Source organism: Danio rerio, chromosome 6 (assembly GCF_049306965.1).
Source record: "Danio rerio strain Tuebingen ecotype United States chromosome 6, GRCz12tu, whole genome shotgun sequence".
NCBI lineage: Eukaryota > Metazoa > Chordata > Actinopteri > Cypriniformes > Danionidae > Danio > Danio rerio.
Window position 1 is genome coordinate 12,631,523 of NC_133181.1, and position 53,478 is coordinate 12,685,000.

Here is a 53,478-nt window from a genome sequence, read left to right on the forward strand (position 1 = left end):
AGTCAAAAAGTGTTCAGAGTGGACTTTGTGCTTTCAAATTAACTCCAAGCCACATCAAAGCAAGGTCATCTGCTGTGTTATTGACTTTAATGAGGATAGACATGAAGGTGAATTTTTAATGCTACAAATTTAGCTTATTTCAGATAAATCTCTGCAGTGATTGCCAAAAAGTGATGAAACTCCTTTCTGATGATCCTATAGGAATACAATTGTTACAGTGAATTTTGGGCATTGTTTGAGGTATTTTGATTGTCATCTCTTCATGAAATAGAAATATTTTGAGGCGTGATGTTTCCTGCTGCAATTCTGTCCCGTTCTGTTCTGACACAGGAAGGAGTTTTGTCTCTTTTAAAGAAAGATGATTCACTGCATGATTGACAGAGTTCACTTCAGTCTCACTCCCTGAACACAATACGGAAAGAGAAAAAAACATCTATAAACAGGATCTGTTTCTCCTTCCTCTTCAGGGGTCTTTTCAGTTCAGATTTTCTCATTTGAGAAGTGAAATTCAAATGGGAGAGCGCTTCATTTTCCCAGAATCCACTCATGAAAATCTTCTCATGAAAGTGCTATTTTAATGATTTCTCATTACTACTTCAAAGAGAGTCACATGTTTTACTGCTTGTTAAAGTGCAATTCGAATTGTTCCAATTACTATAATGTGTGACAGTCTTTCTGAAGAATGGGTTGACAGACTCCTGAGGTTTTCAAATTGACCTGATACAAAAGCCTTTGGAAACAAAAGCTGTGAGTGGATTGACTTGAAAAGAGTTAAAATCAGCTTCAATAAATTAAATGAGCTCATTTTTAAAATTCATCTTGTGGTCTTACAGTTATTAAGGCGTTAAGGCTTGGATTTATTCAAACACACAGTGCAATTGATTAAAGATTACACTGTTTTTTTGTTATAAAAACGTTTCATTATTTATTTTATTTATTTAGCAGAAACTTTTGTCCAAAGTGACTTGCAATTGAGGATAAAAGAAGCACTTAAAAGTCTAAGTTAGTGTTTTTTTTCAGAGCATATGGAAAAGAGAGTGTCCTACAGGTGGTTTGTCAAACCCACTTACAAGTATGGAGCACATTCAGAATTGCACAATGTTTTCCAAGAAGCTTGGGGTGCTTATGTGTGGTGGATATGGAGAGGAATATAGTGTGTTTCCCACCACTTTAGACATACCACATGCCTGAATTAATCTATCGCAATAAAAAACATAAACTAATATGAAAGATTTTCCATTGTGTAAAGGTTCCATAGAATGAGAAGTTCTTTATCTAACCATGAATGCTTATGCACAGGGGCGCCCCAAGGGCTGGCCAGTGGTGACACCCTCGTGTAAACTCTGGCCACCCCAATATGATTTTGCTGGTGATATTATTAATTTAAATGTAATTGCGTAATTTCACAGTATTTTAATACAAAAATAGATAAAGGGCAGCCACTAAATTATTGTGGATTTATTGATGCCACTGACGTAGCTGATTCACTGTCCCTCCTCCTCCCCGTTCACCATTGACAGCACATACACACACACACACACACACACACACACACACACATTCAATAGACAGCAATGGCTGCTTATTTCATGCTTTACTTCTTAGTTAAACTCATGTACAATCTACGTATCAAATTTGTATGATGCTGTTATTGTTACCCTGACATTATTAAAAAAATAAACAGCAATGGCAATTTAATACCTGAAAGTAAATCAATAGAAGAAGTTGTATTAATATTGTGGCTCACAAAGGAATATGGATAAATTATATTATTAGAGTCTGTATAGTGTGTGTACTGTGTTTGTGTGTGTTTGTTTGTGTGTGTCTGTGTATAATAATGCCTTTTGTTCCTTTGTTTGTTTTCTAAATTAATTCATTAATCTTTATAATTTCAGACATATACCGTGTGCTATGCAATAAAAGTGTGTGAAAATAACTGCGAAGTTATAAGACGTTATTATTTTAGGTTTTATTTCGGTCCTAACGTCAGCTGACCAAAATTCAATGTCTAGCCAGCGTTTAAGGTTAATGTAATTGTGATGTCCAATAACGATATTAAATATCGTTGATATTTAGTTGATTTTAGGTTGTGTTGCAAATTAAACCAATGTCATATTGATGTAAAATAATGAAATTTATTGATCAGTTATGCCAACCAAAATCCAAAGATATAATAGTGGGAACGTCCACAAAAAGTTAAGCTGTAACATCATTAGATGTTGATATTTGGTTGATTTTGTGTTGGATGTTGGACATTGATGCCGACCTGACGTCAACCCGATTTTCATTTCCAAATAAAATACCCCGATGTTGGGGTACAACGTCAATCTGACGTTATGTTGACCTCCTGTGCCTGTTGGCGGTAACAGTTTAGAACATTCTGAGTCACTCAAGTATCTGGATACATTCAAAAATTTGGCATAAAATACAACACAGACAGTTAATAAGATAATTATAAAAAAAAATACCCTCATGAAAGTAATAAATTCTAGGGCATATTATAATGTGAATAAAAGGCTGCTCGACAATATGCAGCATTCATTTCATAGACCGAACATACAGGACACTTTCATAAATGCATAAACAGAAAAATCATTTATCTCTCTAACACGTGGAGCAAATATTGGGCCAAGTAACGCATTAGGCAGCTCAATATGAAAAATGCGCAGCCAGATGTTGGCATCTGCCCAAAGATGTAACCACACATTCACGATTTAGGGGGCTAAATGCAATAATTTAGGAATCTGCCACTTTTCAGCACTAATCTGAAAATTAGATGGACATATGGCAGTTCCAGCCCTGCGTCTGCCTAATTTTGGTTGTGTCTGTACCAAATGACAAATAATTTTCTACCAAATTACTCTTTGAAGACAGTAACAAAAAGGGAAACATGCTTTCACACCTTTAAAATCGGATATTTGTTGAGTTCTTCTACACTGTAAAAGAATATCTGTTAATTAACAGTTTCCCTATTTTGGCATACACACGTTTTTTCCATTTATTTATGGTTGTGAATTGCATTATGGGATGTTAATCTCTGCTCTGTTGACTTTTGATGTTGAAAATTCAACTCCACAACAAAGTGACTTTTATTCACATTTTAGTATTTTGAAATAACCATGCATGAGAAATAATACAGAAATGAGCCTGTAAAATAGCAGAAAATGCAGTTTATTGCAAGGTTTTTGTATCATAAATTACAACACAAACCCATATAATACAACTTAAAACTTTAAACTGCTAAAAATGTATTTTAAAGTCACTTTTTTTGGGGGGGTCACTGGTTCGAGTCTTCGCTCAGTTGGCGTTTCTGTGTGGAGTTTGCATGTTCTCTCTGCGTTCGCATGGGTTTCCTCAGGGTTCTCCTGTTTCCCCCACATTCCAAAGACGTGCGGTACAGGTGAATTGGGTAGGCTAAATTGTCCTTAGTGTTTGTGAGTATGAATGTGTGTGTGGATGTTTCCCAGAGATGGGTTGTGGCTGGAAGGGCACCTGCTGCGTAAAAACTTGCTGGATAAGTTGGCGGTTCATTCTGCTGTGGCGACCCCGGATTAATAAAGGGACTAAGCGGACAAGAAAATGAATGAATGAATGAATGAAGTTGTTAAAAGAAAGAGCCCCATAATGCAATTCAATAGCATAAATAAATGGGGGAAAAACATGACTCACAAAGTATGGAAAACTGCTAATTTAAGGATATTTTAGTTGGTTAACAGTCTGAAGTAATCTATCTACTGACTTGATTTCAGTTTAGAGTGCAAGCTGATGTGTTTATCCAGCAGTGTGTTTGCCAGTCTGTCTTTGTCTAATAATGTTGTGTTTATGCATGACTGGATATGATGATTTTGCTTATCGTGTACCGCGTCTGATTACAGATCAGCTTTAAAGTCGGGATGTGGAACATGTGGAACACTTGTTCTTGTATCTGACGGAGCAGCACGCGGTGTTCCTCATATTATCAGGTATGAGTCTGAGAATGTAGTGAAGAACAGCTAGTTGTTACATTTCTTACCCCGTGAATGTGAAGTCAGAATAGGGTTTTTTCAGCATCAGTTTCAAGCCTTACAGTCTTGGCTACAAAAAAAAAAAAGCAATTGAAAACATCCACATTATTGGTGGGACACGTTGACATTTTATGATGGAAAAGTGAATGTGATGTAAGCTGAAACTTGCAATAAAATGGATGTAAGAAGATCAAATAAATTTTATATAAAACGGAATAGAGACCACATATTTATATGTATAAATAGTATATATATATATATATATATATATATATATATATATATATATATATATATATATATATATATATATATATATATATATATACACACACACACACACATACATTTTCATGCGAGAATGAAGTTTTTTAGATTTCAACTATGCAGTTCCTTTATAAGAACAGTGCCTATTTTAAATATTCATAATTTCAGAGATACAGCGCATTGGCATCCATCAGCCTGTCATACTGAGCATAGCAAAGATGGTTGACGTTCCGCCACAAGATGGCGACAGAGACCGCATAATAAGCCCTTATAAGACTACAGTTTATCAAATCATTCTAAAACAGGTAAGTCACTTTTTAAGTTTTTTGTATGGTTGTAGTGCTGTATTTATACCATAGCCTGGTAGTGTTTCTGGTACTTTGCTTTGCGTTAATTATTGTGATATCGCGATTGCAACAGAGAAGTACTGGGAAATGTCTCTAGACTTATGGCTTTTTATGGTGTTTCAGCCTTATAATCTTGAAATGTGAGCAAAATCACCTGTTTTGTCAACACTTTAGACATTAGGCTAGAGAATCATTAAAATATTAGCTCTAAAGTATATAACTCAACTCACCTATACCGCATGTCTTTGGACTGTGGGGGAAGCCTAAGCACCCAGAAGAAACCCACGCGAACAAGAAGAGAACATGCAAAATCCATACAGACATGCTAACCAACCCAGCAACCTTCTTGCTGTGAAGCGAATGTGCTACCCACTGCATCAGTGTGCAGCCTAGCCCATTTTGAGGGATGTAATCAAAAACAATCGTTGCAACATATTTCTTGTTTAAATTTTTAATTTCAGCTTCCGATAATCCAAAAAGAACCACATGTTGATAAATAATGTTATGCTGCTTTAACATTAAATTATGGTTGAATTGTGTCTTGCTACAGTTAGAAAATATTTTAATAACAAGCAGGAAATGTTTATCCCTCACAAGGCAGGCGTTGCTGATTTGCAACAGTTAAAAGCATAGACTTTGCCTGTTTCTAAAAATTTCATTTGAGCCTGAAAGAGTTAAGGGTCTATACATATTTTTTTTAAATGTGACAAGTACAACTTGTTGGACAGTATGCTATAAATGTTTTCTTTTTGTTGCTGTTGTTGTTCATTTTATTTAATTTGTACTTATACAGCACTGTTCATCCTATCATTTTAAAGCATGTAAGTCTTGTTTGTAATTTGCTACATGCAACATAAAGATATTAAATATTAGAACAATTTCCAAAGGTGCGCAGAAACTTAAATAAAAGTGATTTGACACTTTAAGTAATATATCAGTATTAATACAAATAATTGATTATCTGAAATCAAAACGCAAAACCATTGTTGAAGAAAATGTGCACTTACAAAATAAATATGATGGATACATTTTATTTATTAACAGCCTTTAATAAGGCTTGCCCAGTATCCTTTAAATGCCAAACAACAACCACACTGTGAACCTATGACTGATTGTTTAGCTCCCTCTAGTGTTTTGATGTTTTCTAACATTTGTTAACGTTGCAGTTTTACTTTCAAATTACATATATATTAGTTTAAAGATAAATATAGATAGAAATATACTATGGTGTATATACTATACCAAAATAATAATAAAAAAAGCTTCTAATGAAATGTTTGACATATGGAACAACAGTGCTTGCTTGAATTTGTCAGCAGAAGGTTGATTTGCATATCCTGTTCTATTGGGAAAACAAAAAGCAGGAGTGGGAGTGCCCAGCTGTCAGTCAGGATGATTGACAGTAGCTCAATGAGCATTCTATAATGCGCAGATTGAATAATTTCTCATCTCCCCAGAGAGGAAGAGAAAGGATCAAGAGTAACAACTGATTCTGCAGCCCCCAGTGAACCAACCTGCTCAAATAAAGCACCCGAAATAGACATAGTCGTTTATTTTTTGTTCACTGTAAATGACTAATTGTATTAGAAAAACAACAAAAGTATTCCTGTCAAAGTTGTTCAGAAAGTCGCTGTACATGTTTGCATACACTGTAAAAAACAATAAGTCATTACTTGTTTCTAGTGTTTTCCATTTATTTATGGTTGTGAATTGCAGTATGGGATGTTGATCTCCGCTCTGTTGACTTTTAGGGCCCTATCATACACCCTGCGCAATAAGGCACAAGAGGTGTTTCCTGAAGGTTCCATAATGGTACCTCACATGTACATTTCAGGTACATTTTGGTGCTAATATGCACCTTTGAGGCTCCATTGTGGGCTATTTGGGTACAAATATGTATCTTTTGAAAAGGTACTGCCCCAGTGACAGCTCCTGTACCTTTATTTCTGAGAGTGTACCAAATTGACATTGCCCGTCCTTTTACGAATGCCAAATTGCAATGTTGATGCTTAAAATATATATTGTGTAACCCCACTTTAATCTATTTATGCTCATAAAAGTCACTTTTTTTACTTTTCAAGGTTAAAAATTGTTGGAAGAAAGATCAAGGTGTCATAATGCAATTCCAAAGCAGAAATATACATTTATAAATAATAAAAAAGATGAGATGAAATATGTAAAACTGCTAATTTACAGATGTTTTAGTGTATATACTGTAGTGTGTTTAGAAATATCCCTAATTTTTTTTTAAAGCCTAGTTCTCAGTAATTTAAGGCTTCTTGTTTTGTGTGATGATTCATTTAATGGAGGTTCATCATACGTATTAATGTTAACAGCTTTAAATGTGTAGTCACACGTCTCCTTTTAAAGCCAGGTTTTAATATTTAATGAACGTTATCCCTGAAATGAATGAGAAGTGCTTTACATTGTCATACTTGTCATTTCCACACAGTCCCCACAAATGAATTATAATCTCTCAATGTTCCAAATGCCCTCATTAAAACCCTGGCTTCCATTTTTTCTCATCAAGACATAAAGAGCAGATCGTAAGGTTAACAATAAAGCGAAAGTACACAAGGACAGAGAAAGTCTAGCCTTGTTGAGATTAACAACTGGATCAGATTAAAAGCTTGGGACAACCAAATTTAATTTGTTAATGAAGCAGTTCTTCTGTTTCATTTTATGCTTTATATACAGTCATGAATTCATGTCAGGTGATTGGTTGGGCCATTCTACAGCTTGATTTTCTTTTTCTGAAAGCATTTGAGAGTTTCGGGGGGTGGGGGTGAGGGGGGTGGCATCTTTACTGTATTGAACAGTAGAGTGGAGGTAGGAATGTGTGGGGAGCAGAGAGGGAAAGGATTGACAAAGGATTTGAGCTGGAATTTTAAATCATGTCACAGGGAAAACAATACATGTCGATCCATTTACCCACTAGTGACTATTGTCGTTGACATTCATTTTCATTTGTATTCCCCCAGTTGCCTACTAAAAATGCATGGTTAAACATTTGTTTACGTGGCAAAAACATGGTTGATTTGTTTTGATTTTTGATTTGTTATTGTGGCAAAATGTTAATCTTGGCAAGGTTTTACAGAGCTAGAAGTCTCAAAAGCAGTAAATATAATATTTTGATAATTATTTTGGATATACATAGATATAAAATCATCTTGTCTTAGTCTGAAATGACAGTCTGAAATGGAGTGGATAACTGTATAGGGTGTATTGTGTGTATATGAATAGGGTGTGTGTATTTGAATATAGTGAGTCATGTGTGCATATGTATAGTGTGTATGTGTATTTATCTGTAAGAAGTGTATAATGGGTGAATATGTACGGAGTGTCTCATGGGTGCATATGTATGGAGTGTGTATATGTATAGGGTGTATTGTGTCAATATGTTACAGGGTGTATCATGTGTGCATATGCAAATAGTGAGTCATGTGTGCATATGTACAGAGTGTATCCTGTGCATATGTATTGAGTGTGTGTGTGTGTGTGTGTGTGTGTATGTGTGTGTGTGCGTGTGTGTGTGTGTATAGAGAGAGAGAAAGAGAGAGGGAGTGTACATCGTTTTACAATGGTTTTACAATCGTTTTTACAATGGTTTTAAAGGATGCTTGCAAGCTTCTTGTACAGGGGTGCCCAAACTCGGTCCTGGAGGGCCGGTGTCCTGCAAAGTTTAGTTTCAACCCCATAGAGACACACCTGGGCTAGCTAATCAAGTTCTTATTTGGCTTTCTAGAAACATCGTTGCAGGTGTGTTGAGGCAAGTTGGAGCTAAAATCTGCAGGACACCAGCCCTCCATAACCGAATTTGGACATCCCTTTTCTAGTAGCTTGTGACATGATTCCAAGAAGCTCACTAAGAAGTGATATTGCCAAGACTACAAATTAATTAATAATAATAACCGTCAAACCCAAGCCTGAAACATTTTTTAAAACTCAAGTGTTTCAGGTTTGATATTTGTTACTTTGACTTAACTGTTAGTTTTATATGACTATATTTTGTTCTGACAACCGTAGTATTCTATTAGTACTGTTTTTTGTATAAAGATGAACTATATTATTTCATACTACAATTTTCACATTTAAAAGGCAAAAAAGCAGGGGTGCGTAACTGTTGACTAGTGTTAATTTGAGTTTTTTTTTTTTTATTTATTATAGGTGTTTAACTAATCAGAAAGATTCAGTGACCTCGATTTGAGAATAGCTCTTGGTCACTTTAAGTTGTTGTTTTTAAATCGATTCTTATATAAATTATAAAATAAGCTTGGGCTTGCCTTAAAGGTTATAGTACATAAACAGTACATCAGCAAGCCCTTTAACATTACTAGGTACTAAAATGTTCAATATAGATCCTTTAGGTACAAACGTGTCGATTTTGAAAGTGTACCACCCCAGTAGGTTTTTGAGAATGTATAGAGCAGCCAGTACAAACCTGTAAGCTTTATTGTGCTACAACATTACTTGTAACCCAGGTTACCCATACTAGATCCATAGAGCCAATCACTGATATCAGTGTCCCTACTAAAACACGAGGGGGCGCTATAATAATTGTGTATTTCGACAAATCCATGCGTATGTTGCATAATTGGTTCAATGGTTAGCTCAGGTGTAGCTATACTTGCAATGTCGTTGTTTTTAGTCATTTAAACTGGATTTTATGAATAGTAGGATATGTCCTATAGGCAGTATTTTGTTTACTAATAGGTAAACAAAAACTGTGAAATAGCTGACACAATCTTGAGTTAAATTTTTGTTAATGTATCACTTTATTGGATTATTGTATTTAATATTAGACGCGTTTTACGTTGTCTGTAGGCTAACTTTAGCATACGCAGTCTAGTCCTCGTCGTTATACCGGTAAACTGGCCAGAACTCACCCCTGTTCGGTGTAACTGAGACTCGGATGAGCAGTGATGTCACAGGAAACCCGCTCCACACAATCCTCTGCTGCTTCAGGGACCGCAGTTCATCAGCGAGCACATCTCCTGCACTGCTCTACACACCGCGGAGAACACAGCAGCTAACGTGGTAAGACACACTTTATTCTCACACCAAGAATAAGCCTACTTTTATGACGCTTTTTTATTGACAGTGGATTTTATATTATGAGCAATTGGGCAAACTTTACTTCATCTTGATGTGGCATATTGTTCAGAACTAGAATATAAAGCTTCAACATTAGGCTACGTTATTATTAATTTGCGTATTTAAATTGTTGTTATAGCCTCTTGGATCACTCTAAACGAGTTAGTTTAGTCATTTTGCTTGTTATTAAAGAACTTTTAAAGTTTAAAAGTTTCAGATTGCTTGTCAGCTTTGAATTAATCACCTTTATTTTGTCGAGAATGACAGTTTGGTTAAATTAAACAAGTTTGTTAAAGACCTAATGCTTTCATTAGTGTCAATATTGTCATTTGTAACAACACATTTACACTAAGAAACAACAAAAACAATTAAACACTAGCCTATAATGCAAAACTGTAACAGTCATTATCCAATACATTATTCGATACCTCCAATACAGTGAAAGACTGATTGGATAACTGGGCAATTTAATAAAATATTTAATATAATTTCAATACAAAATGTCCTGAAAACCTTCAAAGGAAACTGTAATAAAACAAAAGTTTATAAAATATTATTAGCAAGTAAATATTGTGAAAATATGAATTGATCTTATTTATTTATTGTTTGCTTGTAATGTTTATTTTTTACATTTATATGCTTTTATAATATACCAATTAGTTGTTGAGACAGTTTGGTTTTATTAATTTAGTTCGTTTAAAACCACTGCTATAGTGCTTTTATTAGTGTTAAAGATATAATTTGTAGCAACAATCAATTATTATTACAGTAATTTTACCTCCAATACAGTCAAAGACTGATTGGATAAATGGGCGATTAATACATTTATTAATATAATGTTAATCCAAAATGTACTGAAAACCTTTAAAGGAAATTGTAATAAAACAAAAGTTTATAAACTATTATTAGCAAGCAAATATTGTGTATATATTCATTGTTTGCTTGTAATGTTTATTTTTTACAGTTATATGCTTTTATAATATACCAATTAATTGTCGAGACAGTTTGGTTTTATCAAACTAGTTTGTTTAAACCTTATATAGTGTTTTTATTAGTGTTAAGGATGTAATTTGTTACAATAATCAAATATTATCATAGTCATTTTACCTACAATACAGTAAAAGACTGACTGGGCGGTTAATAAAATAATGAATATAATGTTAATTCAAAATACTAAAAACCTTTAAAGGAAATTTTAATTAAATAAAAGCTTATAAAAAATTATCAGCAAGCAAATATTGTGAAAATATTTATTTATTGTTTGTATTATTTATTTTTACAATTAAATACTCTTAAATGCTTTTATAATATATCAATTAATGTATATAAAATATAATTCAAATAAAAATGTATATATAATTACCTATATGTATGAATAAGTGCTTAAATAAGTGCACAAGTTTTAAAGACCTAGTCTTAGAAAAGTAATCAAAGTTAATAAATGTTTCACATACAGTTAGATAGATTGGATGGTTTTAACTTATTATATTTTATGATATAACACCATTGAACCGTTTAACCATTACATAAAAATGAAAATTTACTGCTTACATAATTTACATTGTATTAACCCTTTGATGCACTACATGGGTCTAAAGTGACCCGTCTAAGCTTATTTTATCTATATATATTTTATAGCTTGTACATTAAATGGTTAAAGTACTCTACTGTTTGTTAATAAAGTGTTAATTTGGAATTCACACACCAACATAAAATATATACAATTTTTGGCAGCAAACCTTTTTAAAAGGCATCATCATTTATTATGTTTCTTATTTTATTACATTTGTTTTGGTGCCACGGTGGCTCAGTGGTTAGCACTGTTGCCTCACAACAAGAAGGTCGCTGGGCCAGTTGGCATTTCTGTGTGGAGTTTGCATGTTCTCACCGCTCCAGTTTCCCGCACATTCCAAACACATGCGCTATAGGTGAATTTAATAAACTAAATTGTCCGTAGTGTATGAGTGTGTGTTTGAATGAGAGTGTATGGGTGTTTCCCAAATACTGGGTTGAGGCTGAAAAGGCATCTGCTACGTAAAACATATGCTGGAATAGTTGGTGGTTCATTCTGCTGTGGCGACCTTTGAAATAGAGACTAAACCGAAGGAAAATGTATGAATGAATATATATTTTGACTGTTTGATATCTGTGCGTTATCTCTATGAGTTTGATCATTTCCGCCGGATAGAGCTTTGTGCTGTGTTACTTTAAAATTAATCCTTCGTAGTAAGGAGTGGAAAAATTGGTGCTATATACTTGGGTGTATCCTAAACGGACATGAGTTAAACTATCTGTCAGTGGGCTTTCTGATTTAGGGCCTGGAGGGTGGCTTTTCGCAACCAGGCCCAGTTTAAAGAGAGTGACAGAGAGAGAATGGCGGAGAGGGAGTAGGTGGGAGACTCTGGGTATTAAACAAGGGTCTCTGGGAATGTCACATCTGTAAACCACTCCTTCAGCTTCACAGGAAGGGCAAAATGTTATCAAGCTTTAGGCCCTCTGTTTTTCCACCAAGTTCTGGGGTCATCCGATTATCCAAAATGTCTGGGAAAACACTTCATTTTTTACATTCCTATTAGAATGACTTTTATTAAGTGATTTATGTCTGCCGCCTAAACCTGAATGGCACCAGATTTATAGCTGTTTTTCTTCTCTTAAAAGTTTCAATGAGTGGTTTATGGGTTTTTTTTTGTAAAGTATTTCCTTAATCATCTCCCTCTGTTATTGTGAAAACGATAAAGATAATATTATATTATACAATTAAGAAGTGCTGATCTGCAAGAGGCACTTAAAGGTCCCATAAAATTAGAATAAAACCTTTTAGATGTTAGTTTTACTCAGTTTTATGGATATCTGAAAGCTGGTGTGCATTTAAAAAATCTAAAACTGATATAAACATCCAAAGCTCGCAGTTTGTCGCTTCCAATTGAATCTATTTTTTTCATGGCACCTCATACTTCAGTTTCTCATTAAATCTTGACCAATCAATATCTGACAGGCTCCGCCCCTTCTCGTTTCTTGCTTCTCGAGGCGCTTCTCATTTGCTTCTCATTTGCTCTGCTTGATCTCAACCACTCTCACTGGAAGAGCTGTGATTAAAATTAAATGCTATTGACTTTAAAATAAAAAAAAAATAAAAGGGAGAAGCTACACTTTGTACCAGCCTCTCTTCATTTTTCATTTAAGATTATATCAAACATGGAATAAAAAGTGCACAATTCAAAGCACTTCACGGGAAGAGATCATTGCTGATATTTCATAGTTCCAAAGAATCATCATCTTTTTCAAAGAACTTAACTTTTGACTTCTGCGTTTCTTATTGAGCTTTGCTTCTCATAATATTCAGCATACAAAAAAGACAATGATAAAAATAATGTCTTGAGTGGGTCCTGTCTTCATCTACATTGATACTGATAGGTTTGTGTCATTTGAAATGGATCTCTATCCACACAAGTACTTCATCCACATTGTAACATTGGAAAATATGAAAATTGTCTGACTGTGTATGCATCTGATGTGATAAAGGCTGAGGTGATCATGAGACCGAACATAAATTAATTTCTTAAGCATTGTCATTTTATTCATAAAATATCAAACTAGTTAGTCCAGCTCAAACTCAAGTGTCATTTAATGTACGTTTAAAACAGAGGTACTGTATTCAACTAAAGTTTCAAGAGGTCTGGTCTCTGTATTTCATTATCAGCAGAGGTCTGGACCGTACTTTCTTTTGTTGGAATGGTTATACATTTCCATCTGGGCAGCAGCAGGGTTTTGTAAAATGTAAAAAAAAAACAAAAAAACTTAATATTCCAAATGGTTGAGAAGAGTCTGCAGACCGAGTCCACATTTATGCTCAGACATGCATTTAATGAGCTTTTAAATGTACACCTAAACCCCACCCCTCACAGTTATGTCACTAGCTCTACTGAGTAGGCGTGTAACGAATCATGGGTGATCAGTGATTCATACGGATCACGACCCACTTGTAGGTTATTCCAACGTTTGTAACAGATGCAGAGAGATCGCCTCTCACGTCATTCAAGTCACATGTTTAAAAGCATTTTGGCTTCCCTGTAAAATACAATGATGACAAAAAAAAGTTATGGTGGGCCTAAATGCTTTCAAGAGCAGTGAGTGATTTTGTCCTTTTATTGTTTAATTAATCATTAAAAGTTGGCAGCAGGTATATTGTGCGCTGTCACTTTAAGAGCAGTACGGTTCTGATTTATGGTTTCACATTCACATCTCTTTTGATTCTCAACTCGTTTGTTTATTACATAAATGAGGGTTAATATGAATAATCACTTAACACCGCGTTTTGATACAAATGTACATGTATTTGCATGTAACACTTAAAATTACAGAGAGAATAACTTTCAAACATAGTTACTGTATATAACAGCCAAAGATATTTGATTGAAATAAAAGTTATGTCTAGGCCTGTCATCATAAAGCCTTTTTGTTGTGCGATATATTATTACAGAAATTGCTGCGATAAGCAATATTATTGTCATTTTGAGATCATTCTGATTATACAAAACTATTATAATGCAAATACTCTTAAATGCTTTTAAGAGACGAAAAACTTTTCATCCTTAAGGTTATTTAGAATCAGTAATTTGATGTTAAAACAGTAAATGTCCCATTATTAAATGTCCTATTAAGTAAATGTCAAACAACAAACATTGACACCAGTGAGGTAGAATGTAAATGTCCTTGTAAAATGGCTGTACTGTTATTTGCAAATATGTGAATATATATTGAAATTATTGAAGTCATATGTAAGTAATGAAGTTTGTTTTGGGGTGATTTTAATTTAGGGAATACTTGTATAAATCCAGTTCAGCATTTCTAGATTTTCCTAGTTAGCCGTGTCACACTCATCCTCCTAGAAAATGCAGAAGTCCTCATAGTTTGTCATCCTTCTGACAGACAGCAATTCTATGTGCAATCCCACACTGTAAAATAAACAGTAAGTTTATTATTATGAAATTATGCAATTGTAAATTTCAAATGTTTAAGGTTCATTAAAACAAATTAAGGAAATACATTAAGGAAATAAACAATTTCTTTGTATCTCTGTGAACAGTAGTTCTTCAAAATGTTTGAGTAGACGTTGATGACTGACACTATAACACACGCACACAAGTATTTTGACGTATAACGGACAGTGTTTTCAAAATGTAGTGCAATCAACAATGTAGTGTTTGAGCTATATTTCTGTTTTTTTTTTTATAAAAATGCAGTTTTCTGAAAGCTACAAAAATCTGAAACTGTTTAGGACACTTACAATGTACTGCTGGACGAGCTCTTCCTCTTCTTCCAAAAAGACAGCAACAGACGACGACATCTCTCGTCTAGTCTATGATTAGTGTGGATCGGATGCAACAAAAATGTAAAATTAGTAATATTGCCTAATAATAATATCAATGATAATAATAATAATACACAAATAACATTATAAAAAATACCTGCACTCATTCTCTTTATAAAAATCTGCTTGAGTAAAGCACCCCTCTTTTTCAAAATACTGTGAACATTTTCTTAATTAATCTGAAAAATGAAGCAAACAAATATTAGTATTTATAAACAGTATTATATACAAACACAGTTAATTAATGTAGGTTAGTTATTAATTGCATTGCATCATCAATGCTGTAAAAAGAACCCTATGAAAAACACAAGCTGTGCATAAACCTTATTAAATAGCTATATGCAAACACAGCTTAGGCTTACCACTTAAGATCATTGTTGTTCGTCCACCACACTCAAATGTTGCCTTAAGATTGCTGTTAAATATTACAATGCAGATAATTTGTTCAATTTCAGTATATAATTCAGAATGAACAGAAGCAAATCAATTTCAAATAGGCTAAAAATACCCGTGTATCCCCATATAGATCATATGGCAAATACTAAGCTCCCAAACAAGCCTGAACAGCATGTGTCTTTCCTGAAAGAGCTGACTTAAGACAAATAAAATTGTTAACTATTAATGCTTGCCTCTTAACATGCTCACTGTTGATCTGCTCCTTCAAAATGTCATCTGATCACTGCTGTTGTTCATATTCGAATGCAAACATCTCAATCAAATCTGCATAATTGAGTGAATTTTCTTAAAATAAACCTGAAGCCGTCTTTCCACAAATTTATTAGCTTTATTGTTTTCTCAAATTAAGCCTAATAATCGCACTGGTTTGCTTAAAAAAATAAGGGAAATTTATCTTTTGATTTTATTAGCCAAATCTTCTTAATATTTTAAAATATATCCAGAATATAATTTTTTAAAAACTTTTTCTTATATTTTCATATAAGAAAATATGCACATTATTTTTAATGACCATATCATTTTTTTAGGAAAATTACAAGCCTCAAGATTAATTTTTTACAGTGTATACTCTGCTTTGAGAACATACTTTTGAATAATTTTAAAGGTTTTGCATCACCAGGGGTCTCATGTATCAACGCTGCGTACGCACAAAAACTTACGTACGCCAGGTTTCACGCTCAGAATCGCTCGCGTTTGGATTTACTAACGATGAACTGAACGTGGGAATGTGCGCAGCTCCACGCCAGCTTTATGGCTGGCGTACGCAAATTTTTTGTGCGTGTCTGTTTTGTTTCCATTGGCGACTCCTAGAGGCAATTGTGTTAAATTCCTCTCTACAAAGTGTCTGAGCCTTGTAATGGCAGCTGTATGAGACGGGTTCATCTAGCAGGTATATAAGGTTTCCATACCATACAGTTGACCAGCTAAACATTAAAGCACAATTTGCAGCAGTCGCCTGTTTTCCCAATGTAATCGGAGCTATCTACTGCACGCACATTGCTATAAAGACACTATCTGAAGATGAATTCGCATGCGTGAATCAGAAACATTTCCATTCAATAATAATAATTGTAATTCCATGTACAAATAAAATATGACGCACAAACTTATTAATGATTCCTACTTGTCTTTCTCGTGATAAATAGTTGGCAAAATCTGATATGTAGTGGGGGCAAAAAGAGGAAAGAGTTCATCAGACGCTGGATTCGAACCGAGTTCATGCTCAAACGTGTCAAAACATGTTAACATGCGCTTTACGAGCTGCGCCACTAAGACTGTTAAGGGTACCGCAACATTTTACACATATAAATCACACTATTTCTCTTTTAATTCACTCAGTGCGATGTTCAGACCCAACTGTGTTAACCGCATCAGCTAAACTCTCCCACTCTATTTTTTTCTTTTGTTGTTAATTCCGGAGAACAAACTTGCAAAATAACACCGCTTTTCTCCGGTCTACCTCCGAAAGCAGCACCTCCAATTCACATTCTGTTCAAAGTTTCTCTTTTTGCTTGCTTTTGCCATTGCTTTTTCATTGGGTTTTGTCAAAGTAGAGTCATTAGCATATTCATAAGGGGGAGGAGGCAGGGAGGGGTTTTGTGCTCGTGCATGTTGCGCTCAGTTTAACGTTTATTCAGATGTACAAAAGAATATGCGTGAGTTTCTGAATTTTTTTCTACGTACGCACATTTACAGCTTTGTGCGTACGCAATGTTTTAGTATGATTTCCACGCAAGTCTTCGTACATGAGGCCCCCGGTCTGTTATTGCTGAAATTAACCGCTTAATTGGCAAAACAAAAATACAGAATGTACACGTTAGTCTTGTGTCATTATATTGTTAAACATAACACACAGTGCATCTCCCAAACAAGCATCAGTAAAGGAAGTTTAGAAAGGGCAGACTCATTCCTCATCACTCAGACATTTTGTATCATTACAGTAGAGCAACATATCAAGACATTTCTTCAAAGTCATGATGACTGACATTTTGCATGGTGAAATATTTCCTATCCAAATGGAAGTTATAAGAAAACCACACATGCACTAATTCGCTTTGTCTGGACTTCTGGGAAGCGTGTTCGTTTTCGAGACCAAAGACAAATCCAAATGGATAATTTTCCACATATGAGCCTAGTCATGTGGTTTCGGGTCCCCGTCCAAGCAGGAAATGTTTGGAGGCCGAACAAAAGAATCACATGACGCTTCAGCCCCTCGGCCATGGCCATACCGACAGGTATTAATTTAAAAAGGAAATAACAACAGAATCAAGGCAGATGTTAAAGATGTTTTGGAATGCTCTGATAGTTCCACATGGAACGCCATAAAAAGAATAAACCGGGGTTGTATATAATCGGACTGTGGTCCAGGATGTCATAAAACATTAGCATGTAAAAATAGTGAATACTTTGGTAAGCAACTTTTATTGTGGCTATAACAGATCTTCCTCACTTTGAAAATGATTTATGATGCTATCTCTATAGACGAGCCAAAACGGCAACTGTGAACCGTGTAATGCATGTTTAATGATGCTTTTTCTCCCTTTGTAATGATGATAGGCCTCCTGATAGACTGAACTTTCATGTACATGCTTTTTAATCTGTCCTCTTCTCTAACTTAACAACAGCACTGTTACCGCACTCCTGGGAGCAACAATAGGTCGACAGTTCACCTGGCTGAAATGCCTTGTTTTTATGGAATCCCGAATTTTCTGTCAGCTTGACAGAAATAACTAACTGTAATTCGTTAGGGGAATACTCATTTGTATGTTTTCATTTTAGTTACACTGTACAAAATGCTGGGTTCCACATGATTCCTTTATGTTTTTACAAATTTATGTTGATTGAACATAAATCCACGGTTTCCGCTACATTCATTCTTCCATGGTGGGGCGTCACGCCAAAATTGATCCCACCATGGCTACATTACAGCTTTTCATTCAAAACATTCAGTCGTGTTTTTTTTAATAGCGGGTGATAATCGCACCAAAACGTATTAAAAGATAAGTGAATTATAACAGAGCAAACTTTTCTGTAACTGTAGTAGTGCTGTGCCTTATTTGTTTAACCCTTTAAGGTTACGTGCTGACTGACTGACAGGTGCGTGATGCGTGAGGCCAGCAAACACGAGGTATAGCCGTTTCACTTTTTTTCAGGACACATTAATACCGCTCTGTAGGTCTATTGGAGCCATTCATAAATATTCCTAGCAAATCGAATAAATGTTGGAGACATACTTGTTACAAAAACGCACTAAATCGCACTTAAGCAGCGTATATTTGAGAGCGCACAAGAAGATCTGTGCTTGAGCAGCGTATATTTAATGGGGCGTGCAAGAAGTTTTGTGCACGATTGTTCAAGCCGTTATAAATAAATAGTTTGGACAAGTAGCCAAAGTCATTATTTTGAGTGTAGAAAAGTGTTCACTTCATTCTTTGGATGTACTGTATAATATTCTCTGTTTGCTTTCAGGTGAAACGTTCAGATCATTTGGATGCACAAGAGCCAAACAACGGAACCATGGATAGATGCTGCATTACCTCGTTTATCTTACTGTTGGCAACCTCTGAGGTATTTGTTTGTCAGAAAACACACTAAAAAAATGATATGTTAGATTTACAATTTTTTTATGGTTTATGGTATAACTTTAAGTGGTTGCAAACAATTGATATGGGCTGAATTTAAACAATCAAATTAATTTTAGTGTTAGATTTTTGCGTGATGCAAAACATATTAGCATATTAAAAGTTACATTGTTTAAAAAAGAGCACAGTGCATTATGTCTTACTCATAGGACATTATTTTAGTAGACATCAATATGGGTCATATTTCCAGATAGTGACAAATGACCTATACAGTTGTATATGTTGGAAGACATGTTGAATTTCTCACTGTGAAATGTGTAATAATTTAATTTAACTTCATGATATGGAAAATTTAACACTGTTTTACTAACATGTTATTTTCCTAATATGTAAAAAGGGAAGTTGCTTTTTATCAATTAACAGGTTTCTACGGTAGCATTCTATATTCAAAAATACATACAGTTAAAATCAGAATTATTAGCCCACCTTTTAGTTTTTTTTTTCTTTTTTAAATATTTTTTAAATCATGTTTAACAGAGCAAGGAAATTTTCACAGTGTCTGATAATATTTTTTTCTGGTAAAATCTTATTTGTTTTATTTCGGCTAGAATAAAAGCAGTTTTTAAATAAAAATATAAAAAATTAGTGACAAAATTATTAGCCCCTTTAAGCTATATTTTTATTAGTCTACAGAACAAACCATCGTTATACAATAACTTGCCTAATTACCCTAACCTGCCTAGTTAACATAATTAACCTAGTTAAGCCTTTAAATGTCACTTTAAGCTGTATAGAAGTGTATTGAAAAATATCTAGTAAATATTCTGTACTGTCATCATGGCAAAGATAAAATAAACCTGTTATTTGAAATGAGTTATTAAAACTATTATAATTAGAAATGTGTTGAAAAAAATCTTCTCGGTTAAACAGAAATTGGGAGGAAAACAAACAGGGGCGCTAATAATTCAGGGGGGCTAATAATTCTGACTTTAACTGTATATATTTTTACAGTGTACCTGTAGCTAATCATTTATCGTGCTATAAGTGTGCATATCTATTAGGAATTTCGAAGATTCTTGACAGAAACATAATAATTTGAATGCCGAGATTTATAAATCTGTCATTTTCCATTCTTTTGCAGCTAATATCAGTGTTAATCTCTCTTCTTTGTATTTTCCAACAGTTGTTTGTGGTGGTTCTCTCAGAGAACAGCACTGGAGGTACAAAAAAGAATGCCCATGAACTGAACTTCACTCGCCACAAAATCTTGACCGCCCAGTTTGAATGTTACCAAAAGATTATGAAAGATACTAATCACAACAAAACAGGTGAGAGGTTCTCATTTCACACAGATCCTTTATATATATATATATATAATTTTCACAATGCACAACTTTAAAATACAGCAAAATGCAGCATAATTGCCCTATAGTGGAGTACAGTTCATATTACAGTTAAATACTGTGTAATTTACAAAAATCATTAACAGTGTACCTGTCAGTTGGCAGGGTCTTAAAAAGTCTAACATTTCTACATCAATATTTTGGGCCTTAAAGATTCCTTTCTTTAAGTTCACCCAAAACTGCAATTTCTGTCATCATTTACTCACCTTTTACTTGACACAAACCTGTCTGAGTATCTTTTTTTTCTATTGAACACAAAAGACAATATTTTGTCTTCTAATGACTTCTATAAGGGTTTGTGGTTCTCACTATAGATGTCAGTGGTTACCAGTTTCCAACTTTTCTTCAAAATATCTATATTTGTGTTTTACTAAAGTAAGAAACTCAAAGGTTTGGCACCACTTATAAGGTCCTTTCTAGACATTGAATGTCAGGAAAAATGTTTCATACATTTTTTGTCTTGGAATTGTAGAAATTTGTGTTTGTCGCTTTAAATTTTAGTTTTAGTTTGTAAGTGAATATATTGTTGTACCTTTTTTTCTTGTTGTTTCAAGCCTATTGTTATGGTTAGACTATTTTTAGCTCCATTTTATTCCTTTCACGGTCATCAGCTGGCCGTCACAGAAGTCAAGTGCAGTCACCAGGCTTTAACTGTTAACCAACACAAACATTTCAGCATAATATACATTTTAAAAAATTCAAAATGACACATTCAAAAACTTGGTGTTAAAAATTAGATGGCAGAAAAACTAAATATAATGTTTGTAAAACTACTATTGAACAATCAAACATTCGGAGAGGGAGCACTACCAGCCAAACATAAACAGCCAGATAAATTATCCATTGTTGTTCTCTAATAAAATCAGGCAAAATATATTCAAGCTATATATCCAACCGATTTAATTACTGTTTTTATTTTAACATATTTTTAAAATACTATATTATCTAAGCACAGCATCTTATGGCCATGGAACTTGATATTTAGCTTAAAGTTTGAACCTTGACTTGAAGATTTTTTTTTTTAAGAGTTTATTTATTTTGCTTGTCCAAGTGTAATTTGCTATATTGTGATTACAAATGAGACAAAAGTTGTGATATAGGTCTTACATTCCATTCATAATGGTTAAAAAATATCTTAAAGTCTTGGTTAAATCCGCAGAAACCCTAAGTTAGGTCTAAATTCATGCAGGATATTGTCAAGCTCTCCTTCTGATTTAAATAACAACAAATGTCTGCTAGTCATGATTTTTAAAGAATTCTACTGTAAAAGAGAGGATGTTGTCCTGGCCTCTGTCTATTTCTGACTTGTATGCCTTATACTGTAAGTACATTAGGGAAGACATGACTAAAAATGCCCGATGCTTTGTCATGTCCTTCTGGAAATTATGGGGAAAGCGTTCATGTGAAATGACGATGGAATGGAAACAGTCAGTGTGGTGTGACTTACAGCATGCATGTGTTCATCGACACAGCATGACAACAGACAACAGCACAGCGTTAACCACTGAATTAAGATTCATTGCTGTGTATGAGACACAAGTAATAGCTAAAGAATGGCAAATGAATCGTGACACAAGAGCAGGCAGATTTTTCATGACAGCTGTTATAAGCTGTTTTGGCAAAAACCATCAATTTGATGTTAAAAGCATAAAAATCACAGTTTTACATTCTGATGTGTAGAATGATCCATTAATAAATAGTTTGAAATGAAAAAATTCATTGTGCAAAGCCTGACTAGACATTAACAAATAGTTTTATATATATATTTATATATATATATATATATATATATATATATATATATATATATATATATATATATATATATATATATATATATATATATATATATATATATATATATATATATATTAGGGGTGTAACAATTAGTCGACTAGTCAGTGCATATATATATATATATATATATATATATATATATATATATATATATATATATATATATATATATATTCTTTGATGCTTTGGCATGGCGCTTTTTGATTGACTTCGAGTCGTTGACTAGTGGCGCTGACTAGTGGCAGATCACATGTTTTTTGACCTGAACTACATTGCAGCTTTACACACTAAGGTGGTTCACTGGATGAAACTGCCCTCAGATTATTTAGTCATTTCATTTTTTAAATGTTATTTTTCTTATGTCAGCATCAAAGATTCATGTGAAATTTGAGAGAACTTTAAATCGTCAAACAGATGCTAGTTAGATCCCTATGCTATCCATATGCTAGCCAATCACATTTACACAATCCTAAAAGTAATGTTATTAGCTGTTGTCCCTTGCGAAACGTAGACGCAGACATATTTTGTGAATAAAACATAAAGCGTGCAGAAACCATGAAGCAGTTTACAGTACAAAACATTTCAGGATACACAGTACAATACGTTTACATTACAGTGAAAAAAGTTGACAATTGTTTATTATTCTACTTGCATAATAATAATTTATTTATTTAATATACATATGGAATTATTAGTACTAAGAGATATTTAGGTTGATATTATTACGATTTTGAGAAGTGAAATATTATTCATCGGGGATGCATTAATTTGAGTAGAAGTGACATTAAAGACATTTATGGTGTTACTTTTAAAAATATATTTTATATCTGTTCATCAAGAAACCCTGGGGAAAAAGTATAAAAATATTATGTTAAATTATTATTTTTAATTATAATATGATGCTGAAAACTGGAGTGATGGCTCCTTAAAAAGTATATATATACACACATATATATATACATATACATATACATATATATATATATATATATATAAATTTGGTAACACTTTATAATAACTACACACTATAAATCATTTACTAAGCATTAGCAAATAGTGAATTCATTATCTGTTAAGCATTACCTCTACATTAATAAACATCAAGAAGGTTATAACTGCAGCTACAAATGCTGTATTCTTGACTAAAAAACATTTATAATGTGCTTGATAATTGTACTTTCATTCTTTGTTAATTATTTATTTTTCATTACTTAAGGAAATATTGCATTATTTACAAACCATGTATATTTAAGAGTAGTTGAGGGTTTTTAGGATAATTCAGAATGAGTTAGTAAAAGATTAATACGCTATTGAAATCAACGTTTATATGTCTTATTATTCAGGCATTTATTAATGGTTACTATATATGTTAACAAATGCTTTATTAACTCAACTTCATGCAGTTTTGTGACCTAATCTAAAGTGAGGACTATTTATGCTTTATAAATCCTTTGTAACTGATAAATAAAGGCTCATGGTTCTATGCAGATGGTTCTATGTGTAAACGGACATGGGATGGGTGGCTGTGCTGGGAGTATATGGAACCAGGAGTCACCTCAGCCCAGCACTGTCCAAACTACTTTGATGACTTTGACACCTCAGGTCAGTTCCACCAAGACTTTTATTTGTGCCATTGAATGAAAATGTCTTTGATAAAAGCCTGACTAACTGATTACCAAATTGTGCCCTGTCAGAAGTGGCAACGAAAATTTGCACTAATTCGGGCCATTGGTTCGTTCATCCAGAGAGCAACAGAACCTGGAGTAATTACACCGACTGTAGGCTTAAGTCTAACGATCACAAAAAGGTGAGCTCTAATTTATGATTTAGGTCATCTGTTAAATTGCCAAATATCTTAAGTCACGTACTAGCACAATTGATATAGGCTTGATCTTGAGCCCACAATGATGTAGGCTATAAAAACACAGGATCCCTGTCCTTAAACAGTAATGTATAAACAAAAAATCTATTAATAAAAAACAAATATTTATATAATTTTAACTAATATCACAAAGTAGGCTAAATGAACAAAACATCACAACAGTTTTGGTTTACTTTCTCGCTAAAAAAATGCTTGTTTTCCCATTAATAACTTTCTTTGACTCTTGAAAATATCTTTGAGGGATTTATTTTTACATGCATAAACAACAGTTGCCTAAACAACAGAACATTGTTGTTTTATTTTGCCTGTAGTGCTTCTATGAGAGGAATACATTAATTTATATAAAATCAAACAAAGTTCAAGATGATGGCACTAAGGACAATATAGGCTTTTTAGTTTTACATAGGGCTAGAGAATGTCTGGGATATCAATTATAGTACGGTAAAACATAATCGTGAATTTGCAAATGAAAGAAACATCATTAAAAGGGGTTCTATTTTGTCAAGTTTATCTGCACCACAAATGCACCACAATATATATGTACACAATATATTGCCTATATTCACTGAGAAATGGATACAAATATTCATCTTCAAAATGGGGTGTATTGTAATTTTTGCTTTTTGATATTGGTAAATATTCTAGGTATAACTTGTTGTTTTTGTTGTTGTTTTTAGACAGCGCTTAATCTCTACTACTTGACTTTGATTGGTCATGGATTATCTCTGATATCTTTGTTTACATCTCTGGGGATATTTTTCTACTTTAAGTAAGTCATGTGTAAAAATCGTGTCGCAGTATTCTAAAAAAGAAATATATTGGCACCTTTCACCCAGTCTGACACCTTTTTTTTGTTTTTTCCCACCAATAGGAGCTTGAGTTGTCAACGGATAACTCTACACAAGAATCTCTTCTTCTCCTTTGTGTTAAACTCTGTTATAACCATCATCTTTTTCACTTGTGTTGCAAACAACCAAGAAGTAACAGAAGCAAACCCAGTAAGTGCACAAACAGAACACATGTCCATATCAACTGGAATGCATGTTAAAGGGACAGTTCATAGAAAAATGAAGGTTCTGTCATCATTTACTCATCCTACTGTTATTTCAAACCCATATAAATGCCTTTAAATGATATTTGAAGGAATGTCAGTAACCAAACAGATCTCACCACCTATTTTCAGCCATCATTGGAAAAATATCGTTGACAACTGACATCCTTTTTAAAGCAAGGATGTCAAACTCCTGGACAGTTTAGTTCCAACCCTGCTTCAGCACACTTACCTGTAGGTTTCAAACAAGCCTGAAGGACTCAATTAATTTGATCAGTGTGTTTAATTAAAGTTGGAAATAAACTGTGCAGAGCTGCAGCCCTTCAGGAACTGAGTTTGACACCTGTGTTTTAAAGTGATAGTTCACCCCCAAATTAAACCTCTGTCATTATTTATTGCCTTATACTTTCAGTTTAGTTTAACAACTTTATTAATCCTACCAGGGGCAATTGGATTAGAGTAGTAGCATTTCATGATACAACAAACACTTAAAGAGACAGATCAATTACAAACGATATTAAAAAACACAATCCAGCATGTTTCATAACAGCTTCATAAATAGTTAAAAAAAACATAGGAAAGACCCATGTATTAAAAATGTACATTTAAAGTACATTTACATTTACAAAGTACAATGTACATTTAAAAATAAACACTTGCTAAAATGTAGTGTTGTAAATCCTTATTGCCTCTGGAACAAAGGTAAATTTATATCTGATGGAAGAGCATTTGATGCCTCTTAACCTTTTTCTAGAGGGCAACAGAACAAAAAAAATGGAGGATGGGAGTCATCTCTTATCACACTTTGAGTTTTCCTTAATACTTACTGTTCATGTAACTCTGTTAGACTCCTCAGAGGTAAACCAATAATCTTGGAGCAAGTCTTGACTAAGTTTTGAAGGCGATTTTGCTCTCTAACGGAAAGTGAGGAGAACCAGCATAAAAAGGAAAAGCTTAAAACACTCTCGATATAGGTGGAAAAGTTCTCAGTACACGTTTTTCTACACAGAAAGAGTTCAGTTTTCTAAGAACATACATTCTCTGATGCACTTTCTTAGCAACAGCTTCTGAGTTCTGCTGGACCTTAGTGTGGTGTCAAATATTGTACAAAGATATTCTTGTACCCTTTCAACTTGTTTTCCGTTACAATACACTGGTTTCACTTCTAAGGCATTTTTTCTAGGTGTTTCCAAAGCTGTTATTCTTTCTTCATTTGAATACCAATTAAGATATTTTAAAGGGCACCTATGGTAAAAAATCTACTTTTCAAGCTGTTTGGACAGATCTGTGTGTTGGTATAGTGTATAGACCGTCACACTGGGGTGATATGAACACACCCAGTCCTTTTTTTTCAATTTAACTACAAAAAAAAAAGGGTCGGCCAATTGGAGCTGTTTTCAAATCGATCGCACCATTACGTAGGTGTGCGATCCCCCTGCCCACCGAATTGATTGACAGCTGCGCGCATTAACATGTTCCGGTAGTCGCGTGTATATGTCAACAAGACCAGACAGACATACACAAAGCAACCGGGAATAAAAGGTCTGTTCTGTTCTGTTCGCTAGGATCAGCAATCATCATCAAATGTGATTAAGAGTAAGTTTCACATGTTTAAAGTGTTTTAATGTTTGTGTGTAATTAATTACAGCGTTTTACTTCAGCTTTACTTCATCAGCACAGCCGCGTGTGAGAACAATTATAAAAGAAGACGCTTCAATCCCGGTTTGTGGAAGTTAAATCAGGTTTATTTTGTACATTAGCATAACAGATATCCACACAGTCCTTGAGGTTAGCCTTAACTAGGCTAAGCGCGCTCTGTCTGTCTGCCTGCCTGCCTGCGTGCGTGCGTGTGTGTGCGCGCACGTGCGTTAACTTCGTAACGATATTGTGTGTGACTCATCAATGCAATTTCACAATACTGATTAGTAAAGGTTAGTTCTTACTGTAGTATCTCACAAACGCTACGTGAGACCTTCTTCCTTTAAGTCTGTCTGTTGTCTGACGCAGCTGAGGGAGGAGGCATGTAGAAATAGTAGGCGGGAAAGACTCGGCTTAAAGGCGCAGTACGACAAAACCACCCCCTGCTGGAAATCAGTATAAAACAGCATCTTGTAAAAGGTATAATGAAAAATCTGATGGGTATTTTGATCTGAAACTTTATATGCACATTCTAGAGACGCAAAAGACTTATATTAAATCTGAAAAAAGGGGTAACCTAGGTGCCCTTTAAAGCAAGTTTTTATTTTTGTAACACAGAAAATGTGATGAAAAATGTTTAAAACCGACAGCCATAGACATCCATAGTATTTCTGTTTTTGTCCTAACATGGAAGCCAATAGCAACTGGTTTTAATTGTCATTCAAAAACTTTTTCCTTGTGTTAAACAGAAAAAAGGGAGCTTAGAAAAGTTTGGTGTGATGAGTGCATTTTTTATTATTGGATGAACTTTCCCTTTATTAAAGGAAACAGGTTCGTATTGATTTGCTGTTGATGTGTTTTCTCTCAGGTAAGCTGTAAAGTGTCAGTGTTCATCCATCACTATCTGCTGGGCTGCAATTACTTCTGGATGTTGTGTGAAGGGATTTACCTGCACACACTCATTGTGGTGGCAGTTTTCGCAGAGAAGCAGCACCTCATGTGGTATTACCTCTTAGGATGGGGTGCGTTACGTTATTCTTTTATTTAATTTTTAATTGGCTTTTCAATATAGACTAAATGAAAGTGGCTTCATGTTTCTTCAATGTTGTAGATTTTTTTTGCTGTATTTTATTTAAAAATGTATTTAAATGTGTGTTTTTTTTAATGTTTTTCAGGCTTCCCATTAATACCTGCATTCATCCACGCAATATCACGAAGCTATTACTACAATGACAAGTGGGTTAAATAGATTGTGCAGATTTTAGCTATGTTATTTTGAAATTAATTAACATAGTTATATATTTTTTTAATTAACATAAGTTAACATTACATATAACAATGTTAAAATTATTTTATTATTTTTGATAATAAAAACATTAACAAAAGTTAATATTATTATTGTTAATAGTTAAATCAGCATGTTGGAATGTTTTCTGAATGACAATAAAGACTAGAGTAAGGATGAAAAATCTGATTTAGTGTGTACTTTTTTATTCAAATACATTGCAGCCTTGATGAGCAAAAGAGAGAGAAAAAAAGTTTGATTACTCCACATTTTTGATCAAAAGTGTATATTTCTTTCTTGTGAGCCAGTTATTTCTTTAACGTCACATTAAATTTGATCTCACAATCTCAACTCAGCTGCAGTATAATTTCTAATTCTATATATTGAGTGAATGTAACAAAATTGATCAGTGCCTTATACAGTAGCTGGGTTTCCATTCTAACATGAAGCAAATCTTTCAGAAGTTTGCTAAAAAAGTAAGAAAAATCATTAAAGCAAATTAGTTTGCGTCTGATTGTAGCATTGATAACCATAGCAACCAGCAGTAAACAAATCAAGCATAATGGAGACAGCTGATTAGTCACATGAGAGTAGTGTTCGCTATATCAGACCTCTTTCAGCAAATAGGTTTCCATCTCCCTGTATTCGCATTAACCCTTTTTTAAGGAAATTTTTTCAAATGACAGGATTTTTATAAAAAATTTGGCGTTCCACTTTTAGCTTAGCTTGACATAGACCATTGAATCGGATTAGACCATTAGCATCTTGCTCAAATGACCAAAGAGTATTAGTCTTAGTACACCATGTAACTACAGTGAAAGAGCCTGAAGAGTCAGGCTTTAAATAGGAAAACATTTTGGTCAGTTATGAGTGAGATGCTAATGGTCTAATCCGATTCAGTTATCTATGCTAAGCTAAGCTAAAAGTGCTCCCGCCAGACCCGGAGATCGACTGAATGGATTCAAAAATGTTACAACTCAATTGTTTAACTCAAGAGTAAGTGTAAAAAAGTGGAGTGTTTCTTTAAACTTTTAAACTTACTTTAAAACAAAAAAGAGCATCAGATTCATCCCAGCTTCTACAATGAGCTGACTGTGTTAAATCTAGTGAAATTACAGTGGTGATATTTTTTAACTACGTTTTTAAGTGTTTTTGCTAAATCCAAAAACCACCTCAAGGGAATGTAAGATTTTCTTTCAAATTAAAGGATTTTTATTCAAAATTTGGAGTTTCCACTTTTAGCTTAGCTTAGCATAGATCGTTGGATTGGATTAAACCATTGACAACTCACTCAAAAATTACCAAAGAGCTGAATTTTCTTAAATGCTTATTTGCATTATTGACATACTTTTCATTTTTTATCAGTCTTAGTACACTATGTAAGTAAAAAGAGTCAAGCTTTAAATAGAAAAAATATCAAAACATTTTGGTCAATTATGAGTGAGATGCTATTGGTGTAATCCGATTCAGTTATCTATGCTAGGCTAAGCTAAAAGAGCTCCCGCCAGACCCGAAGATCGACTGAATGGATTTAAAAATGGTAAAACTCAATTGTTTACTCGAGAGTAGTTGTAAAAAAAAGTGGAGTGTTTCTTTAAACTTTCAAACTTACTGTAAAACAAAAAAGAGCATCAGATTCATCCCAGCTTCTGTCAAGAATACACTGAGCAAACTCTGTAAAACATCTTGTGAAATCACAATAATGATCTTATTTAAAGAAGTTTTCATGCGTTCATTGGTTCTGCTTTCAATCAATCTGATATTTTCTTATACTTTTCTCTGCAGCTGTTGGATTAGCTCGAACACTTCTCTGCTCTACATTATTCATGGGCCCATCTGTGCAGCTCTATTGGTAAGTCTGCTTTCTCTTTGCACTCTTTATTTCATTTTCTCACACTTTATCTCTCTTGTTTATCTTTTACCCACCCTTGGCAAAGTACTTGCATGATCTTGATTCCAAATAATCAACTTAAACTTTGGCAATCAGCTCTTTTTAATCAAAGTGCTGTGGTCTTTTTGTTGTTTGTGTCGGGGTCAAATCTGATTAGGAAGGATTTTTCTATGCAGCCCATAAGGAGCATGTAATGAGCACATGTTCTGTATCGAATCAATCTTGCACTGAGCTCCACAGTAAGTCAAAACTTTTAGTTGAAAAAGATAGTTCACTCAAAATTGTTTACGCTCAAGACATGCAAGATGTATAGCTGGTGACCTTTTTCAGAAGAACATTAAAGGGATACTTCACCCAAAACTGGTGAAGACGGATTTTATCTTCATTTACTCACCCTTTACTTGTCAGAAACCCATTTGAATTTCTTTCTTCTACACAAAAGAAGATATTTTGGACACATGTTACTGAGCCCAGAGAAGTCGATAGCACTTCTGGACACTGTTAACATAGGGCTTCTTCCTTTTGGCACAGTATTTTCTGATTTGGGGTTGCACTAAAATGTCAATAAAAGTCACTTTGTTAAAACTGTAGAGTCGACAGAGCAGAGATTAATGTCCCATAAACACAAAACAATTGTGAAATACAAAACGAAACTTTTTTACAGTATAATCACCTTTTAAATGTACTCATAGATGTAGTGTCTGCACTACTGTTGTCTCCTAGTACACTTTTCTTATTATTTATTTAAAAAAAAGAACTTTTTTACAAAAATGTAAAAATGTGCACATTCCTCATCTTATTCAAACATCTTGATCTTATTCAAACGGTATTTTGCTCTTTTATATGTGGCTTGACAGAAAAGAGCTAACATGTGATTCAAATTTAAAACCCAAACATTCCATCAAATTCCTTCATCTTTTTTGAGTTTTCCACCATTGTCATTTGGGTTTGCACTTCTGTAGAAATATGTTTATGTGCACTGGCTTTGGAAACTGATGTATTGCATATTTCCCTCTTTTCTCTACTTGTTGTTCATAGGTGAACCTCTTCTTCCTTTTAAACATTGTGAGAGTGTTGATCACCAAGCTGAAAGTGACCCACCAGGCAGAGTCCAGTGTGTACATGAGGGCCGTCAGGGCCACGTTAATCCTGGTACCTCTGCTGGGCATTCAGTATTTACTACTGCCCTACAAACCTGATGGCCGGCTCGCATCTGAGATATTCATACACACAACCAACATACTTATGCATTACCAGGTAAAAAAAAAAACTCAATATATTTACAATACAATACCAAAGTGAATAAATAAATGAATTTTCCAGCATATTTATTACTAATATTATGTTAAAATAAGACAGTAACAGCTATTTTAGTTTTAAAATGTAGTTAATTCATTAAAAATATGTATTAAATGGCACCTAGGATGAAAATCATCTTTTTTAAGCTGTTTGGACAGAACTATGTGTAGGTATAGTGTGTCCAGTCATATTGGAGTGATAGAAACACAACAAGTCTCTCTTTTTAAATTTCCTTACAATTAAATAGGATCCAAATTCCTCCCATTTTGAAGCCTACCGTAATGTGACATAGAAGTTTGGTTTCCCCGCCCACCGAATTGATTGACAGCAGTCTATTAACTTGTCTCCATAGTAACACGAATAATCATTTCAACAAGACAGGAAGTGCGCAATGCAACTTGGATTAAAAATATCAGTTCAGCTCTCTGTAATCATCAGTCATCATCAAATGTGATCAAGAAAGAGTTTTACAAGTTTAAAATGTTTTTAAAACAGTGTATGTTTGTAATGAATTACAATGATTTTACCATCTTTATCACCACAGCTGCGCATCAGCACAATTTTTTTTTTTTCCCACTCTCCTATTGGTAAAGTTTTTTTCCCTCTCCGCTGTCGCCACTGGCTTGCATGGTTCAGGATCTGAAAAGCTACTCATCGATGAATTTGCTCTTCAGTGTTTGGACTCTCAGTAATGACTTCAAACCACACTGAACTGAGCTAAACTGAACTGAACTTAAACACTAAAAACTGAACTACCCTGATCCAGTTACTATGACCATTTATGTGAAGCTGCTTAGACACAATCTACATTGTAAAAGCACTATACAAATAAAGCTGAATTTAATTGAATTGAATAATAAAAGAAGACGCTTCAATGCTGGTTTGTGAACATTAAACAGGTTTATTTTGTACATAACGGATATCCATACAGCAATGGATATTAGCGTGTATCCTGTGACATTTGCATGCAAAAACAGTGCAAAGTTAAACGTGCGCGCTGTGTGTGTGCGTGACCTTTGTAACGACGTTGTGTGTGACTCATCATTGCAACTCAACAACAAATAATAATTGGGAAAGTCCTTACTGAAGTATTTCTCACAACCTTTACGTGAGATCTGCTTCCTTCATGTCTATTGCTGTGTTGTTTATCTGACGCAGCCGAGGTAGAGATTGAGGCACACTCTGACAGGCTCGTGGGAACGGAGGGCGGGGAGAACTAGCATTAAAGGCACAGGCAACAGAAACAGCTACATTGTGTTCAGAGCAGAAAATCCAATATTCTGAAAGGTATAATAAATAATCTGATGGGTGTTTTGAGCTGAAACTTTACAGACACATTCTGAAGACACAAAAGATTTATCTTAACATTTGAAATATGGTAAAATAGGTGCCCTTTTATACATTTTTACATATAAAAAGTGAATGCTAGATAAATTTAATAAAATTAAATGCATTATTTTAATTGATAATGCATAATTTTGTTGATAATAATAATAATTGTAAAAGAAGCACTCAAAGTCTTCATTTACAATAAAAAAAAAACTACAAATAATTTTTTTTTCTTTCTTCATTTTTCTTCAACAGGGCCTTTTGGTTGCCACAATATTTTGCTTTTTTAATAGCGAGGTAAGCCGTTTTTCAAACCCTTTCATTACACACTAAAGTTGAATTGATACATAATATGTTTAATTTGCTTATCAATACCTGTTATGTAGGTTCAAGGTGTGCTACGACGCCACTGGAACCAGTACCGCACCCAGTTTGGCGGCACATTCGCTAACACAGCCCTGCGATCCGCATCTTACACCGCGTCCTCCATGACAGAAGTCCATCGATGTTACAGCATTGACGGTCACATGGACAGTCTAAACGGCAAGACTTTTCACAATCTGGAGAGCACCATTCTCCGATCAGACAACCTGTACATGTGAGTGACACTTTGGCTCCAGGGAGAAAAACCTCATGGACAGGACTGAAATATGTGTGTGTGTGTATAGAGGTCTACGAGGCAAACATCTGGACCTAAGATGACAAGACGTCTTTACTTTTGACTACAGGCCTCAGTTTATGGATGATACTGTATTTTCTATGGAATATTACATTGATGGAATTGAACTCTGCGGAGAACATCACTGATTATCAGTCTTTGATTGGAAGGAGGTGAAGTTGGATTTTACCTTTCCTCTTGGGTAAACTATGAACTGTGGATCATACCTAAATGAAGCTTTTTTTCTTTGTGGCACTGTGTTTTGTTGATGAGGGCTGAGCCATTGGTTGATGGATTCCAGAATCATGGATCTTTGGATTATTTTGGGTCAAAAAACCTGTCGAGGAAGAAAGGAAAACACATCGTAAAACACTAAATCTTCAGGATGTGATTTCAGAACATACTGATGACATTTGTCCTGCTCTTTTTTCCATTGTGTCAGCAATTTTGTGCAGGATTGGGTAAAGTTTTTTTTAAAAGTCATATATTACAATCTAGATTCACTAAATGTGTGTTGCGTAACTAAATTTGCAAGTGTGTGTTGTTATTTTTTGCCTATTTTTTGGCTTGTTTGTTTATAAAAGAGGCCTACTTTGCAAGAATCACTTTTATAATGGGTTTAAAGACAGATGTATGGCAGCATTGTGTGAATATAGCAAGCATCTTAAGGTTAAAAAATCACACTTGATAAAAACAGCCTGCAGAAACACTTTAATTTACATTCCCCCATTGTACGGGTCATCAGAGGGGGAATGCCCCACACATTAGTTACAACCTCTCCCTTATAAGCATAGACAGCCCTGAGTGAGAAGCAGCGGCCCATTAGTAAAGATAATGTTAGCGACTTAGAGGCTTTACAAATGTTGTACTTTAGCAGGGGTGTCAAACTCAGTTCCTAAAGAGCCGCAGCTCTGCATAGTTCCAACTCTGCCCCAACACACATACCTCTAGGTTTCAAACAAGCCTGAAGGACTCAATTAGTTTGATCAGGTGTTTTTAATCGGGGTTGGAACTAAACTATGCAGAGCTGTGGCCCTCCAGGAACTCAGTTTGACACATGTATACTTTAGGATGCACAAATGAACACCGTAGTCTTCATAGACCAGTGTTTCCCAACCCTGTTCCTGAAGGCACACCAACAGTACACATTTTCAAGCTCTACCTAATCCAAAATATGGACTGTTGGTGTGCCTCTGGGAACAGGGTTGGGAAACACTGTCATAGACTACTCTGTCTTTTGAGTTGCTTTGAGATTTTCAGTTTTTCATTGAAATAACATTAGTCATGTTTTGAATGTGCCACTATGCTGTTGCATAAGAGTCTATAGCTCCGCCTTCTTTTGAAATCAGCACAATCTCATTTGAGTTTAAAGCGACAGTCACCAAAACAACGCAATTTGTATAGAAGCCTAAAAGGTGCAGTTTCAAATAGTTTTAAAAATTATTTATGGGGTATTAGCTGAAATTTCACACACACACTCTAAGACCTATTTTAAATCTTGTAAAAAAGTAGAGATGGATGACGCAAAACTGGCGTTTTGACACTATGTCGAGATCCTGAATCACGTGTTTCGAAACACCCAGTTCATGTGACTAAAGCGATTCATGGCGCGGTAACCACACAAGCATTCAGAGTGCTGGGCCGAAAACAAAACAACAGTCTCCCGTGGTCTAGTGCTGTGGTTCTCAAAGTGGGGGTCGGGACCCCCGAGGGGTCGCGGGACAATGAAGGGGGGTCACCTGGTGATTTCCAAAAAATATATTGATTTGTATTAAACCATAAGAATTATCATATTTTATCCATAACCTACTGAAGAGGAAAATAGTCGTTTATAGTTATATATACTGCATAGTTACTATAGTAGCTTATAGTTACTAGTTCTATTGGATTGCGATCCCTGGAGTAATTACATTGTATTAAAGTCACAGCAATAGCGCCAGATGCAGCAGATTGATTTTATAACACCAGGTAAACTTTTTGGCTCATTTACAGCACTCGCATACATAAAAAAAATTAAATGAAGAATAGACTTGGGTCTATTGGTGTGTGTGCATTTATAAGCACCTCAGAGGATATTGGGGGTCGTGAGTGATTGGCATTGTTATATTGGGGGTTGTGGCCTAAAAAGTTTGGGAACCCCTGGTCTAGTGAACAGTACGTGTACATAATGCAACTGTACTGCTATTGACCTTGAATCTCAAATTATGACTTAGATTAAACAACATAATTATTTACAATCACTTATAAATATGACATGTTAAAACAAGACACACAGAAACGGAGCAATAAAATAACCAATTATAAATGTTTAGAATTGCTTCATCCTAGATTCAAACCCAATACATCTGCATGCCAGTCAAGAACACTAATCACTAGGGTTGTTGCGATACCATTAATTCATCTTACAATACTATACTAACTGAGGTATCACAATACCGAGTAGGATTGCGATACTGTAATTCATAACTCAAATTATAAAGATAGTTGTCAGGAATACTATAATTTACATGTTATAATAGGCCTTCTTGAAGTTAATTAATATTTCCCTATTATTAATTAAAGTATTATTTGCATGTCACTTCACCAAAAATGTATTCATTCTTTTTATTTATTTTCTAGATAACTGACCAACAAAAAATAGATTAAAATAAAGATACAAATTATACCAGATGAAATCTGGTATAAGAGCATTTTTCCAGCAGGTTATATGAAGTATTCAAAAATTGTTTCAATGTTTCCTATTGCTATTTTGGGTTTTTCATCAATTCTTTTTTTTTTTTTTTTTTGTCTTATCAAGGTAACAATCCAGAGTAATTCAAAATTTCACTTTGTGTGCGTTTTTTTAAGAGATTGCTGTGGTTGTTGTAGCTACTAAATCATATTGACAGGAACAGAAATCAACCGACTCTTGTGTGTTTGGAACTTCAGAAAACGTGCAACCTTGGGGCTCCACATACTATTAAAATAAAATGGTCTATTTTTGCACAAATGTGTGGCCATTTTAGTAAATTTTCCACATTTCAGATAGACATTAATGACGATCCTACCGTTAACAAACTACAGTGGCACCGCCAGTATTTTGTAGCCATAGCATCGCGATACTATCATAGTACTGGTAAACTGTGCAACCCTACAAACCCTTCGACTAAATAACTTGATGTCTGGTCGAAACAACGTGTGGTATAATTGTGGTATAACTGCTATTCGCATAGCATGTTCTTTGTGGAAGTTCTTTAAGAACAATACTTAAAAAAATGACCACTAGATGTCACTATAGAGAGGGGTTTCGAAGCCTCGACACATATTTCTTCGACTGTTTCAGTGTTTCACGAAGCCTCACTTTGGCCACCACTAGTAAAAAGGGGCATTAAAGGTCCCCTTTAAAGGTTCACGAAACCCTAGAGTACTTTTTTGAGATTTTAACAGATTTGTGTGTTGAGCATCAGTTAAGAAAATGTTAGCACCTGTTAGCTTTAATTGTGGGAAAAACTGCATCATTTTGTCCGCTAATTTCAGCTTCCGGGTTTAAATTCAGCTTTTCCGGGTTTTTCCGGGGCGCAGAACTGCAAGTGCAAAGATGACATGTCGGTTTCTCATTATTATTCATAGCCGAGTTGTCTTATGCTATGAGAAGAGCCTGCTTCTTAATTATTCATGACTGCACATGCTTCCCGAAGGCAAGACAGACCTGCCAGTGGAAAGCCCAAGCTGTGAGACACCGACCCACGGCACACAGTATTTAGCTGTTCATGAAGGCTCGTATGTCTATGTTTCTATGATCCACGCGGTTTGTTGCATGTTTTTTCCCGCGATACTGTCAGGGCCGATACAGCAAAGCTGTATGCAAGCATTTTTGTCCGGAGAGTAGTACGAGAACTGGAGAATGGCAAACGTCTTTTATCAGGAGTTCGTTCTCATTTAGACACATCGCCAAGCTGCTGTGTTTGCCTAAATCCTCCAGATTACCAACAGGGCTAATGGTTAAAATAGACAGGGCAAGAGACCTGCTGCACTGAGTCTGCATTCAGACCTATGATTCAGACACGGGGATTGAGGGAAAAGTCCTCATTTATCGTGTTTATATGAACTCTATTATCTTTATAATGATATAAATTGTGGTTGTGTGTATATGAAATTAGGAAAAACAAATGGAGCAGGGCATTAAATTACTGTTTATTTCTTTGCATTTTAACTTTGTAAACTATAAGATCATGCGTCTCACGGTTTGTGTCTCATTTTGTGAGCTAACTGACAACAGTTGTTCGCTCCCCTCCTTCTCCCCTGCTGGCCACGCCCACTCCAGCCCTTTGCTCGCCGAGCTCCACGCCCATTATGATGCATCTTTTAAAAAAATTCTGTGGTAGACCAGAAGCGAAAGTGGGGGGTGTCATGACCCTTTAAAGATTAGGATAGGCTGAAGATTGTAATATATTACGTTTAAGAATAACTTTACCCAACACTGGTGATAAATTGGATATGAAACTTTAACCCACATACAGGGCAATGATGACAATATATTCTATGTATGCAAATGTTTTTATTGTCTTTTAGGAGTACTGAGTTTTCTATGTGTATTATTTACATATACTTTAATTAAAGAAGCCAGAACAGATACTGTCGATGTACATTATCCTGCAGATCTTGGATTAATTAGGATGAAGCAGATTTGTGTGTAAATTACTAAGATGGTCTTTTCTGCGGGTTTGTCTTTTTCACTTTTGATTCTAATCGTTTTAAACTAATTTATCTGTAGTTCATATAAATCTGGTGTAAAGGAAGTCTTGCTGTTCAAGGGCAAGCTACATTAGCGCATGTGGGTTTACAGTTTTTGGAGATCTGCTGATCTATGAACAGAGATGAGGTCTCCATGTGTCTCTATGTCTGGAACATACAGATGCGGTTTAGCCTTTTTGTTTCTCACTGTTGTGTTTCTTAAAACATTTTTGTGCACATGCTGGATAAATAAACATTTATATTTTGAAGCTAAAAATGCATCTGTGTCGTATGCATGTCTGTGTGGGGTGATGTACTTTGTGTATATAGATCAATTATAAATCATGACAATAGCTTTTTTCAATGACATCAACTTTTCCCCAGCTAACAGGGAACATTCTAAGAACATTTAGTGACTTCCCTTAAAAGTTGTGTAAATGTTAGCACACAATGGTATTAAAATAATGTTTCTAGAATATTCTTAGAACATTAATATGAACATGAGACTGAAATGTTTTGAAAATTCTTTGAAGATGGTTATCAAATACAAAAATAGCATTTATACAAAGTCTACAAAACTGTTTTTGAACATTCTAATTGTTTTATTGCTCACTGGGAACAATAAAAAATGTTTTAGAACAATAATATAATCTGAATAGAATGTTCTAATAACTTTTCATGTTCTGAGAACATCACTAAACTGAAACATATTTTTAAAAATGTTTGATTAACATTCTTAACAAAAAATAACCTTATTCCATTACTTAAAATGTTTTGAATGTTCATAGAAAAAAAATGTGATATAACTTGAGGGGAACGTTTTTAAATCCTAAAATTGCTAAGAGCAATTATGAATATGCTAAGACCAATGGATACATGATAACATGATGATAGTTTGTAGCAGGAATCGCCAACATGGTGCCCATGGGCACCAGGTAGCCCGCCAGGTTCACATGAGTTGCCAGTGGGCCTGTTCTAAAAATAGCTCACCATAGCACCACATATGAGTAAGCTGCATCTAATATTTTTATAGGTATTCTTTTTAAATAACACTTGCATTGGTGTAAATTTAAAAAATACTTTCAGTTATATATTAAAAAAACTTTAAAAACAATTTCAGACAAATGAAGTGTTGCATATTGATATTTATCTAACTTGTTAAATATTTGTTGACAACTACTGTGAGAAATCATTAACATGATCAATGTCTTTACATGGATGAATATTATTAATTATTAATAATAACATATAATTAAAAGTAAATTAAGAGAAATGTGTTATTTAATAACTTCAGTTTCCAAAAGGTTGGTGACCCCTGGGCTGTAGTATAATGGGCACACATAAATCCCATTGTAACCTTAGACTAGTTGGAGGACTTCAGAAGAAGCGCACTGCAGGACAAGATGACAACAAAGACTGAAACCGACTTTTAAACAGTCAATCAAGCAACCTCTCGATGTGATTGCTCACACATTGCCTCTAGAGATTGTTTCACTCTGTGCCAAAACTGCTGCATAAACAGACACATCTCATAACAAATCTAGACAGGTGGAGCTGGAGGAGGTGGAGGTTTTGGGAGAATTACACTTCAGGACCAGATACGACAAACACTGAACTATCTTTTAAATAATGAGCAACATTTTCATTGCAGATTGAATGTAAAGCACTTAATCAACCTTCACTGCTCAATGAATAGGCATATAAATATAGCAGTTCCCGTTGGTGGCAAGCAGAGACACCCATAAGATTGTAGGCTAAACTGCTTTTGGTGTACAGCAATACACAGCTATATAAATACATTCATTCATTCGTTCTAGACAGGTGGAGTCAATAATTCTTATACTATGATTATTGATCTTATACTCTGATTACCACACTGTTCAGGTAATGTATTTCAGATGTTTGTTAGGTTGTTGTCCTTAAATCGCTACTGTGGGACTAGTTTTTTTATGCTGTATGTGTATGTGTAATTTAAAGAACATATTTTTAGTTCAGTATAGTTATGTGGAACTGTAATGTGGTCAAAACCTGCCTGGAACTTTTAAACTGTGCTTTATTATTTTAAAAAAATCAGTTTGTTATTAATTATTAATTACTCACCCTTGTGTTTTACAATCCGCTGGGACCTTCGTTCATCTTCAGAACACAAATGAAGATATTTTGGATTAAATCCGATTGGTCCATTGGGCCGCAAGGCTCGTAAGATACTTAAAGTCCAGAAAAGGAACCAAAAACATTAGTGTACTCTCTTCAGTCGCGTCAAGACTTTGGAGTGCATATTTGTTCATCGTCTGAACACAAGATAAAACCGAAGCTTCCTCATCCTTCATACATAGCAAAGTGGTCATGACTCGTGAGACTTTCAAAATACAAAAAAGTAACCAAAAACTGAATTTAACGGCAGTCATAAGCTCCAAGACGACTTTTGGGGGCCAAAAGAAAGAAAACAATAAACAAAAAAATTTTTTTGTTCGCCTAGCTGTGTTTTCTCTTCAGGGTGCGTGCGGGCAAAACAACGCAGTGCACGCGCTAATATTACCCGACATTGAAATTATATGAGGGTGAGTAATTAATAACAGAGTTTATCTTTGGAACAACTAAACTAAAGAGATGTCGTGAATTTTAAACCAAACATTTGTTTTGGGAATTCTGCTAAAAATACCAGCATCTCCTCTTGTGACTGGTCAGACTCAGTGGAGAGATTTAATTACCTTCATCGATTTTCCTGTTTATTTGTCAGCTCTGTTCCTGTTTATTGTCCAGCTTCTTATAAATAACCGAGTTTATTTACATCAATGGCTATTTATTGTGTTGAAAGCAGCCTGTTCATCTTAATGTATGTACAGTTGAAGTCAGAATTATTAGCCCCCCTGAATTATTACCCCCGTTTATTTTCCCCCCAATTTTTGTTTAATGGAGAGGAGATGTTTTCAACACATTTCTAAACATAATAGTTTTAAAAACTCATTTCTAATAACTGATTTATTTTATAATTGCCATGATGACATACTATTTTGCTAGATAAGACACTTCTATACAGCTTAAAGTGACATTTAAAGGCTAACCTAGGCAGGTTAGGGTAATTAAGCAAGTTATTGCATAATGATGTTCTGTTCTGTAGACTATAAAAAATATATATATCTTTAAGGGGCTAATCATTTTGACCTAAAAATAATTTTTAAAAAATTAATAACTGCTTTTATCCTTGCCGAAATAAAACAAACAAGACTTTCTCCAGAAGAAAAAATATTATCAGACACACTGTGAAAATGTCCTTGCGCTGTTAAACATCATTTGGGAAATATTTAAAAAATAATAAAAAAAATTAAAAGGGGGGCTAATAATTCTGACTTCAACCGTATATGCATGCAGCCTCACTGCAAATGTGATTTAGATATTATTACACTTACAGAGACGGCGTCTGTGTTCCTGTCATTCTAGAAGTGAGAGCAGTTTCCCACTGGAATACTGATGTTTTTAAATGTGTTCTGTTAAAGGCAGCAGATTACTAAAGATACTGTTGGAGGTCACTTCACAAAGGGATATGTAACTGCTCCAACAGGATGTGTAACTTCCTCTCTAATAAACACATGTAAGCACACACACACACACACAAACACACGGTGGAAAAAAAAAGCTGCCGAAGTAAACAGCGTGCAGCTGACATGTGTCTCTGCCTCTGGGAAAAGCACAGGAAGAAGCCTCGGATTTGGTGCTGCCACACATTATGGAGCTCTGCCCGGTGTGTATGTGCTATTCTGTAAAGTCTGCAGATATCAGAGTTTGCAGAGATGGATGTTCTGTGATTGTTTGCATTGGTTCCATATGCGGTGTAGGGGCCCAGGGGGAAGGGCCGTCCCTTGTCATCAGCTCCTCTCAGCAGATGAATTACATGCAGCAAGTGCAGGCAATGGGCCTCAAACATTTCCAAGAATTCCAATTTTTAACCATTTTCAATCCAAGAAATTGGTTAAAAATGCTTTCTCGTGCAAATGAAACATTTTTGATGTGGGCAAAAGACCTGCTTAAAGTTACAGTGGATCCAGCTTTTGTTTGTTTGAGTTTCTCAGGGCCAGCCCAAATACTTTTAGGGGGAACCTCAGATATTCAGAAGCACCCTACTACAAGGTCATTGCTTTGCTCTTGACATTGCTGGGGACCTAGTGGTTTAAAGGGTCAAGAAACACCAAAACACATTTTTTGAGACGTTGACAGTCACATATGTGTCCCACATTCCTTAAAACACTATTAGCACACATATATTCACAAAAAAGTGAAAATTGCTTGCAAAACTGTTTTTTCGTTATTTCGAGCATATTCGTCTTATTGTGCATGAGGTGCAACTTCATTAATATGCATGATAACTTCGAAGACGTTTTTACCTGTTACAGTGTTCAGATGGCAGAAAGACACCACGTTATATTGCCAACCGTATTTAAAACAATTGGAAGAAGAAGAATTGTTTGGAGACATGGGTCATCAATATTGCGTTTATAAATGTGCTGCAACAAAGGTTTTGTTTTCATTTTCCCACTATGAGAGCGCAGCTGGACTCACATGTGGATTACAGTGGTCTGCTAGAGATTTTTGTGTCCATTTACTTCCGGTGTCCTGACATTTTATCCTACCCATCAGATTATGCTATCAACACTGTAATTGAATAGGTTGGGGTTAGGGATTAGGTAGGTTAGGGCGATATTACAGCTTTTTATCACACTTCTCAACATTAAAATTTGCACTTGTAGAAAAATCTGATATGTTGCATATTGCGTCATGTGCTAAAATGTGCTACCTGCTTTTTTATTGGGAGGTAGGACAATCTAGGAAAAATCGTCAGAACACCGGCAATACAACACTGTCTGTTGCACTGCTGACTCTAATAGCAATATGTTGTACTGCCTGTAGTAAACTTTTAGATGAACAAAGTCCTATTTGCACAGTTCCAAAAAAAGTGTTCTTGGACTTTAAACATCCTATAATTACTGCTGTATATGGAGGGTGAGAGAGCTCTTGGATTTCATCTAAAATATCTTAATTTGTGTTTTGAAAATGAACAAAGTTCTCATAAGATTGTAAATATAAGGGTGAGTAATTAGTAACAGAATTTTCATTCTGGGGTGAACTAATCCTTTAACATGTCCAAAAACAACAATAATAAAAATGTTTCCTGGTCTCTCTTGTGCCACATGTGCAACCTAATGACATCATGCTTCTAATAAAATTAGAAGTAAATACACTGTTTGTAATCTACTCACTATCAGCTCAGTGAAGCTGTTCTTTTCCATTCTTAAATCAAATCATTTGGCAAAGCACCGCATCGCTTCCCTTTTCTATAATTGTCCTGCGTGAACTTCTGCACCCATCCCACATTCACAGATGTCTCTGCCTCTTCGAGAAAGATCTGCTTTCACCGGGCCAACAGTCAGAGACTTGCCACCCAAAATAAAACAAAGCGATGAATATGAAAATGAATTTGTGTGTTTACAGAATATCAGGAGGGGAAAAAAACACTGAATTTGGCTGCCGGCTAAAATGTTCTTTGTGTTTAGTTGATGCTGACGTTACAACGCATCTGTTTATTGAGAGCTTGTGAAAATAATTTATTGCTTTATTGCGATGTTCTCATTGCAAGAGTCTTCCAAACATTGTGACCCAAAAACTATTCCTTGTTAAAACCACAGTCTTCACCAAAACAATCCAGCACTCAGTCTCTCAGTTGTTTAACTATGTTTTTTTTTTTTTTACTTTTTGTTTTAAAGGCACAGTATGTATGTATGCATGTATGTACGTATCCAATACCACTGGAAATGTTATACACAACCTGACAAAAGTCTTTGTGTTGATCCCAGTTGTAAGAGCTAAAAATAATGACGACTTTGAGTTGGTCATTTGGAAAAGGGGCAGAAGTTAGATTTTTCCAATAAATCATCTGTTGAACTTTATCCCAATCATCACAAATACTACAGAAGCATACCTGCCAACACTTACATTTTTCCCGGGAGTGTCTTGTATTTCAGACTCATCTCACGTATTGTTCTGTCTTCCAGAAAAATCCCGGAAATCCCGGCTCCTTAGTTCGCGCACCCAAACCCATGAATGATTTCTAAATGATTTTGAGATATTGAGCTTCAAATTTTTGCATTCCATGGCAAACAGTATGTGTGTAACATTTGTGTTTTAATTAAAAATTCTTAAAATGTGAAGAACTTATAAAAAAAATCTCAAAATGTAAATAAGTTGTAATTAATAAGAATGTTAATAACTCAATTTTTACAAAAATGACATATAGAACCTTATAATTCTAAGGTGACGAAATGTAAACATTTGACAACATTGTTCTGAGCTGTAATAGTTTTTTAATTCTAAATCTCCATACAAAAATGGCTGAATGGACCATACGCTAACCTATGTATTATTCAGCAACAAGATGGCGCCAAAAACATCAGCAGAAACAGATGGGCAAATGAATTTGAATGCCTTTATTGATTGTCAAGATAAGAAAGTGGTGGAAGGGTGTCGTGGACCAAAGTGAAGAGCGCAAGGGGGAAGTCGGGAGAAAGTTAACCGCGGATGGGGAAGCAGGGCGGTTGAGTAAAAATAAGGTAGCAGGGTGGATTCGTAAAATAAGGTGCCGAATCAGATTTCAGCAGTACCGCATCTGGATCCAGCGTGTTCCAGCACTACTTAATCCCTGCATGAGAACCACAAAAGATCAAACACCAAACGTTTTAAATATGGAGCAACTAGTCATTTTTATCAAGGCTTGAGTCTGTTATTTAGTGATTGTTATCTCGGAGTAACATACTTCACAAATAACGAATCAGAATCAGGCATTCCAGAGAACACTTTAGCTTATATGAACATGTCTACAGGAGGGCGGCACGGTGGCTCAGTGTTTAGCACTGTCGCCTCACAGCAAGGTCTTTGATTTGAGTCCCAGCTGGGTCAGTTGGCATTTCTATGTGAAGTTTGCATGTTCTCCATGTGTTCCCGTGGGCTTCCTCCTGGTGATCTGGTTTCCCCCACAGTCCATATACATGTGCTATAGGTGAATTAAATAAACTAAGTTTGCTGTAGTGTATGAGTGCATGTGTGGGTGTTTCCCAGTACTGGGTTGCGACTGGAAGGGCACCGCTGTGTAAAACATATACAGAAATAGTTGGCGGTTCAATCCCCTGTGGGGACCCCTGATAAATAAGGGACTAATCCGAAGGTAATTGAATGAATGTCTACGGGAGTGCAATAGGTTGCAATAAAGATGACAACTCCCATGATTCCACACTCAGTCACAGCTTCATCAGACTATGTCTTTGTTTGTTGCCAATATGTGCCCTGTAGTGGCAAAATACACACTGTGCTTATCTTTAATTGTTTAAATGTTTTAAAATCAGTTTTTCGAAGAGAACATGACTAACAAGTGGCCTTTGAGCTTTTATTACACACTTTTTATGAATGGTTGAGGTAATTGTTAGGATTAAGGGAATATCTGGAGTGCAACAAAAATAAACCACAGACAAGTAAGCAAAGCCAAAAACTGTGGGAGAAGCCATCTTCCTTTGATTGTGTGTTCTTACTGGCAGTCTGCTCTGTTTTCAAAGAACGCTGATTAATAAGAGCCCGCCTCATTGTTCGCTTAAGAGCGTTTAAAAGTGTTCAAATTTCCTGCTTCATTCTCGGTATTAATTAGTTTGTGGTCCGTGCACTGGGGCACTGAGCATTTCCCATGAACCTTGAACATGGTCACTCTGCTTTCATCCTTTTATTAACTTGTTGGTGTAAAACAGCACATTTTGTTCAACAAAAAAAAGAGATAGTTACACTTGAAATATGATCTTATGTGCAATACAACCTAAAGGCAAATATGGTAGGTTGATAGAGAATTTTAATTACATCGTCTGGATTTCCACAATAAAAATGAACGACTCTACATGTTTAAAAATGAATGACTCTAAATGAATGTAATGTACAGTGTAAACTTATTAAAATGGTAAAATTATGTACTACATTGTTATGTTTTAATTTTGTAGGACTAGAAATTAGAAGTGTATGAATATATATGATGATATATATTTTTTCCAATATATTTTAAATCATTTAAAATCTTAGAAATCTTATACTTATTATTCTTATTTACTTTTCACCCCCTTTCTGTACTTTTGTGATCACATGGATCAGACAATATGAAATGTTTGAAGCATCAAACTTGTGCCGTATTGCAATTGCCTGTTTCGCTGCATCCGGAAAGTACTCATAGTGCTTCACTTTTTTTCACACTGTTTTATGTTACAGCCTTATTCCAAAATGGATTAAATTCATTTATTTCCTCAAAATTCTACACACAATACCCCATAATGACAATGCGAAAAACGATTTTTTGAAATTGTTGCAAATTTAATAAAAATAAAAAAAATCTGAAAAATCCAATCATTTCTGGATGCAGCCTATATGATGCAAGCTGAGATTGCATCACTCAGCGATGCAATCTCAGACACAATGCACTCAGTGGAGTAAGTGACGTCACTGTGACGGGTAGGCTTAGGGGTGGGGTTAGGTGAGCGCATTAAAAATCATTGGATGCAGCTCAGATTGCACTGCACCAGGTCTGCATCCAGACCCCTCTCTAAAAATATGTACAAAAGTATTCACAGTCTTAGCCGTGAAGCTCTAAATTGAGCTCAGGTATATTCTGTTTCCACTGATCATTCTTGAAATGTTTCAGCTGCTTAATTGGAGTTCACCTGTGGTAAATCCAGTTGATTGGACATGATTTAAAAAGGCATACACCTGTCTATATAAGGTCCCAGGGTTGACAGTGCATGCCTTAGCCATATCACCCTGCAGCCCAAGACCGGTTACTCACTGAAGCTAAGCAGGGCTGAGCCTGGTCAGTACCTGGATGGGAGACCACTAGGGAACACTAGGTTGCTGTTGGAAGTGGTGTTAGTGAGGCCAGCAGGGGGCGCTCAACCTGTGGTCTGTGTGAGTCCTAATGCCCCAGTAAAAGTGAAGGGGACAGTACACTGTCTGTGGGCGCCGTCTTTCGGATGAGACGTAAAACCGAGGTCCTGACTCTCTGTGGTCATTAAAAATCCCATGGAACTTCTCGTAAAAGAGCAGGGGTGTAACCCCGGTGTCCTGGCCAAAGTCCCTCTATCGGCCCTTACAATCATGGCCTCCCAATCATCCCCATCCACCGAATTGGCTCTATTACGGTCACTTCCCTCCACCAATAGCTGGTGTGTGGTGAGCGCACTGGCGCCGTTGTCCTGTGGCTGCCGTCGCATCATCCATGTGGATGCTGCACACTGGTGGTGGTCTGGAGAGCCCCCCCCCCCCCCATGATTGTGAAGCGCTTTGGGTGCATGGCCATACACAATAAATGCACTATATAAATACACATTACATTACATTTTACATTTTACATGCCAAAGCACAAACCAAGCATGAAGACAAAGGCATTGTCTGTAGACCTCTGAGACAGGATTGTCTTGAGGCACAAGGCTGGGGAAGGTTACAGAAAAATGTGTGCTGCTCTGAAAGTTACAATGAGCACAGTGGCCTCCATTATCCATAAGTGGAAGATGTTTGGAACCACCAGGACTTTTCCTAGAGCTGGTCAGCCATCTATGCTGAGTGATCGGGGTAGAAGGGCCTTAGTCAAGGAGGTGATCCATAACCGTATGGTCACTCTGTCTGAGCTCCAGCATTCTTCTGTGGAGAGAGGAAAACCTTACAGAAGACCAACCATCTGTGCAGCAATCCACCAATCAGGCCTGTATGGAAGAGTGGCCAGACGGAAGCCACTCCCCGCCTAAAATTTGCCAAAAGGCATCTGAAGCACTCTCAGACCACAAGAAACAAAATGCTCTTGTCTGATGAAAAAATTTAACTCTTTGGAGTGAATGCCAGGCTTTAAATTTAGAGAAAACAAGGCACCAGCATAACAACCAATGCAAATTAAAGATCAGATTTGATCTACGAGACCCACAGAACCATCTAGATTTTTACACTCTGTTGAAGTCTGTGACTTCATATGAGATGCGTCTTTAAGCTGCCATGACCAAAAAAGCTTTTTATATAATGTATTAAATTAGTTCAATGCCGTGTCTTTATGTGTCATTTCGGTGTATTACACAACAAATTTTTCAGATAATTTGTTTTGCTTTATTTTTATGTTTGTATTGTTTGGGTTTTTACCAAAATCTGGTTCAATTCCAAGTCAACAGGAAATATTATTCCCAGGAAAAACATGACGTGTTGAATACTTATTTTCCCCGCTGTGTGTTGCCAGATTGAGGTAAAAAAAATGCCTTAAGATTTAAATATTTAGTCAATTTTGTGAGGTGATGAGCTTCATACAAGATCTGGCAACTTGACAAAAAGTTTGGGTTGAGTTAGGTATGAAATACCGGATACTCGCAGGAAAAATGGGAATGTTGGCAAGTTTGGATGGATGTCTTATTTATTTTATATATAATTAAATAGTATTTAAATTACTTAACTTATCCCACACATGTATAACTTGTGGAAAAAGTGTGGTCAAGACTTTCAAAGACTTCCAAAAATAAGCCTTCCCTGAGAAATAATCCCTGGAGTAAAAAGCATGACAACTATCCCCGGTCTCTACAAGACCTGCTAGCATAATGAGAAGCGATCACAAACAACATACTGTGATGCCACAAGCCTGTACCAGCCAAAAGCACATCTGGAAAACCCAGTGCAGGAAAGGACTGGGATTCCAGCACTTGAGAACAATGGACTGAATTCCACAAGCAGGGACAGAGACACATCTGGCTCAAGGATGAAGACAACTCAAAGACCCCGGCTGGACTCATCAGATCCTCATGGACAGTTATAATTTCATACTTTCCAGGAACATTACACCATTTAGTGCGAGAGAGTCCTTCAACAGATGATGTTTGAAGACAAAATATCATGCTATGGAAGATAAATGTTAATAAAATAAGTAAATAAGACTTCACGCTGATGTAATGTTAAAATATAATAAAATAAAAAAATTAATTTCAAGACAATATAAAATTATCACAAGGATTATATTCATTCATTCATTCATTTTCTTTTCGGCTTAGTCCCTTTATTAATCTGGGGTCGCCATAGTGGAATGAACCGCCAACTTACCCACCCAGCATATGTTTTATCAGTGCCCTTCTAGCTGCAACCCATCACTGGGAAACACCCATACACTCCCATTCACACACATACACACTACGGGCAACTGATCCAATTCCCCTATAGTGCATGTCTTTGAACTGTGGGGGAAATCAGAGTACCCATAGGATACCCACGCCAATGCAGGGAGAACATGCAAACTCCACACAGAAATGCAAATTGACCCAACCGAGACTCGAACCAGCGACTTTCTTGCTTTGAGGCGACATCGATATCCACTGCGGCACCATGCCACCCCAGGATTATATTACATTGCACAAATATTTCAGCCTGATCTCGAGGAAATTTTAACGTTTTGTCAGTTTAGTGGCTAATTCATACAAATTTGTACAAAAATGTATGGATTTAAAAAGGTCAGAGTGAGTCTAAAATTAGCAACACAATGATTCAATTGATCTGGCCATAGCAAGTCTTCAGTTATAAAATCACTTATTTAATTGATTCAGGGTGGATTCCATTCTAAAGAGCTCATTCTTTTGTCCTCTGAAGGGATAAGGGCATAGAGATGAACCCTTCCAATCAGAACCACTTGACACTTCAGTATGGTTCAAATGATTGTCAGAGTCTGTAGTTAACAACTCAATGATTTAAATGATCTGGACATAGCAAGTATAGAGTTATCGATTCACTGATCCAGTCTGAGCAACTCTACAGTTATAGATTCACTGATTCCAATGATCCAGTCTAAGCAAATCTACAATAATAGATTCACTGATTCAAATGATCCAGTCTGAGCAAATCTAAAGTTATAGATTCACTGATTCAAATGATCCAGTCTAAGCAAATCTACAATTATAGATTCACTGATTCAAATCATCCAATCTGAGCAAATCTACAGTTATAGATTCACTGATTCCAATGATCCAATCTAAGCAAATCTACAGTTATAGACTCACTGGTTCAAATGATCCAGTCTGAGCAAATCTACAGTTATAGACTCACTGGTTCAAATGATCCAGTCTAAGCAAATGTACAGTTATAGACTAACTGGTTCAAATGATCCAGTCTAAGCAAATCTACAGTTATAGATTCACTGATTCAAACGATCCAGTCGGAGCAAATCTACAGTTATAGATTCACTGATTCAAATGATCCAGTCTGAGCATATCTACAGTTATAGATTCACTGATTCAAATGATCCAGTCTGAGCATATCTACAGTTATAGATTCACTGATTCAAATGATACAGTCCGAGCATATCTACAGTTATAGCTATTTATTTACTGATTCAAATTAAGAGCGACAAAAGATTAAGTGAATTTACAAACTGATTCAAAAGGAGAGCTTGGAAATGAGAATCATATTTACTGTTAGTAGTGAACTATCTCTTTAAGAACATGAAAACTGAAGTTTGTTTGTACTTTGACTTAAAAGGTAAACTCGAAAAGAAAACTTTATAGAACAATTAAACTTTATTGTTATTCGATTTCTGTACTTTTACTAGTACTATGACAAGCTTTGTTTACATTTTATGACAGTACAATTAACTCTACGTAGTAAATATTTTTCAATGCAGTTCACATTTAAACGACACAACATCTCAACAAATAACTAATTTTAGTTCTTGTAAAGCCACAAAAGGGACCATGTGCACATTCTCCCGTTCAGCAGCAAAGGAAATGGAATCTTCATAGCAGGAAGTCCTCATCCCAGTGAGCGAACAGGACGGTTTAGGCACATACTGTCAGAGCCCCATAAAGCACCTCCCTTCAAAACTGATGAGAGTGTCTTTTTCCTCTCTTTTAGTTCTCATTTTCTCCATTCGCCTGCTCTCTCTCTCTTGACTCTTCATCCCTCGCTCTCTCATAGGTACGCCCGTGGTGTCTTCTAGAGAGAGAGCACGTTTTCATCATTTGCAGTTTCCTGCGATTGTTCTCCACTGGGCCAGCAGAGCCCCATCAGGGCCGTGGCGTTATCTGGGAAAAAGGTGGAATGTTAAATCACAGCCTTTCCTGTCTGTCAGCGGGAACCCCAGCCAAACACCACAGCCATAGACAGGGCCGCCCATGAACTCTGACCTTCACAATGAAGCCCAGGGGAAGAGGCTGGTGCGTTTTGTAGCACAGAAAGCGCAGCTCTTCTTCACCCAGGACTGAAGATACTTCTTCTTAGAGGGATTCGCAAATGGACATCGCAACCTTTTTGGGTCAAACTTAAGTCGCGTTTTTATCATTCGCAGCAAACATTATGGCCATAAATAAAATTAATTGTCGTTTTTTTTGTTCAAATCGGACATACAAACGCCATCTGGAGAAAAAGAGAGAGAGGGAATTTCTCTAGCGTTGTGTGCGGGCAGTTTACAAACAGCTGTGGAGAAGGAAAACGGCTGTAACAGACTGACATTATGATTCCGTCTCCTTTAACACACACACACACACACATATATACGGTTGGCTAATATCAAGATCTCCACACTGAGTTTATCTGTCTGTAATTAATCGAGGCTTTACTCACTGTCTGAGAATTTCCCACACTGCCTCAAACATCCTCCCATAACAGTTTAGATTTTTCGTTGGTGTACAGTTTACAAGCGCTGTCTGCTCTTCGTCTTTAGCGCCGCTGTTCTTTCAAGACATTGGGTGGTAATAAGTCACCAAATTATGTAAGGTTCGACAACCCTGACGCATTGTTTGTTTTCATCGTTTAAGAGAAGACAGATGTTTAGAACTGGCGCATGTTCAGAACTCTTACAACACAACATATTAAATGTATCAAACACACACACACACACAAACACACATGCAGAGCGCAAGGTGAACTCCTTGAAAGGCTGGGAAAAGCTCCTTCCCAGAGTCCTTCGGGGTATTGAGAGTCAGGAAGGATAAGGAGGGTAGCTGGGAAAGGTTGAGAAGCTACAGACACACACACACACTTGCACGCATATACACATGATGAAGGAGCCTCCTGCCAGTGTGTTGCCGTCACCGTGGGGCGAGGAAGGTCATGGGCCTGGTAGGGTGGCTCGGCCCGCGCTGGACGGCCTGTAAAGTCTGCCCTGGGAATCGGGCGGAGATTGAACAGATTTAGCCACGGCTATATTCACTTCCCCGGGAAACGAGAAATATTTACCTCCCCGTAGGGCAGTTGGGGGTGTGGCGGAGAAGGGTGGGGTTTGAGTGAGGACGGACTCACTGACCCAAAATCTATAATGTGTGCTGAAGTCTACCTTCAGCAGGTCACGGATCCTTCAGGAATAATCATCTCCATCTTTTGTGTTTACCATATGTTGCTCCATGCTGTGCTTTTACAGCATCCATTTTTATTTGCAGCATATTTTAACGGACTACTTTGATTTATTTAATGAGAAACACTGGTTCTGATGTGTTAGACAAAAAGTTTTGAATCCCACGTAGCTAGGATTTTTTATTTATTTGGATTTCTGCGCTGCATGAGTAGGCGTTTTCCTGAAACTTCACATGACTGACTACAACTAATTGGTCGTTTAAGCTTGGGATTTAAAATAAAATCAAAACTAACCATGATTTTATTAGCTTGTATCGCTGGATTTGTGATAAGCAATTGATCTGTGCATGTCATTAACAAAAAAATAAAAAAATAGTTTGCCCTTGTAATGTAAAATTAAAATCTGAAAATGCACTTCCTGTTTGTTTTCAGCTAAATTCTCAGATTATGTCAGTTTGAGGTTTTGGGCGTGGCTAACAATGCTTAACCACACCCCTCCAACTGTCAGTTTTGACAACAAACAGAAATGCTGAGGAGGAGGTGTCTGTTAGGTTGTAATAACTCTTCTAAAACCCTTTTCCTGATATTCATGGGATGCCTACTTTTCTACATCCAATCAGCTTGCAGTAGAAAAAATAAGCCACGCCCACTGTTCTCTCCTTTAATATTCCGTTTGTCTAAGAACAGCATCACAAACCAAAAACAAACAAACAAACAGTCGTAACTTTTAGTTCATGCGGACGTTAAAGCAATTTATAGGGGAATTTAGGTCACATAACACCAACCAAACTGAAACTATTGAGTTTTTTGGTCAGGTGTTGCGTCAACTCACCCAACTGTCATAATTAAAGGATAAGTTCACACATCAATATATAGATGCCACAGAATGAAAACCTGGATATTTCTAGGCATAGCTGGATAATAAGGGTTCATTTGTAAAAATGTCATACTGTAAAGCTTAAACACTATTGTTGTTCCTGTGTAAACAAACACTTTAGAATACACAAGACATGTCACTTGTATAAGCTTGGGAAAAAAG

At 35.7% G+C, this 53,478-nt stretch overlaps 1 protein-coding gene and 2 long non-coding RNA genes across 3 annotated transcripts in view; 1 reads left to right on the forward strand and 2 right to left on the reverse strand.

The window, feature by feature from the left end:
• The first annotated feature begins 9,590 nt into the window (after positions 1-9,590).
• On the forward strand, positions 9,591-38,345 carry calcrlb (calcitonin receptor-like b). The gene is made up of 13 exons (XM_001920000.8): positions 9,591-9,655; positions 19,008-19,106; positions 20,304-20,448; positions 23,809-23,922; positions 24,015-24,127; positions 24,880-24,971; positions 25,074-25,200; positions 27,760-27,913; positions 28,067-28,127; positions 29,962-30,028; positions 31,106-31,324; positions 32,951-32,992; positions 33,082-38,345. Exons 2-13 carry the CDS (start codon positions 19,056-19,058, stop codon positions 33,295-33,297), a joined length of 1,401 nt encoding a protein of 466 aa, XP_001920035.3. The 5' UTR covers positions 9,591-9,655; positions 19,008-19,055; the 3' UTR covers positions 33,298-38,345.
• LOC141386195 (uncharacterized) lies at positions 12,401-17,553 on the reverse strand. The gene is made up of 3 exons (XR_012407685.1): positions 15,181-17,553; positions 15,000-15,071; positions 12,401-14,667 (listed from the first exon to the last, which is right to left on the reverse strand). It is a non-coding gene; the product is annotated as an uncharacterized lncRNA (long non-coding RNA).
• Positions 38,346-49,671: 11,326 nt separating the features above from the next.
• LOC141386194 (uncharacterized) overlaps positions 49,672-53,478 on the reverse strand; it is a 40,006-nt gene continuing 36,199 nt past the window's right edge. Inside the window, exon 4 of the long non-coding RNA XR_012407684.1 lies at positions 49,672-51,172. This is a non-coding gene — a long non-coding RNA (uncharacterized lncRNA). The remainder of the gene's footprint in view (positions 51,173-53,478) is intronic.

Coding starts and splice junctions, on each gene's coding strand:
- calcrlb (XM_001920000.8), top strand. CDS start 19,056: ATGGATAGATGCTGCATTACCTCGTTTATCTTACTGTTGGCAACCTCT. Junction 23,923..24,014: donor TGATGACTTTGACACCTCAG/GTCAGTTCCACC, acceptor GTGCCCTGTCAG/AAGTGGCAACGAAAATTTGC. Junction 30,029..31,105: donor CCATCTGTGCAGCTCTATTG/GTAAGTCTGCTT, acceptor TGTTGTTCATAG/GTGAACCTCTTCTTCCTTTT.